General features: G+C 36.4%; 2 pseudogenes; one reads left to right on the top strand and one right to left on the bottom strand.

The window, feature by feature from the left end:
* Positions 1-1,991: 1,991 nt before the first annotated feature.
* Positions 1,992-4,326, bottom strand: LOC149568085 (ubiquinol oxidase 2, mitochondrial-like; annotated as a pseudogene).
* A 30,288-nt stretch (positions 4,327-34,614) lies between these two features.
* Positions 34,615-45,609, top strand: LOC149568084 (eukaryotic translation initiation factor 1A-like; annotated as a pseudogene).
* The last annotated feature ends 26,480 nt before the right edge of the window (positions 45,610-72,089 follow it).

The raw sequence follows: 72,089 nt of genomic DNA, 5'->3' as shown, positions 1-72,089 counted from the left end.
CAGTATGGACCCATGGAGTTTAGCTAACTGCCAGGGTAACTTGTACGTGATAATTGCGATGACACTTTTTTGCTTGCATAGTAGGTTCCTACATGTCATTGTGTACCTCTGGGAATTAGATGTCAGATTTTGTGTTTGGAACCTTTGAGTTAGTATACTTTTAGGATTCTTGGACTTATAGAGATATGTGCTATGTGATTTTGATAGCTTGTTTGGGACTTGAGATTATCTCCTTAGCACGGTGGGAGTGGACCACTTAGGTACCATGTGGTTAGGTGGTAGTGTATTTTCCACTCTTATCATTTTGCGATTCATTGAGACATCATGGTTGATGCATCCTTCATGATGGTGGATGTGTATCCTTTTTCATTGATTATTAGCATATGTTAGATGATGTTATCTTATGCTTTTATTTGCATGTTAGATTACTTTCTACATATGATGTTATATTGATTAGGACTGACATTCCTACTATGTAATACCGATGATCTCTTTGGTGATTTGGAATGTTACGCACATAGGGATGGCTAGGATCCACGATGGTCTAATGATGCTATTGACGGTTGGGAGGAACCGTGCACTTAGTATATTATGTTTGATCTTTATGATGGATGTATATGTCTTCTATGATGATGTATTGTGTGTATCATGTGATTATCTCTACTTTGATGTATCATGGATTAGAATAGGATGATGTACCTTATTCTATGTATGTATATTTTTGAGCTTGTCATACCCTGTGACATGTACAGTGGATGAATGAGCATTTGAAATGTAATGTGTAATCATTGGACTTATCATTTCATGAGGATGTTGTACTAGATGGATTCATGTATGTAATTCAACGTTAAGGGATCTTAAAGAATGTAATCTGTTATTTATGTTATGTTTAATTTCAGATGGACATTGCTATTGCTTCTATTATTGTGCATAAGTTATATGTGATGTTTACTTCTATGGAAAAAAAATTGCTTCTAATCTTAGTGAAATTCTAGGTTAATTCTTTGGATCCCTTGGCGGGGCATTATAGAAAACATTTCTTACTTGACCTTAACACTTCAACTCCCCTTTTGATACATAAATGTCAACTCTTGTGTCTAATAAACAATTCTAATTCAGCCAAATAGGCAATATATAAACTAATATATATATATACATACATATATATATATATATATATATATATACATATATATATATATATATATACATATATATATATATATATATATATATATGTATATATATATATATATATATATATATGTATATATATATATATATATATGTATATATATATATAAGAAGAAAGTGGTTTTGGATAAAAGTTACAAGGATATAAAATATTTTAACATCTTTCTATCTTGTGGACCACTGCTCGTGTGTGTTTGCATTGGCCATTTAATTAAATTTGTTAATTGAAATTTGAACATGATACATTTACATTGGAAATTTGAGTCACAAAATACCAAGTAGAACATGACATGGGCCTTCTAGGCTATTTTTCATAGAACTCCCATCACAAGCACAAAATCTATGGAAAACAATGCATTAATTCAATCTAAAACAAAAAATAATGCAACACTGTTCAAAATTACTATGCATATTCAACATTTTTTTATGATGAATACTAAATCCAATTTTATAAAATTTTGAAAAAGTGACAATAAAGGGAAATTAGAAAGAAAAACAAAAGGAATAACAAAGGAAAGTATTAAATTGAACATATCCCAATGTGGTAGCATGCTTGTAAATTAGAACTATCTAAGAGGACAAGGTTCCTAAATAAGTCAGGATTATTTTAATTAGGCATGCCATCCCCAAAGTTAGATAAAGTATCATAAAGATAAATTAAACTCTGTGATGAACACATCATGCATGAGTCTATTTTCAATTTGGATCTGAGTATGCCTGCATTGAGAGGTACTAGATATTGCCATTCCAATTATCTTCAATACTTTTCATTTATTGGATACCCATTACATGGTAATTCAAGTATCATTGAAATGCAATGATGCTTCTTCTTCAAGGTAACCCACAATCTTGTGAACAAACTTGGGGGAAATTTAGTAGAGGAGAAAGTAGGGATTGAAGAATACTCCTTGTGCTATAAACATCAAGGCTCTCTCATACCATTTAGGCTTTGCCACTTCCATGGATGTCATCAAAAGCATTCTCTACTTCCTCTAAAAGAATTTTAATCCATCCCCCACTATGATGGAATCTTTGTACTGACTTGAAATGTAGGAGCATTCTTCCTACCATCTCAGGTGTAGTAGCCATAATTTCAAGCATCATGACACAACAACCATATCACCTCTGTAATACAAATTCTTTATGAGAATGAAGTTCCCTATAAAGAATCACAAAAATAAGAAGTTCCATGAATGACTATCTATAGAACTAAATTACACCACATGCATTAGAGAATGACCATACGTAGAGGGAACTAAACTTCAACATAGGGGTAAGAGATTGGTCATATGTAGTTTTTATGTTCTGAATTGGAGACAAACTTATTTATCTATTGACAGGGTTAATGTACAAGAAAATAAGGTCAAAGATAAATTGATCAATTTATTGACAAATCTCATTGAGAATAAAATTAAATCATTGTACAACCAAAGGAGGTCATTGAGACTTAATCAGTGTACATGCAAAGAAGGTCATTAAGATTAATTCAACGTGAAAGAAAAGAAGGTTAGAGGCAAATTGCTTTATCTAATGACGACCTTATTGATATTGAATTAGGGTTGAAGATAAGAAGATCATGGGAAAACTAATCTATATCGATGGGACTCATTGAGATGAAATCGGTGTAGAAGCAAAGGCAGTCATAAACAGACTGATCTATAAATTGATAGAACTCATTGAGATAAAATTTTGGCATATATATTGAAATTTAGTGCCATGGAGAGTCACTGATAACCGAAATAGCATGGGAAAGAAACTAGCATTTTAGGACAGAAATTAATTACATCCATGTTGAGATAAAAAAGTGGGCTACTATATGATCTTCCTTCCCACTGTAGAAATAGGGGAATTTAGGGGAAAAATAAACTGCATCAGTAGTGCCACTTATATGTTATTTGCATCTCACCAAGATGGTGCTTTACTTCTTTATCATGAGCTAAGCACCCCTCCTAGTGTAAAGAGACACTACAAAATAGGCTTATGAAAATAAAATCAAGCCAAAACCTAGTCTTCAATTCTATACAAGTTAGAAACTAAAGCATCCTGCAACATTTTTATGCTCAATCACAAATGTTGAGAGTGCTTACTCTATTAAAATAGAGAACCTACATCCTAAAAGATGAATAATTTGTGCACCTAAAAGAAGATATATGTAGGGAACGTCAATTCCTTTAAATCCTAATAAGAAAACTCATCAATAAATATCTTTGGAACATGATGCTTGGATAGGTCTATGCTCATGTCTATAGTATATGTCTCTCATGACTGCAAAATGATACCTCGTTAGAACTCTGATTAGAAATTCTTTAATATGCTCTATAAAAGCTAGAATAAACTATTCAAAACTAAGTAAATACATTTACTCAAACCCTACACAAATAGAGTCCTTTTCTAGAGGAGCCAAAAAAAACCTCAACTTTTTAAGAATAATCATGAGCTTCAATTTTAATTCTTTCTAATATGTAAAATTATAACAAATAAAAATCGACGAGTTTTGAAATTAATGATTTGATAGAACCTAGTACTCCTTATAGTTCTTCTCCCCATTAAACATCATGTCCTTGATAGTGGTGAATCGCATGAGGATCATCAAGGTGTAGTGAGTGCTTGCAAACAATTTATTTATGATCATTTTAGTGTAAACAATTCAATTGTGATAACTTCGGTGGTTGCAAATTATTCACATAAAGATCAATTCAAACTAGGTCAAATCCTCAAAATCATACTAGCTTCTACTTCTAAATTAATCTAAAGGATGTAATTACACATAATTAGAATAAGGATGGATTCAAAAGCATGTCAAATCCTCCATATGATCACACAATTCTTCTTTTATCAATTTAATAGATGCAATTGCAAACAACTAGCACAAAGATGGAAACAAAACTAGGTTAAATATCCACAATGATTACAAAATTATGCTTTAATAAACAGATAGAAATAATTGTAATTGCATGAAGAAAGATCAAATTATGAATGAAAAAAATTGAAAAGCATATTGACCCTAAAGGAATTTCACATCCACAACGATCCATCTTCTTGAGTGGGCCTAGCAGGAGAAAGCCCCCAATAATTGGACCTCACCAAAAAGTACAAGAAAAGGGGCTTACCACGTATGTTGATGGCCACCATAGAAAAAAATCTAATGTTGGTAGTGGTAGAATTGGGAAATACTGAGAAAAATTTGTTTTCCCATATACCTCCCTTTCCAAATTGAGAGGCCATAGAAAGCATACAAGTAAAGTCACTTGGATGCTAAAAGTGACATTAGGATTGGGGTAGAGTGCTTCTTTATCTTTTTGATGTTCTCCATTCTGTTCCAGATGAATGACTTTAGAAAAACCCAAAGAAGCAAGACACACCCAAATTTAGTTACCAAAACCCTCAAACTATCTAAATACAACAAGTTGTCACATATGCAAAAATTCTAGAACATTCACAAGATGAAATGAGAGATTTTATGGGGATACAATGCCAATAGTTGGTCCACAAGACTATGGATTGTGATGGGAAAACCATGAGAGAAAGAGGATGTTGTTAACTCACAAAAAATGGAGAAATGATGTGAGCAAAAAATGCGAGCAAATGGAAGGTCAAGATTACATCTACCATTCAAAATGTCAAACTTTAGCAAGAGGGGAAACTATCAATGAACATAGGGTAGTTATGAGAATACCAAACCAAGAAATCAATGCTCATAAGCGGTGCAAATGACAAGATTGGTTGAGGAATGACATGTTTCAAATATATGCTTGCATGTCTCTTCTCTAGGATATTACCTACCCCCATTATTTTTAGGAGAGAGCCCATATGAAATTGTTTCAATCTTGATATCTTACAAAGCAGTAGTCACATGAGTAGTAGCCCCCTCCTAATATTTTTCAATTCATTTTTTGAATCTCTTTATGGTGATGAAGGTCATTGCAATCTGAGAAACTCCTTCATGACCCAGTGACCAACTTGATGTCTTTTGTATTTGTCATGGGTGGAAGACCTAACAGGCATGCCACATAGTTGTTCTCTCACACTATAGAAATACATGGACCTGATGAGGAGTGGATGTGTAATGCCCTGCCAAGGGATCCAAAGAATTAACCTAGAATTTCACTAAGTTTTAGTAGCATTTTTCTTTTTCCATGAAAGTAAATACCACATATAACTTATGCACAATAACGGAAGCAATAGCAATGTCCATCTGAAAGTAAACATAACATACATAATAGATTACATTCTTAAAGATCCCTTAACATTGAATTACATCTAGAAACATGAATCCATTTAGTACAACTTCCATATGAAACAATAATGATAAGTCCAATGTTTATACATTGCATTTCAAAATGCTCAATCATCCACTATACACGTTACAGGGTATGACAAGCTCAAAAGAATATACATACATAGAATAAGGTACATCATCCTATTCTAATCCATGATACATCAAAGTAAAGATAATCACATGGTACACATGATACATCATCATAGAAGTCATATACATCCATCATAAAGATCAAACATAATAAACTAAGTGCACGGTTCCTCCCAACCGTTAATAGCATCATTAGACCATTGTGGATCCTAGCCATCCCTTCATGCGTAACATTCCAAATCACCGAAGAGATCATCGATATTACATAGTAGGAACGTCACTCCTAATATATACAACATCATATGTAGAAAGTAATCTAACATGCAAATAAAAGCATAAGATAACATCATCTAACATATGCTAATCATCAATGAAAAAGGATACATATCCACCATCATCATGAAGTATGCAACAGCCATGACGTCTCAATAAATCTCAAAATGATAAGAGTGGAAAATACACTACTGCCCGACCACGTGGTACCTAAGTGGTCCACTCCCACCGTGCTAAGGAGATAATCTCAAGTCCTAGACAGGCTATCAAAATCACATAGCACAAATCTCTATAAGTCTAGGAATCCTAAAAGTATACTAACTCAAAGGTTCCAAACACAAAATCTGACATCTAATTCCTAGAGGCACATAATGACATGTAGGAATGCACTATGCAAGTGGGAAAGTGTCATTGCAATTATCACATACAAGTTACCTTGGTAGTTAGCTAAACTCCACGGGTCCATACTGATTTCATGCGGCCACTAGTATCCTCTCATACTGACAAGGCATACTACGGAATGCAAGGTCGCAACCATGTGTCTCACTACTCCCATCCTAGCCTATGCAAGCACTCAAGGCATGGGCGAGAACAAAACACTTATCTTCTTAGGTTCATTCAGTTAGTATTAGGTGTGAATGTTATCACTTATTAGTCCAACTTACAATGAGTTACCCTGGCAGCCTCTTAGGGCCCCGACCCCCATTGCAAGCCACTTCCTGTCACTACATGCAAATATCCTACCCTAATGCTCATGGACTCATAAATCTCAAAATCACAAAAGATAATCCATAAAATCATCAAATATGCATAAAAGCATCAATTCTCTATGAGCAAACATCCATAGAAAATCATGAACACAACAACTCTCTATTGGCAACTGAAGTATCACTGATAATCAAAGTATCCAATGGTTCTCAATAACCAAAATATATCTCAATCAAACTGATCGAAGACTCCAAAAAATGGTTGAGTCAAACATGTCATATCATGACATCATCAAGAATAAATTCACATCATAGTCCCATCATGGTGACTAGAAAATAATCAAGGTAAACTGATCGATGACCAAAAATAATGGTTAAGTCAAGTGTCTCATACATAAGAATCTCAACTATAACAATCAGTAATTACAAACAATACATAGAGCATTCCATCACATAACCATGGTTGGGTTTATAAAGATCGAGATTAAAACATCATCATGACATCAAAATCACATAACCCCCAAGCCTCTGGTAGACGTCCTATACTGGTCAACACTAGTCAACACAAAACCCAAAACAATAGCATAAAGAATACACAATGCAAACACATGTTTTGGTTTTGTCAAATTTACCATTTGAATTTAAATGCAAAAGTCTCGGTTTACAGTTCTAAGTTTAGAAAAAGAATTTGAAAGAACATTTATACATGAATACAAATCCATTCTTTAATTAAGATTTTAATCCAAACGTCCCCCACCAATTCAATATTTAATATACTTAATAGAACAATTAATTTTTATTCATGAGCCTTGATATAAATCAATTATCAATTTACAATTATAAGACATATAGTTGTATTTTAATATTATATACATACTTATATATATATATATAAATATATACATACTTATATATATATATAAATATATACATATATGAATATATATATTATTTTATCATTTAACAAAATCAAATTAATCAAATTCGATTAATGCCAAAACGAATATGGCAAACATTTAAAAAAAAGTGACACACATTATATGATGTGACTGTCGGTATGCAGGACCCTGCGGTTGTAGGGCCTATGACATCAGTGGTACTGCGTACCACTGCCGTCGCAGTACCTGCAATGAGGTACACTGCGACCGCAGTGGGGGGTGCGGGTCTTGTTCCCCCCCCGACTCAATGCTTATAAAATGTTTATATTTAAAATCACTAATGCGATTTCCATTTGCGATTTGGTTTTAAATGTTTATTAAAACGTTTTCGCCCACGGGTAGGTTATCCGTTTTTAATATATATTATATATACATATTTATGTATATATATATATATAAATATGTATATATATATATATATGTATGTATATATATACAAATATATGCAAAATTAATAATATCACAATATATGAGCATATATACATATATATATATATATGTAATTATATATATATATATATATATATATGTATAAGAAAATTGACAATATATCAATACAACTTCAGTTTCTCAGAATTCCTCCATAGACCTTTGGTCTCCAAAATTTTCAATAATTAATCTAATGGGTTTGACTATGAATCTCAACCCTAGCCCCGTGTTCTTTTTAGATCATGCATATAAAATTCTCAAATAAATTAATCTACCCATATGCACAATAAATTATGAAATTCTTCAGAAGACATATGGAAGACACGAAGAAGACAGGGAATGCATGATCGGAAATAGCATAAGTAAAATCACAAGAATCTACCCAAATTTTGATGCTAATTCGCTCTTCCTCAGAAACCCGCAGAGCAAGCTCCTCCCTTCTTTAGAGTTCTCGAGTCCTCCAATGCTCCCATTTGCACTCCAACCGCTATGTCTAAGCTTCTAAGAATGCCTGAATATAAAGAGCTTTCAAGAAACATCTAGAATGCTTCTAGAAACAGCTAGAAGGTGTCACCAACTAAGCTTGGGTCTTTTCCAACCTTCAAGATGAGCCATAGGGTTGTAGACACCATGTGCTTAATTGATGCACTAACCCCCGTGTTGTTGACACATGAGAAATAGAGAAGTGCATTAATTCTCATGCAAGCTTATAACTCCAATTTACTTTTTATATAATTTCTTTTTAAATAATTATAACTTCCATTTTAATCTTTATAACTTTTATTATTTTATTTATTTATTACTTTTATTATTATTTTATAATTATTATTAATTTTAATTTCTAATTTTCTTTTATTTAATTCATTTTTCTCAATTAATTCACATTTAATTAATTATAATCAAAATATCAAAGATCATGATATTTTATATTATTTTTCTCAAATAATTAATTAATTAATTAAATCTATTTATTAAGACTTAATTAATAGAAAATTCACCATAGACCTCCAAGATAAAATATGAAAACCCATCATAGAGCAAATCACTCAAAATCAGTGAAAAGGGTTAAAAATCACAAATCATGTCATCCAACACATTCGGTGGGTAAAATATCCAGATACTTGTCCTACCTCACTAGGACAATTGGTTTAAAGGTTTGGGATTTGGACTTGAGAATTTATCTCCCTTCTCTTATCATTGAGATAGTATAATAGGGTATGCTCATCCTGGCAATTCAGGGAAGTCGATACCCGGTACCTGTAACCTGCAAAAAAACCATGCATGTACATACAATATATAATTCTAAGCTAAACAGACAATGGCAGGAAGTGGTGCATCATGTAGATCCCGACTAGGCAGGTGACTACGACTCCCTTCCTTAACCACATCAGAAACACCATACAATAAGAAAACACACACGCCATACACATGCAAGTATGGGGTAAGTATCCATAATAAATCACATGAGATAATAACCATCAACTAATCATCAACAATAGCTGAAAACAATATAATGATCATCATGTATGCATGAAATGTAAAGTCTAAATGATCTGATCACATATCAACTGAATCCATAACATAATGTCTGATAGTCTCAAAGCAATACCACTAATCCATCAACATAAAACTAGTCCATCATAGTTTGATAATAACAACAACAATGTCTAGAAAAGATGTGAACGAGGGTAGGCACTACATCCACTCCCCCTTGGGTTAGGCTTACTCCTGGAAGCCTACAAACAAGTAGGGATATAACTCCCTCAATCTAGCTGCATCCTCCCAAGTACCTGAAGAATCATCAGAAGGGTCCCATTGGAACCTTACCTACTTGATGGTTCGACCCCTGAGGGTCAACTCTCGCTGCTCCAAAGTATGAACCGGCTCCAAAGCCAGCTGCCCGTCCTCTACCTGCAACACATTCCAATCAATAACATGTACAATATTAGGAATATACTGTCGAAGCACTAAAACATGGAAAACATCATGAATGCGAGCTAGGATGGGTGGTAGAGCAAGGCGGTAAGCAACTGGGCCAATCCTCTCTAGAATCTCAAATGGTCCCACAAAGCGAGGTGCTAGCTTAGAACCCTTTCCGTACTAGATTGGACTCTTTCATGGTTGCACTCTCAAGAAAACCTTATCTCCCACAGCAAACTGCTTATCAATCCTATGAGCATCGACATACTTCTTTTGCCTATCCTGTGTTGTAGTCAAGTGCTCACAAATACGCACTACCTATTGCTCCATATCACGAAGTATCTCAGGACCCAACAGGATGCGATCCTCAAGACTGTCCCAACTCAATGGTGTATGACAAGGATGTCCATATAATGCTTGAAATGGTGCCATGCCAATAGAACTATGATACCCGTTGTTGTAAGCAAACTCCACTAGGTAGACATAATCCTCCCAATGTGTCTGCCTATCCATCACATACATCCGTAACATGTCCTCCAAAAATTGATTCACCCTCTCTGTCTGACCATCAGTCTCTGGATGATATGCCAAACTGAAGTTTAACTGCACTCCAAGTTCATGTTGCAGTGATGTCCAGAATGCAGATGTGAATACAGGATCCCTGTCAGAAATGATCTTTCTAGGAATACCATGTAACCTCACAATATCACACATAAAGACATTATCTATAGAAGCTGCTGTGTAGGAAGACCTAATCGGTGAAAAATGTGCCACCTTAGTCAATCGATCAATGGTGACCATGATAGCATCATGACGTCGAAAAGTCATAGGTAATCCTACTATAAAATCCATGGAGATGATATCCCACTTCCAAGAAGGAATGAGATTAGGCTACAAAAGTCCAGCTGGGTGCTGATGTTCTACCTTAACTCTCTGACACTCAAGGCACCTAGCCACAAAATCAGCAATATCTCGCTTCATCCTAGACCAAAAGAACAAACGTCTCAAATCAACATGCATCTTCTTGACACCTAGATGTGCTAAGTAAGGTGTATGATGGGCTTCTGCCAGTATCAAGGTGCGAAGCTCATCTAAAAATGGCACATATATCCTGCCCAAATGTCTCAAAAGACCATCCGACTCTCGAACGTAACCTGCAAACTTTCCTTCCAAAGATTTCCCTGAATCAATCTCTCTGCACACTTCCTGATACCAAGAATCTGTAGGAAGTGCCTGAAGAATTTGACTCCTCAAATCCACACTAAGGGTCATTGATGATACCACATGTCTCCTATGGCTCAAAGCATCCGCCACCACATTCTCCTTACCCTGAATGTACTTAACCTCAAAATGATAATCGCATAGAAACTCCATCCATCGCCTCTGGCAAGCATTCAAATTAGGCTGAGTAAAAATGTACTGAAGACTACGATGATCGCTGTGTAGCTCAAATCTATGCCCCTACAAGAAATGTCTCCATCTAGTCAAAGCATGAACTACTGCTGCTAACTCAAGATCATGCATAGGGTAATTTAACTCATGATCCTTGAGCTTGCGTGATTCATACGCAATCACCTGTCCATTCTGCATCAACACTGCCCCAATCCCTTCAAGCAAAGCATCTGTACATACCATAAAGTCACCTTTTGGATCAGGTACAGCTAGAATTAGTGCACTGGTCAAAAGCTCCTTGAGCTTCTGAAAAGCTTCCTCAAATTTCTCTGTCCACACGAACTTCTTTCCTTTCCTTTGAAGAGAAGTGATAGGATGTGCTATCCTAGAGAAGTTCTGGACAAATCTACGATAATAACTGGCTAAACCCATGAAACTATGAATCTCTGACACATTAGTCGGTGTAGGCCAATCTATTATCGCCTGAATCTTTGCAGGATCTACTGAAATACCATCACCTAAAATAACATGCCCTAAATAATGAATCTCTAATTTGAAGAATTCACACTTAGCTGCATTTGCATAAAGTTGATTGTCCCTCAAACATTGCAATACCAACCGCAGGTGTTCCTCATGCTCCTTCTGAGCCCTAGAATATATCAATATGTCATCAAGAAACATGAGTACAAACTTGTCTAGATAAGATCGGAACACACCATTCATCAAACTCATGAAAATTGATGGAGCATTAGTCAAGCCAAAAGGTACCACTATGAACTCATAATGCCCATAGTGCGTTCGAAATGTGGTCTTGTGAATATCTGCTTCCTTAAAGCGAAGCTGGTGGTATCCTGACTTAAGATCAATCTTGGAGAATACTGTAGCTCCCTTGATCTGATCGAATAAGTCATCAATCCTAGGTAAAGGATACCTATTCTTGATAGTCACCTTATTCAATTATCTATAGTCAATACAAAGGCGCAAAGAATCGTCTTTCTTCTTCACAAAGAGCACTGGAGCTCCCCATGGTGATACACTAGGTCGAATGCTCCCTTTGGCCAGAAGTTCCTCTAGCTGAAGATGTAGCTCACCCAATTCTTGGGTAGTCATGTGATAAGGATCTTTAGAGATAGGCTCCACTCCAGGAATCAGATCAATACTAAAGTCAATATCCCTCTTTGGAGGCATGCCTGGAATCTCACTTGGAAAAACATCTGCGCACTCCTACAAAATCGAGTGATCCAAAGTCTCCCTCATGGAATCTTCCTCCTCAAGATCATTTATCATAACAAAAAATATTTGACATCCCTTACAGAAACTTTGCTTCAATTGCATAGCAAAAATCATCCGCAGAGATATAGGCCTCGGTATCCCAACTATCTGCACATCATTCCCTTGGTCATCCTGGCACAAAATAATCTTCTTCCTACAATCTATGCTAGCTCTATGAGATCCAAGCCAATCCATGCCTAACACCACATCATAGGAACCAAGGGGTATGACTCAAAGATCCACTGCCGTATCAAAGCTTCCTAAGCTAAGCCCACACTTATGAACTACAAAATCTGTGGAGACCTTAATGCCTGAGGCTAGTTCTACTTGCCAACCACGATCTTGCTTCACCGCATCCAACTTAAACTTAGAAACTATAGATGGTGAAATAAATGAATCTGTAGCTCTTGAATCAAACAATAATGAAAGAGATATACCTCTAATAGCACCTATGGTCTCTGTATATGAGCAATGTTAGTATGCTAATAGAAACCAAATCTAAATAAAGCTTCTACAAACTAAACAAAATTCATAAACTTCAAGATAGACTAAGATGAGCTCTCAATTGAGAATATGAGCCATTAATGGACTCTCTCAATAAGAAGCTCTCTTGTTGAGTAGCTTTATCTAAATGGATAGGATGTATGTTCAATATGCTTCCAAAGGCTTCAATGGATGATTGTGGATTTTTGGTGTGGATAGATGGCTTTAGTATGGATTTGGCTCTCAAAATAGCATTATAACTTTACTTCATGGATTGTGTTATTTTGCAAAGGGGAAGGATCCAATTTATAGGTAAGAGGCTTGAGGGTTTGAGGGCTAAGATGCAAGGATGGGAAAAAGCTTATGGAGGGCTCAGATTGCATGAGAGGAGAGCACATGGATTGTGCTTCCTTATAGCCAATCAAGGAGTGACACATGTCACATGGTGAGAGGATGGAGGAAAGGGGAAGGATGAGTCAACAAAAGAGGCTCAAGGGATAAAATCTTCATAAAGACCCTCATAATGACTTGTAAGAGCAATAAAAGGGCTTGTAAGAGTCATTTATGACCTAGTGGACTTCATAAAGTTTTATGGTTGAGATATTTTGAGGGTGATGAGAGAAATTTCGACTTGGACTTGATTAGGAAGGTTTTAAGCTTGTTTAGGCTTGTGCAAATGATTAGAGGATGGATTAGGATGGTTTAGGATTAGCTTAGGGATAGGCAAGTGGATGGCATTTAATGAGGGTGGGTGAAGGAGGAGATATTTGTTAACTTTGGCTTGGGTTAGTAAGTTTTAACCCATGTTTAGGGAATGTGACAAGGTTAGGAGGGGATTAGGATTAGGTTTAAAGACATCTTCTAGAAGAGTCTAGACTTTGGATGAGGATAAAGACTTTCTAGAATAGTCTAGAATTTCCTAGGATGAGGATGAAGACTTTCTAGAAGAGTTTAGAACTTCTTAGGATGAGGATAAATTAGATTTTTAGAAAATAAATAAAGTTTTATTTATTTCAAGGGTTTGGGTTGAGGAGATATTTATTAAAACTTTTTTAATAAACATGAGGATTAATATTTAATCTTAATTAAATATTTTGAGTTGGGATTAGGGGTAGAAAATGATGGGATTAGCCTTTAATCAAAATTAAAGAAGGATTAGAAGATTTTGGAAGAGGTTATTGGTCATAAGGAAATTGGCCAAGTTTTGGGCAAAAAATAATTTTTTAATTTATTTTAGGATTTTTGGTCAATTTATTAATTAAATAATTAATAAATAAGAAAATAATGTTTAAATAAGATTTAAACATTTTTGGGAGGGATTCATTAATTAAATATTTTTAATTAAGATAAAGGGATTTAATGGCATAAAAATTAATTAATTAATTAAATAATTAATTAATTAATAAATGATGATGTCATCAGGACTTTTTAAAAAAATAAAAATACTTTATTTTCTAAAGGTTTTTAGGTGTCTACATTTTGCCCCTCTTTGATGCCATGCCACAAGTGGCATGGCATCAAAGATAAGAAAATAAGATGCCCAAGGCTAGAGCAGAAGAGGAGAGAATGGACTATGAGATGCCCCCTCAAGAAGGCAGCGAGGAGAGAAAGTGAGGCTCGATGGCTTCTTGAAATGTACAAGAATCTCGGATGAGCAAGGAAACTCAGATTGGCAAAGAGAAGGGGCTAAATTAGCTCAAACTCTCACTATGGGAGAATGATAAAGGAGAATCAGATGCACAAGAGGAAGCAAGCTTAAGACTTTAGGGAAGGTGGAGGATGAAGGAGCGGAGCGCTATAAAAAGGAATCCAGGATAGGGAGATGGATGAGGGGATTAAAAAGCTGATGCAACAAGATTTCAAAGAGTCAGATTGGTGGAAGATGGGTTTCAGAGATCCCTAGGACTAGGATTGTGGATCTCAAAAGATGAGGCTTGGTGGATTGATTTGGATTGGTGGATCCCTAAGACTAGGATTGTGGATCCCTAAAGCTAAGAGTGATGGGTGATTCAAAGAGATACTGATGCATAAGCTGGGGTAGGAGAGATAAATGCTAGATATGGATGGGGGATAATGGAGATGAAGGAAAACCATTGAAGCTTTTTGAGCGGGGGGATACTTCAAAGAGAAGTACCACCATGTAGTTGAGCACTAGATTTGCTATAGGACTATTGGTTAATTGCCAGGGTTACCAAGAACATCAAAGCCTTTTTACCAACCATCCAGAGGACTGACGAACTGACTCAAAAAAAACACACAAGGATTGCCCCAATATCACACATGAATCCCAGAGGAAGCAGCGTGGAAATGACACTAGGTAACCCACAAGCAGAAAAAGAAAACAAAAAAAAGACCTGATCAAGACCTTACGCTCTAATTGCCCCATTCACAGCATACCATGATATGGAAGATCGTGGCAACCTTGAGGAGGGAACAAGGAGATTGCTTGGAAAAGATATTTCAAGACCCAAAAGGGAAGATCCCAAATCAAAAGAAAGCGAAAAATCCAAAAGAGAACTGTTTGCCAATGAGATGGGTAGGACAAGGTACTAACAGACCAAGATCAGACATGAGGAAAGCTATATCCTGCAAGGACCTATCGGAGAGCACCGAAGCTGGTGGATTTGGATGAGTGATGCGTCTAGCAAGCTAAACTAAGAAAGATAACACTTTTGTGACAGGAAATCTAGCTAAAGGATGCATTGGAATATCTAACCAAAGTGTGCGATGTGTGCAAAATGTTGACCAAGGACAAACTGACACGAATGCTGGATAGATACAATGGTACTAAGCTAAAGAGGATGTTCAAGCTGATGGACCAAGATATGTTACAAATGTACAAGTCTTTTCATGTTTTGGTTTTTGTGAGATGGAAATGTTTGTGAAGGATGGGATGTCTATAATAGGTGATAGGTGGATAGGTAGATGGTTTGCGAAAAGATTAAGTGAAAATGGGGTTTTGTGTGTGCACGTGATAGTATACAAGCTAGGATACAAGATTATTTATAGACTAGAATATGGTACAAACCTTGGACAAGATTCGGATAGACAAGGTATGGTACAAGATTTACAAGGTATAATACAAGCTTTGGTACAAGATTTACAAGCTATACAGGAGGTATTTACAAGCTTCATCAGATTTTGGATATTTGGTTGGAACACCAAGGGAACAAGCAAGTGTGTCTTATGGGATGGTGGGTAAATGGATGAGGGATAGGATAGTGATAGATAATGGATTAGTCTTTAGTACACAAGGCACCTGAATTACCAGGTTTTCACCAAGGTACCTATCCAAGGTGCTTGAATTGCCAAGTTTTCACCATTGGACGCTTATTTCTCTTTACTATTTTTTTTCTTTTGTATTTTTCAAAAGCCTGGTATACCAAGGATCTTCAAGCATAGAACTTCTTGAGATGAATGATGTTTGTAGGATCATTCAAGAGTTCTCCTTCTGGTGTAGATAGCTGATAAGCTCCAGAGCCAAAGGAAGCAGTGACAACATAAGGACCAAGCCATGTAGGTTCAAACTTGCCTTTCTTTTCTCGATCTACTTGGACTTTCATGTTTTCTTTGAGGACCATGTCACCTGGCTGAAAGTGTCATGGAAGCACCTTCTTGTTGAAATTTCTTTTGAGACAAGTTTGATAGACTGTGAGATGATCATAGGCTTGTTGCCGCTTCTCGTCTAAGAGATCTAGCTGGGTGAGTCGAGCTACTCTATATTCTTCATCTGATATTTGCCCTTGCAAAGATATGCGCAAGGAGGGAAGTTCAACCTCTATATGTAGTACCACTTCGGCACCATAGACTAGGGAGTATGGAGTTGTGCCTGTGGATGTATGGAAGGAAGTTCGATAGGCCCATAGGGCTGGATTTATTTGTAGGTCCAATCACAGCCAAAATCATTGACAACTTTCTTTAGAATTTTGAGGAGGGTTTTGTTAGTTGCCTCTGCCTGGTTGTTACCTTGTGGGAAATATGGGCTAGAAAAGTGGTGATGGATGCGGAGGGAAGTGCATAATTCTTCCATGTTGAGATTTTCAAAGTTACCTCCGTGGTCGGTGAAGATGGTGGATGGGATGCCGAAGCGGCAAACAATGTGGTACAAGATGAACTTGGAGACCTGAACTCCTATAGTTGAGACTAGGGGGACTGCTTCCACCCATTTAGTGAAATAGTCTATAGCTGTTATTATCCATTTATGTCCATCAGATGAGAGGGGTGTGATAGTTCCAACTAGATCAAGGCCCCAACAAGCGAAAGGCAAAGGTGGTGCAATAGGTTGTAGATCCTGTGCCGGAGCGTGCACAAGATTTGTATGCTGCTAACATGGGAGACACTTTCTGACAAAGTCACAGGAGTCTTCTTCAATGGTAGGCCAATAGTAGCCTGCTCTAAGGATTTGTCGTGCTAGGACAATACCACTCGTGTGGGCACCGCAAAGTCCAGAGTGTACTTCCTTTAACACCATCGCGGCCTCATTTTGGTCTAAACATCGAGAGAGAGTATCGTGATAACCCCGACGATATAGGGTATTGGCTATGATAACATAGCGGGATGATTTTCGGATGAGGTTCTAGCGTTGGGTACGTGTGAGGTGAGGGGATATGATACCATCGTTAAGGTAAGCATGAATCTCATGGTACCAAGGGGATTGGGGACCAACCAAGATACAAACATGGTTTGAATCCTCATTCGCATAGGCGGGTGTGAGGAGCTGCTCCACTAAAAACTCATACTGTGTAGCTACTTGGGGAATTTCCAAGAGCAAGCCTATAGTAGCCATAGCATCTGCTGCTTTGTTCTGTATTCGAGGCACTTGTGTAAACTGAAGCTTTGTAAAATGTTGGGTTAGCTGATCAACCAGCTCTTTGTAGGGTAATAGCTTTTCATCTTTGGTTTGCTATTCATTTAGGGCTTGCTTGATGATGAGCTGAGAATCACCAAAGATTTGTAGCTCAACAATGTTCCATTCTGCAACTATCTTTAATCCTGCTATGAGGGCCTCATATTCAGCTATATTGTTGGTGCTAGGGAATTGTTGCTTGAAGGCTTTTAGAATGTAATCTCCTTGAGGTGTGACCAACAATATTCCTGCCCCTGATCCATGAGATGTGTATGAGCCATCAAAATAAAGTTTCCATGGGGGTTGTTCTTCAATTAGACAGATATGCTCATCTAGAAATTCTGTGATCAATGGATAAGCATCTATTAGAGGTGCATCAGCTAGGTGATCTGCTATAGCTTGCACTTTGATTTCCTTTCTATCCACATACTGGATGTCAAATTCACTAAGGAGCATAACCCATTTGGCCAAACGGCCTGTAAGTGTTGTTCTAGAGAGCATATACTTGAGAGGGTCAATCTTGGAGACTAGTTGGATGGTATGACTTAGCATGTAATGGCGAAGCTTTTGAGTTGAGAAAACAACTGCCAAACAAGCTTTTTCCATAGGAGTGTAATTGAGTTCATAACCAACTAGGGTTCTACTGATGTAGTAGATGGCTCTTTCTCTATTGTAGTCATCAAGCTGTGCTAGAAGTGCCCCTAGAGCAGTAGGTGTTGCTGATATGTACAAAATTAGGGGACGACTAGGAACTGGTGGAACCAAGATAGGGGGATTGATGAGATACTGCTTGAGATGGTCGAAGCTGCGCTGACATAAAGGATCCCACTTGAAGTTCTCATCCTTCTTCAGTAAATGTGAAAATGGTGTACACTTATCTGCAAGCTGGGAGATGAAGCGCCGAATAGATTGGAGCTTTCCTTGAAGAGAGCGAAGTTTTCGCAGTGTCTGGGGAGGAGGCATGTCTAAGATAGCCTTGACCTTCTTGGGGTCAATCTCTATACCTCGTTTAGAAACTATGAAACCTAGAAGCTTGCCAGATGTGACCCCAAAGACACATTTCTTGGGATTCAGCATGAGATGATATTTGGCTAACCTATCAAAGACTTTCTCCAGGTCAGCAAGATGATCCATGAAGGTATGAGACTTGACCAAGATATCATCCACATAATCCTCCAAAATGCTATGGATGAGATCATGAAAAATGGCTGTCATAGCTCTTTGATAGGTAGCCCCAACATTCTTTAGGCCAAAAGGCATCATGTTGTAGCAAAAGGTTCCCCAAGGGGTAGTGAATGCTGTCTTATGCTGATCCTCTTCTGCAATCTTGATTTGATTATACCCAGAAAATCCATCCATGAGGGACAAAATTTCATGTCCAGCTGTAAGATCTAGAATCATATCTATGTTGGGCAAGGGAAAATCATCTTTTGGACAAGCTTTGTTAAGATCTCTAAAATCAGTGCAGATTCTGATGTCATCGAAAGGTTTAGTGACAGGGACCATGTTGGAGATCCACTCTAAGTAGTCGATAGGTCGGATAACCTTAGCAGCTAACATTCTTTCTAATTCAGCTTTGACCAATAATGCCACCTTGGGGTGCATTTTTCTAAGCTTTTGTCTGATGGGCTTGATCTTTGGATCAACTGCAAGATGATGAACTACAAGCTTTGGATCAAGTCCTGGCATGTCCTGATATGACCATGCAAATTGGCCAATGTTCTCTCTTAAGACCTCAAAGAGGAGGTCAGCTTGGTCTTGTGATAGGGATGCAGCAATGTGAACAAGTCTGGGGATCTCTGAAGAACCAATGTTGACTTCTCGAGTATCCTCAATTAGAATAGAAGACACCTCTGGTCGATTATCTTGAGGAGGCAATGCTAAATCCTCATGTTCTTCTAGATTTTCTTGCTGAGGGGTTCTCTTCGTTGCCTTAGCTAGTCTTAGATTCACCTTAGTTCCAGTTTTGGGTGTATCGGAACTAGGTTGGGGATTTTCTCCAAAATACCCCTTGGGATCTAGCTTGTAGATATAGGCAGGATCTGGCTTTGTTTTCTTGTGAGGAGTTTTAGCTCCCATGAATCTTAGAAGTGCCTCCTCTGATGTGAACTCATCGATGTGTATAACACTTGGTTGGTCCCAATCTATGAGTTGTGGATGGGCGAGTGGTAGGTCAATGAGGTGGATGGATAGTTGTTGGAGAACAGAGTCTCCGAGGGAGATTTGGTCTAGGATATCATCATAGGCTCTCTTTTCAACTTCCTCAGGAATGTCTTCGATTTTGACAAGGTTGCGGTGAATGTTTAAAAAAGCGTGACCGTTCTCATTGGTGCCCCCAATTGTGGGTATGCCAAAGCCAAGACCTGACTTCGATTCCCACTTTTGTGCGTCGATGGGCACTGCATGCCTCTTTCTTCTAGTCCTAGACCACCACCTTGATAGTTCCATTTGTCAGTGATGATCTTATGTTCTTGGAGATACTTCTGGCCGAAGTGATCAAGGCGTGCTTGATTTCTTTGAGGTGCATCCTTATGTAACCATTTGTTGATATCTGGAGTGAGCTCCTCATGAAGAGGGATTTTTGAGGATATAAAGGTTGTTGGGCAAAACTGTTTGTATCGAGGAGGTGGAACCTCCTTAGCTTTGTGATATGTCGGTCGTCCATGGGCATGTGGATCAAGTTGGAGTGCCCCGACAACAAATGCATCTGACAGACTATAGTCTCCACAACCTTTGTTATTGATCTTCACGGTAGATAGGGTAGAGGCGAGGATGGTTTCTAGTTCATTATAAGTGTGGGATGAGTTGGCGATGGATGTGCCGATATCAATTCCAGGGCAATGGTTTGTATATGAAGCTTCAACCGCATTGCAGTAAGCAAAGGGTTCTGGATCGGCATGGATGGTTACCTTAGTGCCTTGATGCAGAAATTTGATGCACTAATGGTAAGTGGATGGAACGACTTTCATGGCATGAATCCATGGGCAACCGAGGAGGATGTTAAATGGTAGGTTTAGATCAATAACATGGCAGAGTGTCTCTTGGATGACTGGACCAACCTTGATTGGCAACAAAATAGTTCCTTCTGTGGTTCTTTCCAAGTTGTCATAAGCTTTGATGGTGATAACCTCACTGATGATATCTGCCTCAGTATACCCAGCTTGTTTTATGAATTTTAGGGTGCAAATATTCAAGGCTGATCCATTATCTATCATTACTCTTTTTACTGCAAAGTTGGATACCATGATGGCTATGCAAAGCGGAAGGGTGTGATCTGGCTCGACCATGGGTATGTCGGTGGGTTTGAACGATAGGGCACATGAGGATGAGAGGTATCCAACATGATTACGAAAATCAATATCATTGATATTAGAAGGGACACAAGATTCTATGAGAGCACTGTCAAGGATGTTCTTGTATACAGGACTAGTGCGAAGAAGGTCTAAAATGGAGATTTGGGCTGGCATGTTCCCAAGGTGTTCCAAGATATTGTATTGGCTTTTTGATGGAGCTGATGGTGTTGGTGTAACAGGTGGGCCTGCGATGTTAAATTGCGCTCTTCAAGTGGTGACTGCACACTCATTGTTTGGTCCTTGGATATTGATAACATTTACGGAAGGCTCTTTCTCGGATAGACAACCTATAAGGCTACCATAGTCTATATAGGATGAAGTGTGGTCATTGTTCTTCCCATGCTGTTGGTTTGGCTGACGGTTGTTGGTGTTGTTGTTGTTGGTTTGGATAGGTGCTTTTGTAGGATTTTGGTTGTGGTGTGGAGGAAAAGCATTTTGATAGATCTGTAAGCTTGCATTGGGAGAGGTTTGGGCACCAACAGTGATTTCCTTCTGATCAATGAGGTCCTGCACATAGTCTTTCAGTTTCATGCATCTGAGGGTAGTGTGACCTTTTACCCTATGAAATTTGCAGTACTCATTATCTTTGTACCATGCAGCTTTGGATTGGCTTGGGTCAATTTGCTGGGTAGGAGGAAATTTGATGAGGTTTTCTTTGACTAATTTCTCAAAAATGACATCCAATGGCTCACCAAGGGGTGTATAGTTTCTAGGTGTAGGTTGGAATCTAGGCTTTTGTCCTGCAGCTACATTGATGGCATTAGCTTGATTGCTAGACCCTTGGAAGTTGGGTCTTGGATTGTGGTTTTGATAGATTTGGTTATTCTGTTGTTGGTAGTTGATAGCTTGTTGATTTTTTGGTTGATATGGTGGGTTGGACTGGTTGTGAGAAGGACCAACAATATTCACATGTCTGGTGTCAGTGACGCCATCTGTTGCAACGTGCTTATTTTTGTTCCAATACCTAGACTTGTCATTGGAATATGATTGATTTTGGTTGGCTTCCTTGTAAAGCTTGACCACACCATCTTTAATGAGTCCTTGCTCAAGGATCATTCCTTTCTCTTTGATATCTTTGTATGTTTGCAAACAGTTCATGGTCATGTGGTGAGCCAAGCTAGGATGGGCATTATCAATAAACATTTTCACCACATGGTGTTCTGGCAAGGTGTAGGATATGCGGGTGGTAAGGGTTTGCCATCTTTGCAGGTATTTGGCAAGGCTTTCTCCACCTTTTTGCTTGGTGTGGACAAGATCAACTATTGATAGCTCTGTTTCAACAAGATGGGCATATTGGGCTACAAATGCCTCAGATAATTCAGCAAAGTTTTTAATTGTGCCATAGGGGATTCTATAAAACCATTCAAGAGCTGGTCCAACTAAGCTTTTGGGAAAAAGGCACAAGAGGAAGACATCATTGTATGCTACGTCCTGGCAGTGCATGTAAAATTCTTTGATATGTGTGACAGGGTCTCCTTTTCCTCTGAATTTGTCAAATTTGGGTACCTCAAAGTGTTCGAGAAATGGTGTCATGGTAATGGCTCTGTCAAATGGGTAAGGACACACATTCTCAAACTTGAATGTCTTCGAATCATTCCCTTCTTGGATGGTTTTCAGAGCTATCTTCATTTGCTCCCATTCTGAATTGATAGGTGATGGATGGGGTGCCCCCAATGTAGGAGTGCCTTGAGGTAGGTATGTGCTGGATGGGGCCACTGAACATGGATGGCTATGAGGGATTTGCTGATAGGGATTGTACATTGTTTGGGCAGCTGCATGGTGGATGATAGGTTGCTGAGGGGGAGGTGGCGCATATTGCTGCATGTGTTGCGAAGCTTGCTGTTGATATGGGATTTGAGGTTGGGATTGAGGAACATAAGCTGGCTGTGGGATAAATGGATTGCTTTGTGGAGGTAAGGTAAAAGATGGTTGAGAGGCTTGGGGAAAGGATCGGGGGGCTTGTGGGGTTTGACCAATATATGTGGGTTGTGCCCCCATTTGGGATGGTATCTGCAAATAATTGGTGGTTGGCTGGGGTGGTGGATTACCTCCTAGAAGTGGCATTGAAAAGTAGTTGGTAATTGGAGGTAATGGATTAGTTGGTGGTGGGAATTGAAAGCTTGGGAATGGAACTGATGGGGTTTGATAGCTTTGTGGTTGGATTTGGAAGCTTGGTAGAGTGGTGGCAGGGGCTGGGGTCACTTGGGAGTTTGGTAGAAAATTGGTAGTAGCTTGTGGGATTTGATAGCTTTGTGGAGTGAGGGTAGTAGCTTGTAGATTTGTTGCTAATGGTATTGAGCTCCCAAGACCTAATGGAAATGATGGGATTGTGCTTTGGGCTACAGTGAACAAGCTGGGGGTGATGAAAGGTTGATTACTTGGCCCCATGGGTGGTATCCCTGTTGTATATTGCTGAGGTTGGCCAAAGATGCTAGCACTGATTTGGGAGATGGGTGGATTTGGAAGGCTGGGTTGGGGGGGAGCAGTAGCAATAGTGAAGGGGGTGAACGGTGAGCGGTTTTGGGTAAAGGGGGTTTGGAGTGGAGAGGTATGAACCAAGGATGGAGTGGTGGTGGATGGGTTGGCTTGCGGCATGGAGATTTCAAATTGGGTGGATGATGGTATGTTTGGGTCTGTTGGATCATATGGATTGGCTGGAGGCTCTTCTTTTGGCATATATTGAGGATAATTTGGATCATAAGAGCCTATGGGTGGTGGTAGCTACCCAAACAATGGGTGAGATGGATCTGATAATGGAGGGGGTCTTCCAAAGTCAAAGGTTCCTACATTTTCCCTTCGAAAATTAGCCATGATTATCTCTTTGTTCTTGTCTATAATGGCATTTACCAATACTGCATTTCCTGGTTGGTTCATGAAAACTTCAATGTCAGTACATGATGGCATAGCTTTCTCTGGGCTGAAGGATGGCTGAGTGCTCAAGGGGGGTGAGGTTGTTTGATCCAAATGATAGGGCTCCATTGTTTCTTTCTTCTTGGCTAAGCGAGTGACGGGTGGCATGAAAAATGCTCCTAGGGATGAGATGCACTAATGCTGATGGATGCAAAAGGGGGAAGGCTTCTCTATGCAAATGATTTCCTAGGTTAAGGCAAAGCTATATGACAAAACCTAAGGAGGATTGGGTTGGAGATTCTAACTTCAAAGATATGTTGCCAAAGCACGAAAGGTCTGCTTTCCTATGTGCAAGCTTGGTGGTGATTGTGTCAACTTAAGGATAGACTGATGATCTTTTAGGAAGAACACGAGATTGACTACTTGTGGATCCCAACCTTTAGCTCAAGGTGATGAGGGATAACAAGTGAAAAAGCTGGATTACCCTAGACAAAGCTCTGTCAAAGGGATAACCTTGGTGAGATTGATGGATTTGGAAGATTTTAGGAGTGGCAAACTTTTGGCAAAAGTGACAACAATTTTGAAGGCTTGGATGTGAGGTTTTGATTACTGGCTAGATGGTTTGATTCTAAATGAGATGGATGAGCTAATAATGCTTAAGGGGATAACCTAAGATGGCTAGCTTTTGTACAAAGATGACTCTAAAGTGAAGCTCATCCAAGAAGATGTGGAGAAACAAGGGTGTCTAATCATAGAAATCATGCCTAGTTGGTAAGGCATAAGCAGGATTACCTCCTGGATGTTGGCTAAATTTGATGGTGCGCTCTAACCAGGCCTCTTGAAGTGCTTCGTCGGTAGCTTTGTCCTCTGCTTTGTGGAGTTTGGCAATTCGTGGGCTTGGTGTTATTTCTTTTCTCTTGGCTGAAAGTTCTTGGTATGCTAGAGATGGTTTGAGTTTAACTTTGTGGAACTTCTGTTTGGGTTTGGGTTGCTCTGACATCAATTTTTGAATCTGCTTGGCTTTGAGAGATCTTGGTTGTTTTGCTTCAACTCGTTCAACTTCTGGAATAGGCAATGACTACGCTAAGTATGCCCTAAGCTAGGATTGACCAAGTTTGGCAAACATTCATTCAACAAATAAAAGATCAAGCAATAGATAGAAACAACCAGATAGAAGTTTTTGATTCTCAAAAAGTGATACTTGCGCCAAGGAGTGTGTATGTTCTACAAATGTTTCGATCAGTCACCTCAAACACATTAACATCCTAGATGGTTGTCTACAAGGTTGACAGTTGGTTTAGCTAAGGAGTCCTCGATATACCCAAGGTACATGAGGCCCAAATCCGTAGATGAGACCAAAAAGATGTCACACAGCCGAGAGGAGCGGTAACCCACTTCTCCTCTTTCACTTCTCAAGGGTATAAAGTTCCTTGAGGCTTAGCCTGAGTGACAAAATCTTGATCCCAAGAGAGGTGTCTTTCGATTCACCTCTCAATTCTTATACTTCACCAGAATGCTGGAGTTGAGGTCGTCCAAGAGGTGATGAAATCCCCAAGCAGGCCTCCTAAAAAGAAACAAGGTTTTGGATCCTAATCTTATGCACCCAAGATGGCCTCGAAAGACGATAAGGAGAGAGAAGACTTGGATGACCTTGGGCTAAAAAACATGCTTGTTCTTTTACCAACTGACTCTTATGTGTGCTAATCTAGACTTTGCAAGCACTCATGTTTAAGAGACAATGTTCAATTCCAACTTGAAGCGCCAACAAAAGTAAATCGATCGAAGAATGCAAACAATAAGAAGAGTTAGGGTCAACAAAAGCAAACTCGCGCGCCCAGAGGCCCTCTACGTCAAGTATCTATTAATTTTCTTTAATGCATTCAAGATTGAGTGTGAGTTTGTTTTAAGCCCAAAACAAAAGTGTGTGAGATTCGATTTCAAGCTCGCGCCCGGAGGCTCTCCACGTCAGTTGTTGTTCAATTTTAGTGCCCAAACTTGAAGTGTGATCGATTTAATCTAGAGTTTTGATCATTTAAGAATTTTGATAAAGTTAAAGCAAACATTCAAAGACCAAGTGAGTGAGTTAGATTGTGGAACATTTAACACCTTTTTCAAGTAGACCCATCCCCATAAATGGCGCTGAGATTGCAACCAATGGTTAATATTTGATGGGTGATTAGAAAAGAGGTGAGTCCAAGGAACTACTCAAATTGATTTTTGCAAATTTGTATTTTAACTTAACAAGGTTTCTTAAATGTCCAAAAATCAAACTTTACCTAGATTGCATGTGGAAAAGAGATTTGTTTTGTTCAATTTTTAGAAGCTCCAAATGAAGTGTTTGATATTGCAATGGTTAATTGATCCTTAGAATTCAAGATTGGATTTGTTGTTTTAATCATGCATTCAAGGAAAATTTGATTTTAATCCATGGCATTCAAGAGTGATTTTAGCAACATGCATTCAAAGACAAGTGGTTAAACATTCAAGTGTTTTTTTTTGAGCATTCAAGATTGAGATTTTGTGTGTTGTTTTAAGAACTTTGAAGTGCTTTGTTTTAACCTTAGATCATTCAAGATTGTTTTGGACTCAAAAGTTAAAATGACTCTTTGGACTTTGGTTTTCATTCAAGATTTTGTGTTCTAGTTTGCATATTTTAAGCCCAAAAATGATATTCCTAAATTGTTTTGATGCATGAAAAACCTAAGAAACATTCAAGATTTTGCAATAAGACATTTGTTTGGAACAAATAAAAAAGCTTTTAGAACAATTTTTGGCAACCATTTAGGACTCTTAGTTTTCATGAGATTTTTTTAAAAGAACTTTAGTGTGCACTTAGTGTTGATTTTGAACCTTTTGAAATGGAAACTTTAAGTTCTTTTTAAATTCCCAAAAATGAATTGTTCCTAATTTTGCATGAATGTATCTAAAACCTTGATGTTGCAAGGATGCAAATGATTAGATTGGTTTAGTTTCACTTGTTAAAAGATTTTTTCTTTTTTGCAAATTTTTAATTTTTCAATGGATTTAAGTATGATTTGGGGGTTCATTTTAAGCACTAAAAAGAAGTGTGTATGATTTTGCTTCCTTAAAAAAAAAATGGCCAAGATCTCCCACAAGAAGAAGAAGAAGAAGTAGATGGAATAAGAAGAATATAGACAAGAAGAGGAAGAAGAATTTCAAGTTCTTTGTCCACCTATAAGCTTGAAAAATCTGCAAACACTATGAGATAGATTATGAGTTCCTTTGTCTTCTTCATGCTCATGTGGACCTACAAAACCAATTTATACAATCCTACCAATCACAAAAATAAGAAAAATTAGCCAAAATCAGCAAATGACATACAAAACTTGACTAAAAAAGCTAATGAAGATGACCCATGCGGGGTCCCACCGGGCGTGCCAAAATGTATATGAGCAATGTTAGTATGCTAATAGAAACCAAATTTAAATAAAGCTTCTACAAACTAAACAAAATTCATAAACTTCAAGATAGACTAAGATGAGCTCTCAATTGAGAATATGAGCCATTAATGGACTCTCTCAATAAGAAGCTCTCTTGTTGAGTAGCTTTATCTAAATGGATAGGATGTATGCTCAATATGCTTCTAAAGGCTTCAATGGATGATTGTGGATTTTTGGTGTGGATAGATGGCTTTAGTATGGATTTGGCTCTCAAAATAGCATTATAACTTTACTTCATGGATTGTGTTATTTTTCAAAGGGGAAGGATCCAATTTATAGGCAAGAGGCTTGAGGGTTTGAGGGCTAAGATGCAAGGATGGGAAAAAGCTTATGGAGGGCTCAGATTGCATGAGAGGAGAGCACATGGATTGTGCTTCCTTATAGCCAATCAAGGAGTGACACATGTCACATGGTGAGAGGATGGAGGAAAGGGGAAGGATGAGTCAACAAAGGAGGCTCAAGGGATAAAATCTTCATAAAGACCCTCATAATGACTTGTAAGAGCAATAAAAGGGCTTGTAAGAGTCATTTATGACCTAGTGGACTTCATAAAGTTTTATGGTTGAGATATTTTGAGGGTGATGAGAGAAATTTCGACTTGGACTTGATTAAGAAGGTTTTAAGCTTGTTTAGGCTTGTGAAAATGATTAGAAGATGGATTAGGATGGTTTAGGATTAGCTTAGGGATAGGCAAGTGGATGGCATTTAATGAGGGTGGGTGAAGGAGGAAATATTTGTTAACTTTGGCTTGGGTTAGTAAGTTTTAACCCATGTTTAGGGAATGTGACAAGGTTAGGAGGGGATTAGGATTAGGTTTAAAGACATCTTCTAGAAGAGTCTAGACTTTGGATGAGGATAAAGACTTTCTAGAATAGTCTAGAATTTCCTAGGATGAGGATGAAGACTTTCTAGAAGAGTCTAGAACTTCTTAGGATGAGGATAAATTAGATTTTTAGAAAATAAATAAAGTTTTATTTATTTCAAGGGTTTGGGTTGAGGAGATATTTATTAAATTTTTTTTAATAAACATGAGGATTAATATTTAATCTTAATTAAATATTTTGAGTTGGGATTAGGGGTAGAAAATGACGGGATTAGCCTTTAATCAAAATTAAAGAAGGATTAGAAGATTTTGGAAGAGGTTATTGGTCATAAGGAAATTGGCCAAGTTTTGGGCAAAATTTTTTTTTTAAATTTATTTTAGGATTTTTGGTCAATTTATTAATTAAATAATTAATAAATAAGAAAATAATGTTTAAATAAGATTTAAACATTTTTGGGAGGGATTCCTTAATTAAATATTTTTAATTAAGATAAAGGGATTTAATGGCATAAAAATTAATTAATTAATTAAATAATTAATTAATTAATAAATGATGATGTCATCAGGACTTTTTTAGAAAATAAAAATACTTTATTTTCTAAAGGTTTTTAGGTGTCTACAGTCTCAACCACTGTTCCTTGATGATTTGCTTGACGCTGATCAACTATTGTAAAAACTCTATGAGCTCTACCTACATCACCAATTGTAGGCTCTGAAACTGTAGGTCTAGGTCCTAAAAACTGAGGTGATTGCTGAGGACACTGAGCTGCATAATGTCCAATCTGACCACATGAAAAACATTTCGTATTTTTGCCAGAACCTCTTCGAAAAGGTGGTACATTTGATTGCTGACGACTGTTCCTGCTCACAAAAGATTGGCTACTCTGAGCTGGCTGATTGGACTAATTCTGTGTATTGCATTGAGGATTGCGGTTGTTCTTGGTGTTAAAACCTTGCCACCGCCTTGAGCCTGAGAATTTGAACCCTTCTGTTGCTGTGTCTATTGAGACTGCTGCTGATACTGTTTCCCTTTAGAGAAAGAAAACTTCTTGTTACCACTCGAATTGTAGTTGCTTTTAGATCCTGATGCTGCTGGCACTCCTACAAAACCACCTTGACCAAGGTTGACACTTTTCTCAACAAGGATAGCTCGATGTACCGCATCCTTGAGGGTTTTTGGCTCAAATACCTTAACTCCCCCAATAATACGATTATTCAAATCCCTAATAAAGTTTTGTGTCAACTGAGCTGAATTTTCACTAAACCCTGAAAAAGACATGAGCTCATAAAACTTATGCTCATACTCGGTCATTGACAAAGTATACTGTCTGAGATTATGAAATTCATCAGCCCTTTTTTGTTTCCATTCCTCTAGTAGGAATCATTCACAGAAACTTTTTAGGAATAACTCCCATGTAACACTGCTCATATCGATTCCCAACTTCTTCTCCTCTATCATCCACCAAGTGGCCCCAAAATTCTCTAGATTAGTGATTGCAAATCTTGCCTTAACATTTCTGTCAAACTCCTGCATGGCAAAAATCCTATCGAGGGAAATAAGCCACTGCTCGGCCACATAACCAAAACCTTGCCCATTGAAAGGCTTAACCTTGGATCTTGAAAGATCCTTCATCTGGGTGGACACAATGGACCTCTGACGATCCTTCCGAGGACTTCTAGATCTGGGTCTATGCTCTTGTTCTAACTGATGCACTTTGGGCTATTCTTGAAAATGAGGTAGACGTTCTAGAATAGTATGCATCATCTGCCTCAAACCAACCTCTTTAGACTCAGCTTGGTCCTCTCTACGACTCTCTTCCTGCTGCCTACTAGAGTGCTCTTCCCTGCTCTCTACATGAACCGATCCCTCATGGGCAGACTCATGGACATTGATAGCTCTTCCACGACCATGGCCTCTACCACGGCCTCTAACAGAAGACCTAGTCCCAAATACCATCCTACAACAGCACAAGGTACTAAGTTCAGTTCTATGTTTAGGTTTAAGTAAAAATTTCTAGGTTTGAAACTAAGTGTTGAAGTATGAAAAATATTCAAGTAATAGTTCAAGTTCTGTTTCAGTTCACCTAGTTTCAAGTTGAACAGATACACTTAATGGTTCAAAGTTCCAGTTGTTCCAAAATACCCAGAGCTCCCAATGTAGAAACTCAGGCTCTGATACCAAATGTAATGCCCCACCAAGGGATCCAAAGAATTAACCTAGAATTTCACTAAGTTTTAGTAGCATTTTTTTTTTCCATGAAAGTAAATACCACATATAACTTATGTACAATAATGGAAGCAATAGCAATGTCCATTTGAAAGTAAACATAACATACATAATAGATTACATTCTTAAAGATCCCTTAACGTTGAATTACATCTAGAAACATGAATCCATTTAGTACAACTTCCATATGAAACAATAATGATAAGTCCAATGTTTATACATTGCATTTCAAAATGCTGAATCATCCACTGTACACGTCATAGGGTATGACAAGCTCAAAAGAATATACATACATAGAATAAGGTACATCATCCTATTCTAATCCATGATACATCAAAGTCAAGATAATCACATGGTACACATGATACATCATCATAGAAGTCATATACATCCATCATAAAGATCAAACATAATAAACTAAGTGCACGGTTCCTCCCAACCGTTAATAGCATCATTAGACCATCGTGGATCCTAGCCATCCCTCCATGCATAACATTCCAAATCACCAAAGAGATCATCGATATTACATAGTAGGAATGTCACTCCTAATATATACAACATCATATGTAAAAAGTAATCTAACATGCAAATAAAAGCATAAGATAACATCATCTAACATATGCTAATCATCAATAAAAAAGGATACATATCCACCATCATAATGAAGTACACAACAACCACGATGTCTCAATAAATCTCAAAATGATAAGAGTGGAAAATACACTACCACCCGACCGCGTGGTACCTAAGTGGTCCACTCCCATCGTGCTAAGGAGATAATCTCAAGTCCCAAACATGCTATCAAAATCACATAGCACAAATCTCTATAAGTCCAAGAATCCTAAAAGTATACTAACTCAAAGGTTCCAAACAAAAAATCTGACATCTAATTCCCAGAGGCACACAATGACATGTAGGAACCTACTATGCAAGCGAGAAAGTGTCATCATAGTTATCACGTACAAGTTACCCTGGCAGTTAGCTAAACTCCACGGGTCCATACTGATTTCATGCGGCCACTAGTATCCTCTCATACTGACGAGGCATACTACAGAATGCAAGGTCGCAACCATGCGTCTCACTACTCCCATCCTAGCCTGTACAAGCACTCAAGGCATGGGTGAGAATAAAACACTTATCTTCTTAGGTTCATTCAGTTAGTATTAGGTGTGAATGTTATCACTTATTAATCCAACTTACAATGAGTTACCCTGGCAGCCTCTTAGGGCCTCGGCCCCCATTGCAAGCCACTTCCCATCACTACATGTAGATATCCTACCCTAATGCTCATGGACCCATAAATCTCAAAATCACAAAAGATAATAAATAAAATCATCAAATATGCATAAAAGCATCAATTCTCCATGAGCAAACATCCATAGAAAATCATGAACACAACAGCTCTCTATTGGCAATTGAAGTATCACTGATAATCAAAGTATCTGATGGTTCTCAATAACCAAAATATATCTCAATCAAACTGATCGAAGACTCCAAAAAATGGTTGAGTCAAACATGTCACATCATGACATCATCAAGAATAAATCCACATCATAGTCCCATCATGGCGACTAGAAAATAACCAAGTTAAACTGATCGATGACCAAACAATAATGGTTAAGTCAAGTGTCTCATACATAAGAATTTAAACTATAACAATCAATAATTACAAACAATACATAGAGCATTCCATCACATAACCATGGTTGGGTTTATAAAGACTGAGATTAAAACATCATCATGACATCACAATCACATAACCCCCAAGCCTCTGGTAGACGTCCTATACTGGTCAACACTAGTCAACCCAAAACCCAAAACAATAGCATAAAGAATACACAATGCAGACACATGTTTTGGTTTTGTCAAATTTACCATTTGAATTTAAATGCAAAAGTCTTGGTTTACGTTTCCAAGTTTAGAAAAAGAAATTGAAAGAAAATTTATACATGAATACAAATCCATTCTTTAATTAAGATTTTAATCCAAACGTCCCCCACCAATTCAATATTTAATATACTTAATAGAACAATTAATTTTTATTCATGAGCCTTGATATAAATCAATTATCAATTTACAATTATAAAACATATAGTTGTATTTACATATTATATAAATACTTATATCTATATATATATATATATATATATACATATAAATACATATATGAATATATATATTATTTTATCATTTAATAAAATCGAATTAATCAAATTTGATCAATGCCAAAATGAATATGGAAAACGTTTAAAAAAAAAATGACACATTATATGATGTGACTGTTGGTACACAGGACCCTACAATCGCAGGGCCTGTGACGGGGTACACTGTGACCGCAGTGGGGGGTGCGAGTCTTGTTCCCCCCCGACTCAATGCTTATAAAATGTTTATATTTAAAATTGCTAACGTGATTTCCATTTGCGATTTGGTTTTAAATGTTTATTAAAACATTTTCACCCACGGGTAGGTTATCCATTTTTAATATATATTATATATACATATTTATGTATATATATATATAAAGGTATATATGTATATGTATGTATATATATACAAATATATGCAGAATTAATAATATCACAATATATGAGCATATATACATATATATAAAATTACACACACACACACACACGTACACACACATATATAAGTATAAGCAAATTGACAATATATCAATACAACTTCAATTTCTCAGAATTCCTCCATAAACCTTTGGTCTCCAAAATTTCCAATAATTAATCTAATGGGTTTGACTATGAATCTCAACCCTAGCCTCGTGTTCTTTTTAGATCCATGCATATAAAATTCTCAAATAAATTAATCTACCCATATGCACAATAAATTATGAAATTCTTCAGAAGACAGGGAATGCATGACGCGGAAATAGCATAAGTAAAATCAAAAGAATCTACCTGTATTCTGATGCTAATTAGCTCTTCCTCAGAAAATCGTAGAGAAAGCTCCTCCCTTCTTCAGAGTTCTTGAGTCCTCCAACGCTCCCATTTGCACTCCAACCGCTATGTCTAAGCTTCTAAGAATGCCTGAATATAAAGAGTTTTCAGAAAACATCTAGAATGCTTCTAGAAATAGCTAGAAGGTGTCACCAACTAAGCTTGGGTCTTTTCCAACCTTCAAGATGAGCCATAGGGTTGTAGACACCATGTGCTTAATTGATGCACTAACCCCCGTGTTGTTGACACATGAGAAATAGAGAAGTGCGTTAATTCCCATGCAAGCTTATAACTCCAATTTACTTTTTATATAAATTCCTTTTTAAATAATTATAACTTCCATTTTAATCTTTATAACTTTTATTATTTTATTTATTTATTACTTTTATTATTATTTTATAATTATTATTAATTTTAATTTCTAATTATCCTCTGGTTTCTATTGTGCCAGAATTCTATTTTTAAGGGCAAGCTATCAAACTTAACTGATTTTAGTAGAGTTTTCGACCACACAAACTTGCTCCATTACTATATCTTCACTTTTAAAGATCCTTCGTCAAAGTAGAATACTTATTTTCTCTTCTAAAAACTTTGGCTTTAGCTCCTGCACATACCATCTTATTCTACCTAGGGCAAGTTGTTGGTCGAAAAGCATGTTAAGATTTTTTTAGAGTTGAAATGATTTATTTTCCTTGATCCATTACAAAGTCCATTTAGTCCAAAACATGGAACTCAATTGAATTTTGCAATTGTTACAGTGTTTTCAGTAGTTTATATTGTATTCCTTGCTGAAGGAATAAATGAGAAGTTTGTAGTGTTGCAATTGCTTAGGTTTTTCCTATTCCTTAAAAAATTGTTCTTTCGCATCACAACCTTTGAGTCACCATATGAATCAACTCTTGTAGAAGGTTGTAGAACAGTATTTATCAGCTTTATGTTGAAAGCTCTGGCTTAGGAATAAATGTGAAGTTTCCAATGTTGTTGCTCATGAGATAGATTAGGGATTTTTGCTCCTTGAAAGGGTTAATGTTAATAAATGCACCCTTATAAAGGGTGGAGTATAGGAATTAATTAATTCAATAGCTTTATGTTTAAATCCCTGTTTAAGGATTGGAAAGGAAATATATCGGTATTGTATGAAATCTTATTTGATTTGATTTATGGAAATGTTGAAAGTTGAAACCATTGGTTTATTGTAGACGATAAGTAAGTGTAGCAGCCAAGGATAGAATGCCAAAGAACAAGGGTGAGGGAGGTAAGAAAATGAAGAGGGGAAAGAATGAAGTTGATGATCAAAAAAGAGAGTTGGTCTTCAAGGTAGATGGCCAAGAGTATGCCCAGCTTCTTCAAATTCTTGGAAATGGCTACTTTGAGGCCCTCTACATTGATGGGAGGAAACGGCTCTCCCATATCTATGGCAAGATGCATAAGAAAGTCTAGATTCTAGCTGGTGATATTATCCTAGTTATTCTCAGAGATTACTAGGATGACAAGGCTAATGTTTGTTGGAATATTTATTATAGTTGACATTTGTCTGTGGAACCAAACACCCACCTACCACCTAACAGATTACAGAACGATTAGAAAAATTGAATACGGGTAGGTGAGTTTTCAAAATTGGAAATGAGAGGGAAACATTTTTTCTAGTAAGACAAAAAAAGGAATGATCTGGTTCATTCAACCATAGTGGAAGAAGTGATCAGAAGTTGTAGAGAAGAGCATAGAAGGAAATTTGTGTCATCCCTGCAGTTGCATGTGGTTCCTCCATTGTTGTTCTATAAGTTGCTATTGTTATTTTGACCTGTTGAAGTAGTGATTGCTTCAAGTGTTATTGTATGTAGCCATTAGAGCTGCAAGTTTTAAGTTTTAAGTTATTTATCAGTTTGAAGTTTTTAGGGTTATTTTAGGTTTTTTTTCTAGTTGAAGCCGAATGCTTCCAGATTTGTAATGGTTTTCTTCAAAGTTGAATAGCAAGAAAGCAGGCTACTTGAATCTATTATTCTTCCTCTATTTATTGCATTTAAGAAGTTCATTGTTGAAAGCTTCTCACTCCAGCTCTATAGTTTTAATGGTGGAAACATTCATGTTGAAAATATGGTCTTTGTCTAAGTTATAATTTTTATAGATTAAGCCGAGCTTACTCGGCATCCATTTGAGCTGAGTTGCTCTTTGAGTGCTAAGTTCACTCGGCATCTTCTTGTATTGAGCTAGCTCAATACCTTCTCCTATCACTTAGCGTATATTAGTGTCGAGCAAAAATTGCTACTTGGCACCTTCGTGTGTCAAGCAAGAGTGGCACTCAGCAATAGTTAGTGCCGAGTGAAAAATCATTAAAGTTGTGATTTAATATTTCACATGGTATCAGAGCTTTAAGCACCACATCCTTAGTGAGTTAGGGAAATTTTTTGTTTCTAGGATATTTAACATGGTAGGAGATGTAGGAAAGATATGGTAGTAGCCACCACCCTTCAATGGACAAAATTATGATAAATGGACAAAGAAGATGAAGATCATAATGGTTGCAAATGATTTATGGGAGTTTGTAATTAGTGGGTTCAATGATGTGACAGACCCAACTCAGTATGCTACTCTTACAAATGTACAGAAGACTTAGCTGAAAGAGTCAAGGAGAAAGGATGCAAATGCATTAAGTTTGATTGAGGTAGCAATGACAAAGATAGTTTTTCCTAAAATTGCAGCAGTAAATTATGCAAAGGAAGCATGGGATATCTTTGAGACAAATGAAGTCAAATGGAGAAGACTATCAAGAGCAAAGGATAGTGGAAAAGATATTGAGGAGTTTACCTCATAAATATGACAATTTGGTCATGAATATAGAAGAGGCAAAAGACCTCACTATTTTGATAATGGATGAGTTGATGGGTATTCTTCAAACCCATGAGCATAGGATCAATAGATCTGCATCTTCTTCTTCCCAAGAGAAAGCATTCAAGGCTCAGTCAAATCCAAGTGAAAGGGGGAGAGGAATAAATGTCTTAGGTAGAAACTCGAGAGGCAGAGGTCGAGGTAATGGAGGACAAAGAAATGCTATAGTAGAAAGCTTAGGAAGAACATAGGGAGCAAGCACTTCTCAAAACACTTCAAGAGGAGGTAAGAAAAACTCCAACTCAAATAGGAGTAATGTAGAATGCTACTACTATCATAAATATGGTCATTATGCAAGAGAATTCTAGAAGAAGCAAAATGATTAGTCAAGACAAGCAAATGTGGTTGATGTGAACATGGGAAGTGGAAACAATGCCATTGCCTTCATCATGTGTAATGTTGGGGAAGAAGGAAGCCCTAAATTTTGGTACCTTGATAGTGGATGTAGCAACCACATGAGTGGTAATGAAACCTTGTTTTCATTTATTGACAAGAGTTTCAAATCTAAGATTAAAATGGGTAACAATGGAACCCTACCAATAGTGGGCAAAGGATCTATTATGGTCCGCACCAAACAAGGTGAGAAGAAAATACAAAATGTGTATTTTGCCCCTGGTATGAAGCACAATTTGATGAGCATTGGTTAGCTCATTCAAAATGGATACAAAGTGCTGATGGAGAATGATAGGTGTGTCAATCATGAAAAGGATGGGAGCAAGAACTTACTTGTAGCAGTTCAAATGACAAAGAACATAATGTTTCCCTTGAGGATAGAGACATGTTTCTCATCTCAAGTTGGCGTTGCACCTCCCACACAATCAGCTCTAAGAAGTGTGATTGAAGACCCTTCACAACTATGGCACCTCAGGTATGGTCATCTTGGCTATGCTGGTTTAAATTTGTTGTTAAATAAAAGAATGGTAGAAGGTTTGCCATGAATAGGAAATTCATGAGACAAGTGTGAGGCTTGTATTTTGGGTAAGCAACATAGGCTTCCCTTTAATTCTAAAAATTCTAAGAGGGCTAGATATCCATTAGAGTTAGTACATCCTGACCTAGTCAGTCATATGCAAGTTACTTCCATTGGGAGGAGTACTTATTTCATAAAATTTATTGATGATTTCAATCGTAGGACATGGGTTTATTTTTTGAAATATAAATCTGAAGCATTTGATAATTTTCTTAAGTTCAAAGCTTAGGCTGAAAGAGAATGTGGACACTATATCAAGGTCCTAAGATTGGATAGAGGAGGGGAGTATACCTCCAATTCTTTTGTAAATTTTTGCAAGAAAAATGACATAAGAAAAGAGTTGATAGCCAGCTATACTCCACAGCAAAATGGAGTGGCTAAGAGGAAAAACAGGACCATTTTCGAAATGGAAAGGAGCATGATGAAAGAGAAAGGTCTCCCTGTGAAGCCTCACCCAATTCATCATAGTACCAATGAGATAATTGCATTACAGTGATTTTAATTCTATGTTTGATACACTTTTGAGACTGTAGGGTTATGTCATTTTAATATCTGCATTTTGATGATCTGCAATTACCTCTACATATTATGACCTAATTGATGCATTTAATGATTCTATTTCATGTTGTAAGCTATTGACATTGATTTAATAGAAATTGAATGGTAGAAATGCTTGTAATATAAGAAGGTAATGTTGAAGTGGAAATTAGAGTTAAAAGATAAATTTTGTTATGCATTGAGACCTAACCTGCATACCTAGGGATTCAATAGTTATGGATTCAGCATCTTGTCATAGAATATGAAGTTATTTAGAATATTAAATTGACCATGTTATGTTGATAAGTAAAGTTTAGTTTTATAGTATTTTGAACATTTTACATGGAAATTGTTAGAAGAAGTAATGTAATTAAAAGGAATGAAGTATGGAACTCAAATGTCGAATGTGATATGTAAGTTTTGATATTTTAATATTTTGAAGGTTATATTTGAAATGATTAAGAAAGAGAAAGTTAATTTGAGATAATGAAATATATGCAAGCCTAATGTTGAATGAGATAATGATTTAATTTACATATGCTTATATGATTTTCTTGGACTACTGACGCTCGAGTTTGGTGTGCAGGAATTTGACCATGGGTTAAAGGGGAATTAAGGCTCAAACTACTACAAACATGACATAGCCAAGGTTGAATCAGTGGAAAATATTCAAACCTCATTGTAATGTGTTTTATTTTGTAAATGTGAATTGTATGTGTGCATAGTAGCCTAGTTCATGTATTATTGTAAAATAAGTCTTTTTTTTAAATATAATGTGATATTTTGTGTGTGTCACTTGACACTTATGATTTTTACGTGAATGAAATGTTATTAGTCAATGGATCATGTGGCCACCTTATTTCGTGATAAATGCCTCAATTGAGGAATTTGATTATTGCCTTAGTCAGTAAAAAGGACAAAGTCATCACCTTGGGGAAGTTGAAATTTGAATCACCTAGCTTTGGGAGGGTCATAAAGTAACTTTAAGGTAAGTTGTGATTAAAATCAACCCTACCCATGTTAGTACTATAGGTTAGGGAGCTATTAATGACCCCTAGGGTGTCTAGTGGACCCAGGAGACCCCATGAAAATGACATTCTTATGGAATCCGAAAATGAGAAGGATATATATAGAGGTAGGGCTAAATGAGAAAACCACTTGGCCACTCTCTAAATCTTAGAGACAGTTAGGTTTTGGAGGGAGAGGGAGTGGAGCTCTACTGAAACTATTCTTACCCTAGCTTGGACCAAGGTTGGTATCTCAAACTTGCTTCCTTTCCTTTTTCTTTCTTTTAGCATGGTTAAGCCAATCTGCAAGTGTGGAGTTTATCAATGGAGTATGCATTGCGGTGCATTGTGGAGTGGCATTCATGTGAGTGTTTGAATGGTGTTCATTCCATGTAGATTAGTGTGACACCATTGTGCATCTTGTTGTATTGTGTGGAGTATTGTGAGTATGAGGTTTGGATTTCCTCTATTTACATGTTGCATTATAGGTGTTGATATTGTGTTGTGATAATGTGATGTGCTCTTGAAAATCTATTGTTTTATTGCTACTTGGTTTTGTTTTATTGTTTGTGATTAAGTGTTGTTATGGGTGTGGTACTTACACTCACCCTTGTGGGAAGGGAAGAGAAGTCTAGGGTGAATGGGCAGCAGTTGGATTGCATAGTTGAAGACCTTGGAGTATGGGCTCCATTGTATGCCATTGTCATATTCATATTTTGCCTTGGGGTAGGATAAGAAAAAAAAAAAAAGAAATGGTGAGGAAGGAAGTAACTGAAGTATGGGTTTGTAGGAAGCTAAAGCTGTTGGTTGTGTGTGGTGGAGGATGTTGTGTTGGTAGTGTGTGTGGTGGAAGATGTTTATGAAGCCCCGAAAGGGCATGATATTATGAAGCCCCGAAAGGGCCTTGTATTTTGTTGATTTAGCCCCGAAAGGGCATGAGTTTTATGGAAAATATGATATGAAATGGTAAACCTCCTTGTGTTTCCACCTTCACCCTATGTTCAAGGTTCCAATGGTGAGCCTTTGTGAAATATCCTTTGGTTGGGATTTGTTGCAGTTTTGTTATGTGGTGTATATGTTTCTTACAAGTGTGTATGTGTATTTCGTTTGAGCCTTGTTCCTCTAGTGCGAGGGTGGTCTCTTTGAGGCCTATGGTTGGGTGGAAAGCACCTGTGATCCTTGTTGTTTTGTTGTGATGCATTTGCAAGTTCTTAGAGAAAAATCTTGGAAACTTGGAGTCCTTGTTATCTTCCATGTGCATAGGAGGAGAAGACAATATTGCATTGAGATGAGATAGAGAGAAAAACTCCATTTTTTTATATGAGCCTAAATGTATTGTAAGAGAAAGCTACTGTCTTAGTTTGATTGTCAATGGAAAGGTTGTGAGTGCTCATGTGTAGTAAAAGTATTTTCCATTGGGTATATTATGATATGTTGACTTCACCACCTTTTTGTGTATCATGAGGGTATCATTGAAGATAATTCATTGTAATAATATTGTTGTTTTATTGGATGGTAACACCAATCCGAGATCCAAATTACTTGATGCTCTTGAGTGGAATGCAAAAGAAATTTGATATCATAGAAGAGATAATATTCATAGGAAGGATTATCCTGGTGGATTGCTATTATCATTTTAGTTCCATTGTTTACCAATTGTGAATGTACATTCAAATCTAGATCTGCATAAGAAGATAATGTTGAGAAAATGGTTTCTAAATTTCATAACTCATAGATAGGGATAATCCAGATAATTTCATATAAAGTCTTGTCATGAAATGTTTAGTTATTGGATTAAGTTTAATGTTTTGAATGCTAAATGAATCACAATTTTAAAACTATACTTAGTTTATAATTATCTCCTAATTATCCTTGCAATAACTTACCTTAAATATCAAGTGAATAATATAGAATGTATAAGAGCATAAGAATCACTTGCTGTAGGTGTTCATTTATCTTTCTAGATTTTGTATGGGAATGCAAAATTAATTCCTAGGTCTATTATAGACCAATAAAATATTCAAAAAGAACCATCCAATCCCATGCAAGGTATTAGTAAATGCAAGAGGCTAAAGTAGATCTGATATACTCTAATTCAATGACAAAGAAAGAAAGAGCATGCTTATTTAATATCAATAATAATACTAAAAAAAGAAATTGCATGGCACCAAGTGCCATCCTCATAACAGTTTAAAGAAAAGAAAACAATAAAAAAAAAATACAATTCAAAACTTTACAAGGCATAGTGGTACACATGGCGCCTACCCTTCTTAATTGTTTTGGGAAGGCTAAAGCTTGTCCATGCTTTTGACATGACTTAAACCCACTCTTTAGGTGACCAACATTAAAAGAGATGGAAAACCAAAAAAAAAGGTAATCATGCTAGTTGCTGACTTTTACCTAGCAAAAATATGTTTATGACTCCTTTCTGACTCATCATGTCAGCAACTCTTCCCTAGGTGCCTAATGCTTGGTAAAGTGAAAAGTTATCAATTACACTTCCCACCCATCAACTCACGTATAAAGTAGGGCAAGGGAAAATTTTGCAAAGTGTTAAAAGTTGAAATAAATGCCATACGTTAAATTTTCCTTGTGGGACAAGCTGCCATCCGACTTGATTGTCCTCTTGATGTTCTAGGGGTATGTGACTCATGTCACCCCACTTTGGGAAAAGTAAAAAGGTACGTGAACTTCTAATGGGAGAAGATTTTGCATTTTAAAAAAATATAGATATATGTATATAGATAGTCTACAGGGTGGCAAGTTTCTTAGCCTCATAGGATAAGGGAGAACTTATTATATTAAAATTTGAGTTAGTAAATCATATGCAAAGTTCATGTTTTAATTTTTGATGTTGTCATTGATTAGTGTTAGGATTTAGGAATAGCTAGACACTAGGAATTGACATTTATATTCTTAGTGGGGTAATCTCGTATGGGTCATTCTAATATTCTTGGGATTAGAATATTATAAGAAATCAATTATGTTATAAGGGAATATGATCATAAGATAAAATAAGAAAGTAATTATAAGATATAAGGAAAGTGTCCAAAGTAATAATGTTCAAAATAAATAATTATCATTAGTTAGTCATTCACATAGATTGCTAGTTAGCAAGCATTCACTAACATGTATTGGTAGTATGTTAATGTAGTATGGTTAGGATATAAGTAGTATAAATGGGAACAAGTTAGTTAGTAATTAAACCTTCATGGGTTTGAAGGTATTATTGAAGGCAAGTAAATCATAATGTGTAAATGGACATAGATAAATCGGTAGTAGCTATGGTAGCATATAGCTAATCAATTGAGGAGTAACTAGTACCAGTTAGTGAGTGTTAATTTGGTCCAAGATTAACATTAAAAAAAAAAAAGTTGTGTTTCATCTTGTAAATCTTGGGCATGACACTCCCAACTAAATTTTGGGGAGAGGCTTTGGAAACAATAGTTTACCTAATTAATAGGTGTCCTACAAAGGCATTCTATGATAGAATTCCAATGGAAGCATGGTCATGAGGAAGATGGACAGTTGAACACCTAAGGGTGTTTGGATGTGTTGCATATGCACATGTGCCTAAAGAGAAAAGGAAAAAATTGGATGACAAAGGTGTGAAGTGCATCTTCACAAGGTATAGCTTGGAATCAAAGGCATACAGATTGTATGAACCATTGAACAACAAGATGATTCTCTCAAGAGATGTGAAATTTCTTGAAAATCAGTCATGGTATGGATTGACTGATGAATCACCAAGCACCTTAAGTAAAGTTCCAATTATGAGTGAAAAGGATGCTAATGAACAACAAGAAGAAGCAGATAGAAGAAAAGGCAAGCAGCCTCAGTCATTGCCGAGCTCCTCTAGGCATGATTGAGTGTCAGTGCCAAGTAACAATGAAGACCGAGCTGGTCAACAAAGCAACATCAGTGAAGATTCTGATCCCACACTCTCCTCCCTATTACCAAGAAAGACCATGAGTCTTAGGGAGATATACCAAGATGAAAGGTATGAAGATTATGATGAGAGTGTTAATTTTGCATTATTTTTTCATAGTGATCCAATATATTTTGAAGAAGTTGTTAAGGAGAAGAAATGGTGTGAGGCCATGGATGAGGAAATAGATGCTATAGAAAGGAATGAGACATGGGAGCTAACTGAATTACCTCCCAAAAAGTAAGTGATTGGAGTGAAATGGGTCTACAAGACCAAATGCAATGCTGAAGGCAAGATTGATAAGCATAAGGAAAGGCTGGTAATCAAGGACTACAAACAACAGTATGACAGAGATTATGATGAGACATATGCATCCATTGCAAGAATGGAAACCGTACGTGCTATCATAGCAATTGAAACTCAACACAAATGGAAGGTATTTCAAATGGATGTGAAGTTTGCTTTCTTGAATGGTGTATTGAAGGAAGAAGTCTATGTGGAGCAGCCACCTAGTTATGAAGTTGTAGGTGAAGAACATAAAGTATATAGATTGAAGAGAGCTCTTTATGAGCTCAAGCAAGCTCCAAGGGCATGGTACAAAAGGATTGACTCATATTTGATGAGCAATGGCTTTAGCAAAAGCAATGGTGAGCCTACTCTCTACATCAAGGCAGCAAATAGAAATGTGGTGATTGTTGTCTTGTACGTAGATGATTTGATTTTTACTAGTAATGATAAGGCTCTAATTGGTGAGTTCAAAGAGGCCATGAAAAAATGAATTTGAGATGATAGACCTTGGTCTCTTGAAGTACTTTCTAGGCATAGAAGTAAAACAGATGCATGATGACATCTTCATCTCTCAAGAAAAATATGCAGGGCAGATCTTGGAGAGATTCAAAATGTAGAATAGTAAGCCAACCCCCACACCAAAAACAATAGATCTAAAGTTGAGTAAGGAAGACTCTAGAAAGAGAGTGGATCCAACTCTATACAAGAGTATGGTTGGAAATTTAATGTATTTGACTGCAACTCGACCAAACTTGATGCATGCAGTAAGTTTGATTTCCAGATTTATGGAAACACCAAAGGATTTCCATTGGAAAGTGGGAAAGATGATCCTAAGTTATGTGAATGGTACCAAGGGATTTGGAATATTGTATGATGTAAATAGTGATTTCAAGTTGGTGGGTTATATAGATAGTGATTGGGCTAGAAGTATAGATGATACAAAGAGCACTTTTGGATATGTATTTCATATGGGATTGGGTGCAATTTCATGGGAATCCAAGAAACAACCTATTGTTGCTCAATCTACAATAGATGCTAAATACATACCAACAAATGCAGCAACATGTCAAGCTATTTGGTTAAGAAGGATCTTGACAGATTTGAATGAAAGGAAAGAGAATGGAACCACAATTTATTATGACAACATCTCATCAATTGCATTGTCTAAGAATCCAGTCTTCCATGGGAGAAGCAAGCATATAGAGATTAGATATCACTTCATCAGAGAGTTGGTAGAGAATGGAGATATCAAAATGGACTTTTGTAGGTCTGAACAGTAGCTAGTAGACATATTTACTAAGCCATTAGGCATTGGAAGTTTTGTACACCTAAGAGAGTGTCTTGGTGTAGTTGATTTGGATCAGTAGTGATCCTTCTTTGTTTGGCTTGGGATAAAGGGGGAGTGTTGAAATATTTATTACAGTTGACATTTGTCCCTAGAGCCAAATGCCCACCTACCACCTGACTGATTGTAGAACGATTAGAAAAATTGAATACGAGTAGGTGAGTTTTCAAAATTGGAAATGAGAGGGAAACATTTTTACTAGTAAGACAAAAAAAGGAATGATCTAGTTCATTCGACCATAGTGGAAGAAGTGATTAGAAGTTGCAGAGAAGAGCACAGAAGGAAATTTGTGTCATGCTTACAATTGCACGTGGTTCCTCCATTGTCATTTTGTAAGTTGCTATTTTTATTTTGACCTGTTGAAGTAGTGATTGCTCTAGGTGTTATTGTATGTGGCCATTATAGCTACAAGTTTTAAGTTTTAAGTTATTTATTAGTTTGAAGTTTTTAGGGTTTTTTTTAGGTTTTTTTCTGGTTGAAGCTGAATGCTCCCAGATTTCTAATGGTTTTATTCAAAGTTGAATAGCAAGAAAGAAGGCTACTTGAATCTATTATTTTTCCTCTATTCATTTCATTTAAGAAGCTCATTTTTGAAAGCTTCTCACTCTGACTCTCTAGTTTTAATGGTGGAAACATTCATGTTGAAAATATGGTCTTTTTTTGAGTTATAATTTTTATAGCTTAAGCTAAGCTTACTCAGCATCCATTTGAGCTGAGTTTCCCTTTGAGTACCGAGTTCACTTAGCATCTTCTTGTGTCGAGCTAGCTTGATACCTTCTCCTATCACTCGCTATCTATTGGTGCCGAGCAAAAACTGCTACTCGGCACCTTCACATACCAAGCAAGACTGGCACTTGGCAATAGTTAGTGCCGAGTGAAAAATCATTAAAGTTGTGATTTAATATTTCACAATGTAATCTTAAAGTATATGCTCGATGAAGCTAGGTTTCTCAAGGCCTATGGTGAGTTACTAGATAATGTTAGGCTCAATGAAGGTATTGTTGGTACGGATGAAGATGAAGAAGGTGCTGCTGATGATTATATTGAATTTGAAGATGAAGATATTGCTAAAATTTAATCCATATTTGTCATTATTGCCATAGCACAAATGTGTCCTTTATATATGAGTTTTCATCATGTATTGACGATGTTGAATTTGAAGAAGATGATAAATCTATAAATCGTGTTTTCCATTATATATGAGTTTTCATCGGTATTGAACTTCTATCAAAAAGCATAGAGAAGATAATAGAGTATTATATTTTGTTTGCTGGTCTTTCCATTGAACTTGGGGATGATAGAATTTTTTTATCATTGACATGATTTGGCTATTGAAGATACCTAGGTAATGCAATAGAAAATAGTGTACTATTTTAAAACACTATGTGAAACACAAAGATGATGGTACATGTTTACAGGTTGCAACTGATTCAGAATAACAGTCAACTTTTGGTACTAATGATTTGTTTCTTTACAATGTTTGCAATTGAAAAAAGTGTCTATAGTTTATTTTCCATCTAATAGGCTCTTTCATTTAAGTTATAATGCATGTATGGTATCTATTTTAGGTAGATATTTAATAATTACCAAAGAGACTTGCAAGCTCCTAAATTATATAGGGTACTTAAATTCTAGTGATGTTTTTATGTTTCCTAAAAAGTTCTAAAGGTTTTTTTTTTGGTTTTCTAAATTTGTATTCCATCACCGAATGTGAGTTGCATTATGTCCAAGGAGTTATGTATTGGTAAGGTGGAATACTATTGTTCTAGTGGCTCCATGATATTCCCAGTTTCTAGTCATTTTTCTTATTACTCCATACTCCCTCTACAATAGGTTTGATAGTAGACATGAGGTTAAAATAGTACGTTAGAATACAAGATCTTTTTTGTGGGGAACAAGCATGTGTTTTTTGCAAGAAAGCATTTTGGATTGCACTTGATCCATCATTGGGATGAGGAAAATATCATATATCATGGAGTGTTGAAACATTGAGGATGGAAAAATGTATCTATTTTTGCAAAACATTTTTGTATGCTAGTTTTGGTTGTTTGGCAAATATTTTGTCTAACTGAATTGGTAGGGAAAATTATTGGAGTCATACATGATTGTGGTGAGGACCTGGAACACAAACTTCTTTATCTAATAGAATATGTATTTTATACTAAGTAAAATGCAAATCTATGTGTATTATTATTGTCTTCTTTTAGAATACAAAAATTGTTGGGGGAACATTGTGTTTTTTGGAATATGCATTTTGGATTACACTTCCATCTATCATGTATCATGGATGTAATTTATAATTTATATATTGCCAAAGTTTTTTGGGGGAACATTGTTATTTTGGAATATACATTTTGGATTACACTTCCATCTATCATGTAGCATGGATGTAATTTGCCTTAATTTATATTTTGTCAAATTTAATGGGTAGTATAAACCTTAATTTATATTTTGTCAATTTTAATTGATAGTATAAATTAATGTGATCTAGTTATTGAGTGTGTATATATTGTCTATTTGAGTTATAAATTATTGTGATCCATTTATTTAGGGTATATATTTTGTCCAATTCAGTTGGTAGTATAAATTATTGTGATCCATTTATTGAGGGTGTATATTTTTTCTAATTGAATTTGTAGCATAAATTAATGTGATTCATTTATTGAGGGTGTATATTTTGTTCAATTGAATTGGTAGTATAAATTAATGTGATCCTTTTATTGAGGGTGTATATTTTGTCTAGTTGAATTAGTAGTATAAATTAATGTGATCCATCTATTGAGGGAGTGATAAGGATTATAATGATGTCGAAGAGATTGAGGAGTTTAAGGGAGCAATTGAGTATGGACTAGAAAAAGGCTTACACTTCTAAGACAAGGGTTCTGTGGAGGGGGCTTGGGCTCTATTTTTATGGAATAGGAGGTTCCACCATAGAAAAATTTGGCTGCTAAAGGTTTATACAAAATATTTTCTACAAAAGAGGAGCTCTGAATTTTTAGCCCTCTCAATTTAAGCAGGTAAGAATGGGGTAGGGTTTCTTGTTTAAATTTAGGAGATATTTTTTTAATCCAATGTTTTCCTTGTGACCCAATACAACCCCCTGTAGCCTAAGGTGAGCATGGGCAAGACCAATCCTCTAGAGATGCACCTATTCATTCGCATAACCATTGCATTGAAGAAACAAATTATCAGATTAGGACCCAAGACCATGGGGAGCTACCCATAACCTTAAGCCTCATTTGTTGATGAGGTGGAATTTTTTCCTTTTGGCTAGGAGCTAATTCTTTATAAGTTTAAACAAATTAAAAAATTCATGGGATCACTCCAAATTCAATAGTTAAAAAAACCCAATGGCCACCAACTCTATTTTGAAGGAAGCCCCCTTCCATGGGACTCCAACCATATGATCTTAATTGGGAATGTTTGAAATTTTGTCAATCCTTGCTTCTTTGAATAACTCATGCAAGATTTCAACTTTCAAGCTCTTGTTATATTATATGTGAATAGCTCCATAGGGTGTGCATGTATACGAAATGAGCAAGACCCCTTGCTAGGTACACCAAAAAATGGAAGATTCAAGTAGATCTCAAGCAATGATAGTGTAAGTATCAAAGATCCCCATGATGAATGAAAATGTAAAGTAATTAAGATGAGATGCAAGATAAATAAAGCTAAGCTAACAAGATGAGAAGTTTACTATTTGATGCTAATTAGACTAGATTAACTTAAGCTAAATGCAAGAAAGTAATTGAAAGAAAATTTTTAGTTTAAAACTACAAAAGAAAAGAATCCAAGAGAGCTATGTTAAGAAGATTTCTACCATAAAACTCAAAGCTTTAGAAGTGTATTCCAAGGATCAACACAAGGAGATGAGATTTTTGAAAGGGGAAAAACAGGAAAAAAATCCTTATGAATTAGTATGAATGGGGAAAAGCTGTGTGTGTGTGTGTGTGTGTGTGTGTGTGTGTGTGAGAGAGAGAGAGAGAGAGAGAGAGAGAGAGAGAGAGAGAGAGAGAGAGTCATAGAACTACATTGTGTATATGTGTGTTATTAGAGATTGAGGGATGAGAAATTTTTATATAGAGATGAGAAGATGAGTTGTTTTGTAACTCCCAAGTGTATGAATGCCACATTTTCAAGTGTGTGTGCTAAGTGTAATAATACTTCTTAAGGAGAATACATTATTTTCCTTAATAAAGAAATTAAAAATAATGACATGTCCTTACACATGAACAAGAGGACAAACAAGTGACATGTCCTCATACTTGGGCTACAGGTCAAAAATTACATAAGAAATACCTTGGTTTATCCTAATAAAATAAATACAACCAAGGAAAGATTATTGATTCAAATGCCCTCCTCTAATTTTTACTTAGGAGATTACACCAAGGGGTATCAAACTCAATATACAAAAAATTGCAACTTGATCATTGATATAAGAAAAAAATTTAAATGTCTTCAAGTGTGCAAGATGTCTTTTGTTAGTGTGGGTGCATTTTGTACATGCATTTTTGTAGAACCAAGAGGATTGAATGAGTCCTTTGAACGTGTTGAAGATGAAGTATATCTACTGTTAGAGTAATAAAGTATTTATTAATTAAATCATATTGATTTAATTATTAAGATACTTATTATCTTCAGTTTACTTAAGTTAAACTTTGGGCATATAATAATTAATTATTTTAGTAATTATTATCATACAACCTAGGTTAGTTTCCTATTATGGTTTTGATCTCCTTTATAAGGATTGACCTCTCTTTGTAGTTTATTAATTCACCACTTTGATTATAACAATCTCCTCTATTTATGATAAGTTTGGCTTGACTTATAGATCTATGTTATTTCTTTGAGTGTATCATTTTTCAAAGTTTTTTTTTGTATTGGATGTGTGGAGTCACCTCTTTTGGTGCACTTTGAGCCCAAACAGACCTCACTGTTGAGCTCAGAGTGCCCAAAAATCCCTATTTTTATATTTGTCCAATTTGGACATAGTTGGAGTATGAAGCAAAAAACTATTGCTCATAGATTGACCACATTTTCTGAGGTGATGATTTCATAATTTTTGGCAAGAAAATTAAGATTTTTGGCACACAAATCAAGATTTTTAAACATACAAATTGAGATTTTTGAGCACGCAAATCAAGATTTTTTGGTACCAAAATAAATATTTTTTCACAAAATTTGAGATTTTTTGGCACAAAAGTTGTGGTAAATTTTTAATACTAGTCAATACATTTCTCAAGGCATTTGGCATAGATCTCGAGGCGATATTTTTTTTGTTTCCAACTCTTTTTTGACCTACATGTGTTGGATACAATTATTTTATTGTGTGTTGTCTTGGATGTTACACAAATGTCATATCAAATGATAGTCAATGCATGCCGAGCTCACTTGGTCAGCAAAGATAGTTTTCCTTGTCTACTGAGAATTCTTAAGTATATTCTATGCAAAGACAATATCTACCGAGTTCACTCAGGTGTCGAAGGAATTATGCAGAATAGAGTGTTAACCGAGCTCACTTAGTTAATGAAGGAAAGTTGAAAAAAGTTAGTGCTAACTGAGTTCACTCAGTTAATAAAGAATTTTTGCAAGTTTACAATGTTAACTAAACCTCTATTGGTTAACATAGGATATCATTTAAGAGTTAGTTTCTACTAAGCAGGGTCAGCTAATGAAGGATTTTGTTATTTTGGCATATGAAGCTTAATTATTTTAGGTATTGGTTCTAGCCGACTATGGTAATGAATATTGGTTATTCTAATTTGCATTTGAGCTGACTTGACAATCTGGATAATATAATTATAAGGTCAAGTTGTGATTTCAAAGTGTGTAAGTGTGCTGATTGAATTGAAGGAAAAGAGAGGAAGTGAACTTGAAGGATATGCAGGTATCCTTGTGGAGCATAAAAGTAATATTTGATTAGGAAGGATCAAGTATAAGTAGAACAGAAATGTGGATTCAACAATTCAGTTGCATCACAATCAAGTCATTTCACTATTACTCTCTAACCATTGTAGTAGTAATCTAAAATATCTTAATAGAGTTGGTTTAACAACCAGTTGTAAATCCTCTAACAAGGTGGAAATTACATTGAATTGTTTCAAGACCTCTTACAAGGCCACTCCTAATAGGGTGATTAAATCCTCTAACAAGGTCACACCTAATAGTGTGCTTTGCAACTTTAACCAGATTGGCTCCTAATAGGGCTCACCTCATAAGAGTGAAAAACAAGAACTAGTTACAATGGTGGCTTTCCCCATATTGGGTTTCCATGTTAAATTCTAGTGTCTCATGTGTTTATTTCTTTTCTCTCATGCATGAAAATCAAGGTTAAGTAATTAATGATAATTTCTAAAGGATAATTGATTAAACCAAGTTACAACAATTTCAATATGCTTACCGAGTATAAACAGTAATTAGTTTTATCAATGTGAATTTTATTGACATCTAAGGGATCTGGGATTTATTTTAGTGGTAACTGATTCACCCCCCTCTCAATTACTCCTCTTATATTTCTAACAATTAGTATAAGAGCTTTTGGTTCTTTTAGGAAGGTTTTAAGGACCTAAGCCAAAGATTAGGATGTCTTACAAAAGAGAGATTCCAAAGCTGAATAGAGACAACTTTGCAACATGGCAAGGACTTATGAGGCTTCATTTGGCTACCATCAGTGATTCAGGTTGCAAATACTTTGATGAAGAATACAAAAATCCTATTGGAATATTATCTATTGAAAATATTGATGAGAAAAAAAACCATAACATCATGATGATTGATAGTGCATCTGCTCTTAGTTATGCTAAATTTGATGATATCAAAGACTATAAAACTACTTTGATATGTGGAACAAACTAAAGGAAATCTATGGAGGAGATGACAATGTGAGAGGAGCCAAAGCAGAAAGCCTTAGAGGAAAATTTGATTAAATGAGGATGAGAAGATGAAAATGTAGCAAAATATGTGGAAAGAATCAAGGTTAGTGTTAGTGCAATTAGAGCATTAGGAGGAGAAATCAAAGAAGAAACTATTGTAAGTAAAATTCTTAGAACTTTTCTTCCCATCTATGCAATCAGAGTGTTTCTTATTCAAGAAAAGAGATGTGATTCAAATAACAAGTTAGGCTTGGATGCCCTAGTGGGAAGATTGACATCTTTTGAACTAGACAACTTTGACAACTATGTTCCTACTTCCAAAATATTGAATTTTCATTTGAAGCTAAACTTTCACTCAAAGAAAAAGGCAAGAAAATAAAAGAAAATCAATTAGAAAGTGAAGAGGAAACTGAAGAAAGTTTTGATAGTGATCTAGAATTTGTTGAAGCCCTACTTGCAAATAAATATTCCAAGAGCAAAGGAAAGTACAAAGGTAAAATCCCTCTAATCTATTTTTCTTGTGAAGAGATTGGTCATATTGTTGCCAGGTGTCCAAACAGAAAAAGAAAGGATGAGAAGAAAAGCCACAAGTACAAAGGAAAGAAGGAATTCAAAGGTCACAAATCCCACAAAGACAAAGGTAAGAAAACTTATTTTATGGCTAAAGATTCTAATAACAATGAGGATGAAATAGTGTACATTGTTGTAAAAGATGAATCTGATGATGAAGGAGATAAGATGACACTTATCTCTCATGTTAGCAAAAATGATACATGGATCATAAATAGTGGATGTTCACAGAATATGACTAGAGATAAAACAAAGTTTGAACATTTTGAACCCTATGATGGAGGTAGTGTAAGGTTTGGAAACAATTAACCTTATTGCATAAAAGGAAAGGGTCATATCTCATTAACCAATGAACTTATATGTGACAATGCCTATTGGGTTGAAGGACTAAAACATAATCTATTGAGTGTGGCATAACTAATTAACATTGGATTCAAGGTAGAATTCATGAATGACAAGGAAAGACTACTAGATGACAATGAGAATCTAATTGGATCAGGCAAGCAAACAAAAGGTAACCTATTTTATCTTGATTTTGGTGATTTCTCATGTTTCATTGCTCAAGTTGAACAAAGTTGGTTATGACATAGAAGACTATGTCATGTGAACTTTGAAAATATGGTCAAGATAAGAAAACTTAGAAAAGTGAGAGGTATCCCTAGTTTGAAGAAACTAGATGTTGGTTTATGCAAAAATTGTCAGATTGGCAAAATGGGAAAGATTAGTTTTAAGAGAAAAAAAACAATCAATCTAAAGATATCTTAGAAATTGTGCATATTGGTTTATGTGGACCTATTGGAATAGAAAGTTATAGTGGGGAAAAATTCTTCATTCTTTTTGTTGATGACAACTCTAGATTGATGACTGTTATGTATCTAAAAGAAAAATTAGAAGCATTTGAGAAATTCAAATGGTATCTAGCAAGAGTAGAAAAGGAAACTAGAAAATATTAAAATGCTTAAGATCAGACAGAGGTGGTAAATTCATCTCAAATGAATTCAACAATTTTTGCATTGAAAGATGAATCAAAAGACAAGTATCAACCTTGGGTACTCTTGAGTAGAATGGAATAGTTGAAAGAAGAAACATATTCATCATGGGTTGTGCAAGGACCCTAATGATTGAAAAAATATTGCTATCAAATACTGGAAGGAAGCTATAAGCATTGCAATTCATGCTTTGAACCAAGTACAGTTGAAGAAGGATTCAGATAAAACTCCCTATGAACTATGGTATGGCTACAAACCCAATGTAAGTTACCTAAAAGTATTTGGAATCAACTGTTATATCTTGAAAGAATTTAGAAAGGGAAAATTTTATGTAAAAGGTGATGAAGGTATATTTCTAGGATATTCCTGCAGAATTAAAGCATATAAATATTTGAATTTGTCTACTCACAAAATCATAGAATTTGCACATGTGAGAATTGATGAGTTTGCAGAAAAGATTTAAGAAGAAAGAAAAAAGGAACCTCAAGACTACAAAGTATTTGTTTACTACAAACCTGATACATTGCTAAATATATTTAATAATAAGGAGACTTCACCTCCCAAGCTCTCCATAGTTACTGAGTTGTAGGAAGTGCAAACTGAGTCACATTCAAAAGCTACTAAGTTAGTCCATATTGAGTTTGAAGGACCCAAGCTACAGATAGGACCCAAGCCTGAAGTTGAAATTCGAAATGAAGATAGTGCAATTCATTCAAAAGCCAAAGAACTTGTATTGGCTAAATATGTCAGAAGGCATCATGCACCTGATTAGATTATTGGAGATAAATCAGATGGTACTATGAGAAGAAGCAAACTAAAAGGTACATGTTTAATTACTGAATTTGAACCTAGAAGTGTTAAAGATGCACTAGAAAATGAAAGTTGGATTAAAGCTATTAATGAAGAAATAGAATAGATAGAAGAGGATAAAACTTGGACTCTTGTACCTAGGCCTAAGGATAAAAATGTGATTGGCACAAAATGGGTATTCAGAAATAAGCTAAATGAAGATGGAAAAGTGTCAAGAAATAAAGCAAGATTAGTATGTAAAGGCTATTCTCAAAAAAAAGGTATTGATTATGGTGATACTATTGCCCTTGTTGCAAAATTAGAAGGTATTCGAACTTTTCTTGCATATGCAGCTCACAAAGGATTCAAAGTTTATTAGATGGATGTCAAATCTACATTCTTGAATGAAATTTTTGATGAAGAAGTCTATATTGAACAACCAGAAGGTTTTGTTGATCTTGGCAAAAGGGACATGGTCTACAAATTAGACAAAGCACTATATGGTCTCAAATAAGCTCCTAGAGCCTGGTATGAAAGATTACATAACTATCTAATACATATTGGTTTTCAAAGAACAAATGATAACAATAGTCTGTATATCAAGGAAGGACCAGATAAAAAGATTGTATTGGTAGAAATATTTGTGGATGATACTCTATTTATAGGAAATGATGACTTGTGCAAAGTATTTTCAAAACGAATGAATAAAGAATTTGAGATGTCCATATTTGGTGAGATAAACAAATTTATTGGATTGCAAATACAATAGAACAAAAATCATATCTATATCACTCAATCTAATTATATCAAAGAGATACTCAAGAAGTTTGGAATGGAAGATTCAAAACTAGTTCAAAACCCCATATGTATTGGACTTAATCTTACCAAAGATGATGACTCCAAAGAAGTAGATCAGACCTTATACATATCAATGATTGGGAAATTACAATATGTAGTACATACATGGCCTGATATTGCATCGACAGTTGGAATAGTGGCAAGATTCTTTGCAAAACCGAGAGAAAACCATATGATGGCAATCAAAAGAATCTTGAGATATCTGAAAGGTACTGAAGACCATGGGTTATGGTAAAAAATTGGAAGAAATCTAGACCTAAGAGTATTTATTGATGCTGATTAGACAGAAAATGTTTTTTAGTGAAAAAAGATTTGAACTTGTAATAGCACTTGTGGAGTTTTGTGTCTTTTCCAAGTTACTATTCCAATGCATATATATATGATATAAAGAGGCATGCCTCTTGAAGAGACATGTCTATTTAATATATTAACTTACATTAGTTATAGTTATAACACAATAATATATATATATATATATATATATATATATATATATATATATATATATATATATATATATATATATATATATATATATATATATATATCACTCTTAATATAAGTTAATTATTCCATATATAACATTGTCATATATTATATATCTCATATATATAAAATATAATTTATCCGACAGAATTATAACATTAACAATCTTGATGACAAAAAAAGCACTAGTGGTGGAGCTTTCTTTCTTGGTAAAAGATTGGTATCTTGGATAAATAAGAAGCAAAATTGCACATCCCAATCCACAAAAAAACTTGAATATGTGGTAGCAACAATAAATTATTCTAACATTGTTTGGTTCAAATAATTGTTGGAGGGAATGAAGGTTGAAATAAAAGAGCCAGTAGTCATGCATTGTGATAAAACCAACACAATTAACATATCAAAGAACCCAGTGATGCATTCCAAAACAAAACACATTGTTATAAAATATCACTTTGTTAGAGAACTAGTGCATGATAAAGAAGTTAGATTGGAATATGTCAATACAAAATAATAGATTGCAGATATATTCTCCAAGCCATTACTTAGGGATGCACTGTTGTATCTAAGAGGTAAGCTAGGAGTCATTCCCCTATCTGAAGCTCACTAAATAATGTCTAGTGATGCATTAAGAGGAACCAAGTTGAAGATCAATTAGTTGATGCAACTTAGTCAAGAGCATATTGCATATGAATTAGTATTCAAAATACATTGATACTAATTTGACATGTGTTGTCAAAGAGGAAGAAGATTACTATCATATCTTTCTTTAAAAAAATCATTACAAGAGGAAGAAAATTCTTTCACAAAGGGAGAATACTACAATGAAGGAGAAGTTTTTGGTGTAAAATCAAAGAGGGAGAAACTTTCTATTAGAGGGAGTCTTGTTCCCAAATTTCATTATGCTATGACATGTTGTGTTGCCAACCATCTCAATATACTTACCGAGTATCAACAGTAATCAATTTTATTAGTGTGAATTTTATTGACATCTAAGGGATCTGGGATTTATTTTAATGGTAATTTATTCAACCCCCCCTTAGTTACTCCTCTTATATTTCCAACAACATGTAGTTTTGTGGTTGCAACTTGCGCATCTAGATTTCACTTTTTGCAAAAGAGATATTGCCAAAGAACTAGTTTCAAGCCCATCATCATGGTGTAATTTATTTGGACTTTTGATGCTATTTGGTTTTTAGTTTATATGGTCAAAGTCAGAGGTTCTATTTTTTACTTCAGGAGATATCTTGAGGCATTCTATTTTTCAAATTTTTCTCTAGGCACATCCCATTTAGTTTTTTTCTCTTTTGCATTTTGGTGGATATCTTGGTTGTTTAAGATCTGGAGATCAATTTCGTTGCTTCAGATGATTTTCATGGGTTTTACTATCTCTTGTATTAACCTTATGTCTCTTTTGATCTTTCTTGACATCCTTTTAGTATTTTTGCAAATGCACTAAGATAAAGTGCCACTCTATTGCATTTTGTGATCTTGCACATCTTTGTATTTTATTGTACTCACGCTACATTATAAAGTACCTTGGGGGGTTTCATGTTCACCATTTTCCATCTTCCTTTGTTAAGTGAGTGTTCCTTCCATGACATTAACCTCATGATGTGTCGATGACATGCGTCATTATAGGTGTTTGTTCTTCTTTTGCACTCTCCATGTTCCTAATTGTTCTTTCTACAGGAGATATTGCATTTAGTTTCAGTGTTCATGTCTTACCTCTTAGCATTATAGGGGGGTTATGTTGGTTCTATTTCTTTCTTGGTTCAATTTAGTGAGCTATGTATTTAGTATTTGATCTTATGTACTAGGTGATTGTAGTGGCTAGATACCTATGCATTTCAGTGAGATGGATCTTTTACCATATAGACATTCTTTCTTTCCTATATTTGGAGGTCATAAAGATACCTTCCATCTTCTATTGATCAACTCTTTAAACTTATTCTTCTCTACCTAGTCATGTTCTATACAGTCGAGGTTCTTCAAATCAACAATTTGGCAATGTTTGCAGCTTCATGCTTCAATGGTGTTCTTCATGATCATCTTTTGTTCCTATCTTTTAGGAAATTCCCTAGTTTGGAGGCTTCTTCAGTCCTTCACTAGTTCTTTTCAAGATTATTTTCATCTTTTTGGAGTAGGATTTTTCCCATGAAATTTTCTCTATTTCTTCTCTTTTTAGAGATTTGGTTGTGCCTGAGTACCTCATCAAGCCCCGTTGCCGAGATACAAATTCTACTTTCAGTAGTAGTTTCTATGTTTTTAGGTACTCTCTAAGTTTATCTTAATGAGGATGTTAGAGTAATAAAGTATTTACTTATTAATTAAATAAGATTAATTTAATTATTAAGTCATTTATTATCTCTATTACTTAAGCTAAACTTTGGACATATAATAATTAATTCTTTTATTAATTATTATCATGCACCCTAGGTTACTTTCTTGTTAGAGTTTTCATCTCCTTTATAATGATTGATCTCTCTTTGTAATTTATTAATTCACTTTTGGTTATAGAAATCTTTCTTTTTGCTCATAAAGAATGTCTCATCTATGGATATAAGAATTCTAACCTCCATAGCTTTTGCTTCTCTCTTTCTGTGACAAGTGTTTGTGTCCAAGTATTTCTTGGGAGCTGTGGGGTTGATCTTTCATCAACTTCAACATCTACATCTTCAATTCTATTCGTGGTGCATAGAATATGTAGAAAATAATGTCTTGTACATGCCTTGATGGATCACTTAAAAAATAGAAACAAGAAACAAGGCAATGATCCACAAGGAGAATTCCATCTTATATTCAAGTTAGAAAATCTTATGAAATGTTAAAACTATAAGAAACCTCTCATAGAGTAAACTAAGATAGAGTGATAAAGATAAATGTTACATGTCACCACAAAAAAATGGAGCTAACTTGATAGCAAGATAAATCATATGATCAAATTAAAAAAAAAGAACAAGTTAGATATGAAAGTATTGATCAATGCTTTAGAGAAAGGAATATAGTAATACACAAATGACCATAGACAAAAACAACTAATAAAACTCACATCAACATTGTTTCAATCATGTGCATATAGACATACCACTAATGAGTCATCTCACGATAACTTAATGCATCAACTCCATAACTTGCATGACTCACACTCTATGTAGTGAAGTATGTAGGAAATTATGACATTTGTGTAACCACTCAAAAATGGCCATCTAGACTATGAGCCCACTTTTTAGCACTTTTTACATATTTATCTATCACTTATCTTTGATCAAATCATCACTTTACTATTTATTGGATTATAACCTATGGTTTAGCCACTTTACCCTAAGTTTTTTATTTAATTATCAAAATTTATCCTCTTTTAATTAAATAAAATACCTAAAGTCTCCCTTAACCTAAGTGTGCACATGAAAAGGCATTTTTCTTATTTAAAAAAAAAAGTAAAATATATATTTTTTGTTTAGACATGGAATGCACACTTTTCTATATGAGGGGATTCAATATTTTTAAAATAAACTTAATTCTCCTCCACATATCTTTATTCTTTTAAACAAAAATGTTGATATTGCCTAGGTGAGATTCTTATGCACAAAGTCAACATGAGACTCATTCTCCACCCTTGATTTTCCCTCTTAACCTCTACCGTCCATTTCTCTTTAAAGACAGACTCTCACTATCATGTATGTAAGATGATTATTCAAGTGATTTCAGTTATTGATGATGATTAGTTAGATGGTTTATTATCATATGTGTTTTTTTATGGATACTTACGCCATACTTGCATGTGTATGGTGTGCATGTTTGGTCTTATGTATGGCATTTCTAATGTGGATAAGGAAGGGAGTCATAGTCACCTGCTAGTCAGGATCTACACGATGCACCACTTCCTGCCATTGCCTATTTAGTTTAGTATATATTGTGCTTGTACATGCATGGTTTTTATGCAGGTTGTAGGTACCGAGTATCGACTTCCCTAAATTTCTAGGATGAGTGTACCCTATCACATTATCTCAATGGTAAGAGAGGGGAGATAAATTCTCAAGTCCAAATCCCAACCCTTTAAGTCATTTGCCCTCATTGAAAATTAGGACAAGTATCTGAGTTGAGTACCCTCCGAATGCGTTAGATGACGTAGTTCATGATATTAACCCTTGGTTTGATTTTGTATGTATTTTGGCTATGATGGGTTTTTTGTATTTTATTTTATGAGTCTTTGATGTATTTTCTATTAATTAAGCCAAATTAAAAGATTTAATTAATGGTTTAATTTAATGGAAAATTAATATGATATTTTAATATTTATTTTATTTTATTAATTGGAAAATTAATATGATATTTTAGTATTTATTTTATTTAATTAATTAGAAAATTAATTAAATAAAATAATTAAATGTGAAGATAAAAGTTATAATTTTAAAAGTTGGAATGTGATAATATTGATTTAAATTAATAAATATTTTAGCAATTAAGTCTCAAAAATAAATGTAAAAGTGGAAAATATATTAAAATTATTAAAAGATTCTAGATTTCATGTGATTAAAATATAAATATATTAAGGTTCAACAAGTGGAGATATTAAAGTTAGTGCATGAGATTTAAAAATAATAAATAAATTAAATTAAAAAGAGTAAAGTAAATATTATATTAATTAATGTGCATTATTTTAATGTTTGCTCACATAGGAGTTTGCAAATTCTTGAGAGTTGTCATGCAGACAACACAAGAGTTTGCACTCTAAGTTTGCACATGTTGTCTACACTTAGGAGTTTGCATATTATTTGAGCACATGGTGTCTACAACCTTATGACTCATCTAGAAGGTTGGAGAAGACTCATGCTTAGTTGTCATGCTTATCTTCTAGTTTTTCTAGACACATTCTAGATGCATCTTAGAGGCCTTTAAATAGAGGCCCTCCTAGTGTGTTTGGACAAGCTTCAAAGCTTACATGCATTTGAGAAGCTCATATGCTTCTACATGCTCATATGTTTCTACATGCTCCTATGCTTCTTCAAGCACTTCTAATCACTTGGAGGTTTTGGTTGGCCTGGATCTTGGAGGAATTGTGAATGTTGGAGAAGGAAGGGATTTTTATATGGACTTCTGAGGCATGGCAAATTAGCATCAGTGTCCAGGTGCACTCGTGATTTTCACTTATTCTATTTGCACTCTTTCTCTTCCTATCTTCATTGTGTCTGTTATATGTGTCTAAATATATTCCATGAATGAATCTTCAATTTTGAAATTGGAATCTAGATATATATATATATGTTAATTGGTTGAAAACAATAAAGAACCCTAGCTTCAATTTAAGAAAGAAAATTAGTTCTAAATCGAGTTTGGGTTCGAATTAGAATTGAGTTGAGAAATAGATTTCAAAATTTAGAACATTTATTTCAAAGGAGAAATTCCTAATTGAAAGAGTTTGAATAGCCCTTTTTGTTTTAAGTTATATATGTGTAAAATCCGCACATGGCTATATATATATATATATATATACATAAATTCATTTATTATTTAAATGAAGAAAAATAACTATGGTTGATAGCAAACTGAGTGTATATATATATATATATATACATATATACATACATATATATATATACATATATACATACATATATATATATATACATATATACATACATATATATATATATACATACATATATATATATATATATACATATATACATACATATATTTATACATATATATATATACATATATACATACATACATACATACATATATATATATATATATATATATATATATATACATACATACATACATACATACATACATACATACATACATACATACATACATTTGTGTAAATCACACCTTATAACATAACCCAAATTTCAACATTTTTGGAAAAATGTTTTAAAGAAACTTATTATAAAGTAAGTGCATGATAATAAACGTTATTGAAAACATTTTATTAAACAAACAAAATTTATATATACAAAGAGAGGTAGGGAGGGACAGACCCATACCCTCACCCCTCTCATGACGCAGAGTGTCGGCAGCTCTGTTGCCGTAGGCATTGCGATGATAGTGCTGTCACAGGCCTGCGATAGTAGACTGCCACGACACTGTCGTCCTTCCCATCTACCACTAGCATAGTCCGCATCATGATATAAGTATAAACGGAGGTCAATTTATATGTTATGAATAAGTTTTTTTTGGTGATTCGATTTTGAAATTATTAATTATTGATTATTATATATATATGTATATATGTATATATATATATATAATAATATTGTAATTCAACTTTTAAGTATGACGAAGATATTGAATATTAATTATTATATATATATATATAAATATATATATATAATAATTAATATTCAATATCTTCATCATACTTAAAAGTCGAATTACATTATTATATATATATATATGTGTGTGTGTGTGTGTGTGTGTGTGTGTGTGTATACATATATATATATATGTATATATATACACACACACACACATATATATATATACATACATATATACATACATGTTGAGATAATGGGTGTTGCACACATTGCATAATATTGTTATTTTATTATTTTATTTTTATTATGTAATGTTGTGCCTAGATGGACGTGCAACATGTAAAGATTCTCATAGAATATTCTTGATTATTCCCAGGAGAGGTAGAGATGGGCACGGTGAGAGAGAGGGATGGAGCGGGCGAGAACTGCAATTCGAATCACGTTGTTTTGAATCTGGAGAAAGGCGGGAGACAGGAGAGCACGTCTGCAGGAGGGCATGCAGCAAGCGCAGGGCAAGAAATGAAGGGGAAAGATGAGGATGCCTCAAAGGATGGGGACCCACGGGTTATGATGCCCCATCCAGGTGAGAAGATTCCCCCTCCCCCCCATGTGGGCAGTGGGCCGTCTGGGGCATGGGGACGCTGGTCGAATCTATTCGGGATAAAACCATCAGGTAAATCATCTTTCCCAAAAGCCATTGACAAATTTGATAAGGAGAAAGGTATTTTTACTCTGGAAATCCCTAGGGAAATTATTGACCACAATATCCTAAGCATGGCGAACACTCTGGTAGGAAAATTTGTAGGGCCAAGACCTAATATTGATGTAGTGAGGACATTTACCAGGAGAAAATGAGACCTTAAAGGGCATGTAGAAGTGCCTGCTATGGCCAAAGGCTTCATGTCTTTCGAGTTCTCTTGCTCGGAAGATTTTTCTCGTATAATATGTGCTGGGAACTGGTCTTTGGGCAGATCCAACCTAATATTGCAAAAATGGACATCCAACTTGGATTTGAACAATGATTTCCAATCTCAGGTTCCAGTTTGGTTAAGACTTCCGAAACTTCCTTTGGAATATTGGCATGAGGATGTCTTTGATGGCATAGCCAGAACCTTTGGAGAGCTCCTCTCCATTGACCCTGTCACAGCAGCTAAGAAAAGATTGAACTACGCAAGAATCTGTGTAGGAGTCATCGAAGGCCAGGACATGCCTCAAGTTTTAGAACTACAATCTCGTCTGGGAAACAGATCTCAAAAGATTGACTATGAAAGTGTGCCTTTTTCTTGTTTCCATTGTAAGAAGGCTGGCCACAAGGCTGAATCATGCCCACTTTTCAAAGGGAAGAGTACGGTGGGAAAGGCTCATCCACAAGGGGGGATAAAAGATTCTCTAGATCCCAAAAAAGAATGGAGGAAAAAAGCATCGCAAGTCAAGGCAAATGGAGAGGTAGAAGGAAAAACAAATACTGCTCCTAATGCGCCCCAAGAGGAATCAGGGCCTCCTCGGGTGACTGGAAATGTAGGAGGGGGAGAAGAGAAAGGAGTGAAAGATGATTCAACTCCTCTCCCCAATGCGAAGGAATCTGAGAAGAAACTTGAGGAGACAGGTGAAAATATGACTCTTCCCCCTCTGGATTCTCAGGAGGATGACTTGAAACTATCCTTTGTCCCGAACTCCATGGAAGAACTAAAGGAGGGGGAACCCATGTCCCAAGACCCTAACCCGGTGTGTTGTCCCCCCCCTTCAATAGTAAACAGAATCATAGAGAGGCTGTCTGCATCGACAATGGAAGATTTGGTGAGAATTGATGCTTGGCTGGACAAAGGACTAGAGGGAGAAGAGAATCCCTTGACAGAAGTCAGGAGTAGAAAGAAGAAGAATAGCAGGGACCCTTCTTCGGTATCTCCCCCTTCTGCTAGAAGCATGGCCAAGGCTGATCTCGGCCACAAATCTAACCTAGTGGGAAGGAAAAACAAGAATGAAATCAGGAAAGAGGAAGCCAGAAGAAACATTAAAGATGGTACGCAGTGCACCATCCAGGAAGCATGTTCAGTAGTTAAATCATGAAGATCTTATCTTGGAATATTCGTGGACTCAATGGAATCCACAAGCAAGAAGTTATTAGAAATATGATAAGGGACCAAAGGCCTGATGTGTTTCTAATCCAGGAAACTAAAATGAAGAAGGAAAGGATGGAAAATATTAAGTTCAACAATAGCATGAAGGGCATAGCCTCTAGCTCTGAAGGAGCGTCTGGAGGACTGCTGTTACTTTTCAATGATAAGTATTTCAATATAGTAGCTGAGTATGATGAAGATAACATTCTTTTCTGCAGAGTTCAACATTTGCACACCAATGATTCCTGGTTTTTAGTGAATATTTATGCCCCCAATAATAAGAGAGATAGAAAAAACTTCTGGACCAAAGTTGGTAATATGGTGCAAGATTGTGACATTAAGAAAGGTATAATCATGGGAGACTTTAACACACCGCTAGAAGATAAAGAGAAAAAGGGAAAAGTAAACAAGATCTTTCTAACTTCATAAATAATCTGGCCCTTATGGACGTAGAGCTTAAGGGTGGATCCTTTACCTGGTCAAACAAGAGAAAAGGCCATGATTGCATTCAGGTTAGGCTGGATAGAGCTCTTATATCTTTGGACTGGCTTCAATCCTTCAGCTACAGACTATCTTTGCTTCCCAGAATTGGTTCGGACCACTCTTCCATTTCTCTTTTAGTTTCCCCTCTGGTACACATGAGATACCATCCTTTCAGGTTTGAGAAAATGTGGACCTCTCACCCTGACCTCCTGGATAATATCAAGAAATGGTGGGGGATAGAGGTGGAGGGCTCAGCCATGTTCAGAGTCACCAGAAAACTTAGCAATGTAAAGAGGATGATTAAAATTTGGAACAAGTCTGATTTTGGTCATATCTTCCATGAAAAGAAAGAGTTATTTGATAATCTAACTATTATCCAAGATTGCATTCAGAAGGAAGGTTACACTGAGACCAACAGGGTTTCGGAGCTCAAGACCCTGTCTGAAATTCATAACATTATTAATAAGGAAGAAAAATTTTGGAGGCAAAGATCGAGGATCACCTGGCTAAAGGAAGGAGATCGGAACACTAAGTTTTTTCACCTAACCACCCTCAAGCACCGTGCTAGTAACAAGATCTATGGTATCAGAAAGGGGCAGGAGCTGTTAACTGAAGAATCTGCCATCTCGGAAGAAGCTGTTTCCTTTTTCTCTAGCCTTCTCTCTGAGGACCCAATGCTTTCCAATTTGGACCAGGAGGATTTGTTACACTGTATCCCTCAGCTCATTCAACCTATCCATAATAAATAGCTCTGTGCTATTCCTAATGCTTCGGAAGTTAGAGAGGCTCTCTTTTCTCTGCCTGCTGACAAGGCTCCAGGCCCGGACGGTTTTCCCACTTTTTTCTTCCAAAAGTTCTGGCCGGTGATCATGGGAGAGGTTGTTCAGGCTGTCCAGGAATTCTTTGGAGCCAAATCTATTCTCAAGGAGCTAAACTCGACTTTTGTGGTTCTCATTCCTAAATCCCCTGGGGCGGACTCGTTGGACAACTTTAGACCTATTAGTTTGTGCAACTCACTCTACAAGATCATCTCTAAAGTTCTCACTTTAAGAATGCTCAAGATCTTGCCCATGGTAATCTCGTAGCATCAATCGGGTTTTGTTCCAGGGAGACAAATTTTGGATTCTGTCCAGATGGTGCACGAAGTCATCCACTCTCTTGAGGCATCCAAACGGGAAGGTATGTTTCTCAAACTGGATCTTTCTAAAGCTTATGACAGGGTGGACTGGTCTCTCCTTAGGAAGGTCCTCTCGACTTTTGGCTTTGATAGTAAAGTTTGCAAAATTATCTCTCAATTGGTGTCCACCTCCTCCTTGGCTGTTCTAGTTAATGGAGTCCCTTCTAATTTTTTCAAACCTTCCAGAGGCCTCAAACAAGGAGACCCCCTTTCGCCCATTTTGTTCATCATTTTAGCTGAATGCTTAGGAAGGATTATAGACTGTAGAAAGCGTGAGGCTTGTATCAAAGGGATCCTTCCCTCCTCTAATTGTGTTCCCTTCACTCATCAGCAATTTGTTGACGATACTATCTTGGGGGGGGAAGCTTCTGTCAAAGAGGCCAGAGCCCTGAAGAAGATTCTTGATACTTACTCCAGTGGGATGGGTCAGCTGATTAATTGGAACAAAAGCTTGCTCTTTTTCATCAACACCTCTGAGTTTAGACAAAGAAAAATCGCCAGGATTCTAGGTTGTGGGGTAGGCTCTTTCCCCTCTACCTATCTTGGTCTCCCTTTGGGATCCTGACCCCCAGAGTCTTTTTGGAATGGTATTTTGGACAGATTCAACAGGAAGATGGCTGGTTGGAAAGGGGTTTCTCTTAGTCAAGTGGGGAAATGCCTCTTAGTCAAATCTTCTCTTCGAAATCTGCCAATCTACGCCCTGAGCCTCTTTGGAATTCTGGGGAAAATAGCTGAAAGAATGGAGAAAATCCAGAGAGACTTCCTTTGGAATGGTAATGAAGGGAAGAAAAGATACCCTCTTGTTTCTTGGGAGAAGGTTTTCCTCCCTAAGAGGTACGGAGGTCTGGGCATTAGAAAGATCACCCACCTCAATAAGGCTCTCCTAGCTAAACAAATATGGCGGATCTTCAGTAGCACCGGTGAATGGAGGGACACCCTGGTAAACAAGTACCTTAGAAGACCCACTCTTCTTTTCACCCTTTTTAATGAAGATATCCCAAAAGGATCAAACATTTGGAATGGGATCATGAAAGCCAGGGACCTGGCTAAGGCCAGGATATCATGGAAATTGGGAAATGGGAAGGACATCCAGTTCTGGTCGGATAGATGGCTTTCCCAAGATCCACTTATCAATAACCCTATTTTTGAGAGATGGATGCAAGCTTGTACTGATCAAATTGGGTCCAAAGTTTGTGATTATTGGAATGGCCAGGAATGGAGTGACCTACCCCTCATCTCTGAGGACTTGACTCCTATAATTCTTATGCTCAATTCCATGATTCCTATCAATTTGGGGGATGAGCTAGTCTGGAGGGATAATCCCAATGGAAGATACTCTGTTGGCTCAGGCTATAATTCCCTTTGGAGCTTAAAAGAGAAGGCCCCTTGGGCGGAGGCTTGGATTTCGGGTCTCACTCCAAAGATCAACATTTTTTACTGGCTGGCTCTTCAGAACAAAATCCTTACTCATGACAATCTCATGAAGCGAGGACATGTTATGCCCAGTAGATGTCCCTTGTGTAAGAATCAGGCTGAGACCGGAAATCACATTTTCATCTTATGTGACTATGCCAGGGAGGTGTGGAATGTCATCACACATGATAAAGAAACCCTCTGGTGCAAACCGGATAATCTCATGGATTTTTTCCATCAGTGGAAAGGTCTTTGTAAGATTGCTGGTCGGCAGGATCACTCAGACTGGATTTTACCCCATTTTTGCTGGGGAATTTGGAAGGAAAGGAATAATAGAATATTTAGAGACAGAGAGGAGCCGGCTATAATCGTTGGCAGGAAGGTCTTGAAGAATATAAAGGAAAATCTCCAAGTGCTGAAGGAGGAAGAAGAAGAAGAAGGGGACAGAAAGATAGCTAAAGAAAAAGACAGGAACCTCAAAAGGCAGGATGCTAGCTGGCTTCTCCCCCCAGATGGTTGGTCAAAAGCCAACTTTGATGGGGCTTCTAAGGGTAACCCAGGCCCTTCAGGTTGCGGTGGAATCATAAGAAATAGCTATGGGGAGGGAATAGCTGCCTTTTCTTCCCCGCTGGGAATTCAGACTATTCATCTGGCTGAAGCAAGAGCTGCGAGTAAGGTGGTCAAGTTGGCTTTTGAAGCTGGGATTACTAAACTCTGGCTTGAGGGGGACTCCAAAAATATTATTAATACCATTAATGGTATTTCCCCTCCCTCGTGGACGATTGCGAACATAATTGCTGAGACTTGCGCCACTCTCACAAAGTTCGATAAGGTCCATGTCACTCATGTTTACAAAGAGGCAAACCCAGTCGCTGATTGGTTTGCTAATAAAGGGGTTAACGCCACCAATAATCTGACCTGGCATGCCAGAAAAGATTTTCTGGCGGAGGCAAAGTTGCTTATCGACCAAGATAAAATCTTGGGAAGGACGGCTCAAATCCAATGCAATTATGGATAATAAAGATTGCTTAATAAATGGTAAGTGCCATTATTGGCATCGTGATTTTCACCAGCAAAAAGGGGTTTCCTTTGACATTTCAACACGTTCGAAAGGAGGATACCATTATTTTCAAAAAGGGGTATATTCACGGGTATCATAAAAGAAACATCACCATTTTTTTGAATGCAAATAACTTGCACAGTTCAGAGTTCATGAGAATTGTGGAAGTTGACCAGGTAAACATGACGGGTGAGAGGAGCAGAAAGGAGCCAGTGGGGGAAGTTCAGAAGTGGAAGAACAAGGCCAAAGTTTGGAGAGAGCTGGAAAAGGGTGGGGTTACTAATTTCTTCGAGAAACTTCATGGCTCGGATCCTGAGATCACTAACAGCATGGTGAATTCGTGGAATAATGGTAAGGTTAAGGTGAACGGGGTCTACTTTCAAATTATTGAGGATGTGGTTGCTGAAGTCACGGGGATTCAGATGGAGGGGCATAAATTCTTCAGAGACAAGAAGATGTCTTCTAATGCAATCAAGGATTTTGTGAAAAACACTGAAGAGCTGAACAAGCTGGGCAAGAAAGAGATGTTTTTTGTAACAGATACTATAAAGAAGCTCTGGAGGTATGTTCTCTACGCTGTCATTGAATATATAACCCTAGACCCCAGGTTTGATAGGGTTAGGACTCACCATTTTGAGATTCTGAATCATTTTCGCCCTGGTAGTAAGATCTCCTTCCCGTATTATCTTTTTAACTCGATGAACAAGGCCATTTCTAGTTTTAAAAAGAAAGCTACCGTCAACCCGGCACTGCATGAGGGTCTTCTGCTTCTGATTCATGAGCATTTCCACGCTCAAACCATTAGCAAAAACCCTATCTAGGGGGCGGATGTTGACAAGAGCAGCTCCAATTTTTCCTCAGATTTTGACGATGTCGAGAGCATCAGCTCTAATGAGGTTTTTGAGAATTCAGGTAAGAAGACTAAAAGCCATAAGAAGGATTACCCCTCTATCAAATTACCCAGCAGAAAGAGCCCTAGAGGTCATACCCCAGCTAAAACTGGCTCTGCTGAGGTGGAGGAGGAAATGGATACTGATGATTCTGACAAGGTTTCAAAGGAGGAGCTAGATGAGGAGAAACTGAGAAAAAGACAGAAGAGGGAGGGACAGAGCATGGAGCGCTCCAGTAGTCAGGGAAAGGATTCTCTACCCATTCCCCTCTCCCCTATACATCCTTAGCCTCCTTTGGAGGAAAATGACAACTCTGGACAGATTGAGGGGGAAGTGCAAGTTAATAACAGAAGGAAGGCTTGGAAGAACTTCAATGTGAGAACGGCCACTATGGGAATCTATAGAGAGGTGATGAACCCCCAACTCCTGGTGGACGACCTCGAGAAGCCTAGACTCAATGAGCTAATTAACCCGGCTATAGTGGCTATTTCTAATAATGCAAGAGAAACGGGCATGAATCTGTTGAACAATGCCGGCAATAGCATGATTGACAACTTCAGATCAATTAAATGGCTTTTCCATGAGCTTGAGGATGTCAGAGATAGGGTTTCCCAAATGGAAAAAATCAAGAGCAAGACAGGTGCAGAAAGCCAAGGCGACCGAAACAGCTGGGAGACTCTGATGGAGAGGAGAGTAAAAAATATTGAGAACTACAATCACAACCTGGCAAGTCAAATGATCTCCCTCCTCACTTCGATCAACGACAACATCCTCTCTCTCTTGGAAAATCTCAAAGACAAGAACCAGATGAAGATGATAAACATAACAGAGACAAAGATAGGCTGGATGTGGATAAAGCCAAGGACAGCTCTATGGAGCAGGATTTGACGAACACCCAGGATCATAAGGCATAAGAGCAACAAGAGTGCGCCGAAGCTGCCCAGACCATGCTCGAGATGGAGAAGTAGTCTGCTAGGTTGGGTCTCTGTCCTTTGGTTTTTGTTTCTCCTGGCTTTGGCTTTTTGTCTGGTCTCTATTTTTCTAGTTGGTTCTCTGGCCTTTTTAGTGGGCAGTTGTTTCGGGCTAGGCCTTTGGGCTTATTTTCAGCCGTAAGGCTTATGTTTTGGCTGGGCATTTTTTTGCTTATTTTCAGCCTTTCTTGTTGTTAAACTTATGGGTTTCAGGACCCCTTAAAACCTGTTTACCTTATCAAAAACATTGTGATAATATTTCATGTAATTATTTAATATTGGGGAAAAGAATTAAATGCCCAATATTAAATGTGGGGTTAGTGGGTTAGGTAGCACATGGTTTATGTAATACCACTTAGTGGTTTTGTGGGACTTGCTACTATATAAGCAGCCACAAGGGTAGTTGTTGTAGAGAGAGAGAGAGTGACAAGGAGAAGACAAAAGGCAAGAGTCGAGCGGGACAAGGCTTGATAGGTTAGCCAAGGGAGCATTTGTGAAGGTTGAAAGCATGGCATGGGATGTGTGGATTCATGCTTGTTCACATAGTTTGCTCGGTTGTGGCTATGGCCATGAAGGCTTCCATGGTTGTATGGAAATGGTATTTTTGCTGAATAATACATGGTGATGGATGCTTTTGGAGGCTAGATTTTTCCCTCAATGAGGGTTTCCTAGGGTATATCTTGTGTCACAATTTTGTGGGTATGTTGTATATTCTCTTGCATGTGGATTTTAATTCTGTGTTTATTTTAGATCTATTATGGGTTATGTGGAAACTGTTATATTCTTTATTGCCAAGTTTCCTTACAAGTGGTATCAGAGCTATGGTTTTATTATTGTAACCCTAGATTGAATCCATGAGAATGCATGAGAGGATAAAAGAAAGGGCAAGATATATGAATGATTTATTGCAGATCTGAGGGTTTTGGGTTTGCTATTATGATGAGATGTTAAAATATTTGGGCATGTGAAATTGTTGGACAAAATGATTTTTTTGGATGTTTCATTTAAATGAGGGTTTTGGGGGGTAGCTTGCATAAATGACCTCACCATTGGATCCGAGTCGACATTTCCATAAATTTTGATATATAAATTGCCCTAGTTTGGCCATGTTCAGAGGAAATGAAAGAGTTTTTTAGTTTCAGCCTATGATGACCGTCAAATTTAATCCTGTCGGAATTTTCGTCACTGAAAAAATAAAAAATGAAAAATCGTACTGAAAATGGTAAAAAGACTGTCTTAGTAAAATGGCCATAACTTTCTATCAGAATATCAAATTTTAGAGTTCTTATAGGCGTTGGAAAGCTACTTCAGAGGACTACAACATGGTGTAGGTTTGGTTCTATGATTTTAAAATTTTGTCAGGTTTTAAGAGCCATAAAGTTAGATGTTGTTTATTTTGAGCATGAATTGGGGCATAACTTGGACATACGGAGTCGGATTTTGGACTTTGAGTAGTCAACGGAAAGCTCTTGGAGAGCTCTACACATTGGTTTAAATTTGATGCAAGTTTGGTATGATTTATTTGTTGATATATTGATCTGAATAGTTTATAGGTATATTTTGACTATAGTAACATTGTGAGTTTATGGCATTGGAGATTTAAGATTTGATGTCATTGTATACTCAGTTCATATTTCAAATTAGTCTCATGATGATATGGTTATCAATGTTTGGATTTGGATATGTATGATGACTTGTTGGGTCTACAAGTTGTGCAGTGTTGTAAGCGGTCTATACTTACAGGTTGCATTTATAGCTTAGTTATGGGTTGTCTTTGCCCATTGATCTTTCATTATTGATGCATATTTAGATTGGTGGCTTAGATTTGGGTTGTCTATGCCCTAAGCCACATGATTTAGTATTTTTTTCATGTAGAAGGGATGAGATGTTGTTACCAAGTACAGTCATAGTGGAGGATTGTGGTTGACTATTTTATGCTAACACGTTGGACACTTTGAGAGCCAAATGCTCGGTTCATGGATGTGATCATGGTGCCATGGATTTTGGCATGACATGATTGGATATACAGGTACATCCTTGATGTTCATTAGCTTGGATTTCTGATTCAGTTATGGTGGGATATCTTCTTAGTTGAGGATCATGGTTATTTAGTTTCTTTTGAGGAGCTCATGATGTGCACTTTGAGTTCTTTGATGGTTTGATGCCTTGGTTGATTCTCATGGTTAGAGGATGGGTTTTCATCATGATGTCATGGATAGCTTGGATACACGGTTTAGTGGGAGCTTGTGACAGTGATGGGGTGATAGTGCAGTATTAGTTCCTGGTTTGGTTTATATCTTCTTGGTTTGGAGAGGATGGATTTTATGATGTCATAGGTGACTTGGTACCACGGTTGAGTGAGAGTTGTTGGCATTGATATATTTATTGAGTGTTTGTAGATGTTGGAGGTTTGTCTTAGATCCTGTTGCTGCAGAAGCATCTTTGACATTTGCATGGTGCACTTGTTATCTTCATGGTGTTTGAAGATGGTTAGATCTTGAGGACTCATGGAGTTCTTGGTTATCTTCATGGTGTGTGGAGATGGTTCTTCCTGGTATGTGGAGATGGTTTTCTTCATGGTGTGTGGAGATGGTTGCATCTTGAGGACTCACAGGGTTCTTGACAAAGGTGTGGTTTATGCTTTTATTTAGCATGTTATCCTTGGTATAAGGATGGTTTCATTATTATGTCAT

The sequence above is a fragment of the Cupressus sempervirens genome, chromosome 3, assembly GCF_028749045.1.
Source record: "Cupressus sempervirens isolate cs-2001-9-10 chromosome 3, ASM2874904v1, whole genome shotgun sequence".
NCBI classification, from domain to species: Eukaryota; Viridiplantae; Streptophyta; class Pinopsida; order Cupressales; family Cupressaceae; genus Cupressus; species Cupressus sempervirens.
Note: the sequence above shows the minus strand (reverse complement) of the source record. Positions and strands in the feature narration are given on the sequence as shown.